The 71584-nt window shown below is 39.4% G+C and overlaps 1 protein-coding gene across 1 annotated transcript; it reads left to right on the top strand.

The window, feature by feature from the left end:
- Positions 1–18328: 18328 nt before the first annotated feature.
- Positions 18329–44075, top strand: LOC104628485 (short transient receptor potential channel 4; the record flags this gene model as incomplete). The annotated part of the gene is made up of 2 exons (XM_010297093.1): positions 18329–18733; positions 43557–44075. Coding segments are annotated over exons 1-2 (897 nt in total), but the record flags the coding sequence as incomplete, so codon positions are not given.
- Positions 44076–71584: the final 27509 nt, after the last annotated feature.

Here is a 71584-nt window from a genome sequence, read left to right as displayed (position 1 = left end):
TGTCCCTACTGACATTTTGTGTCCAGCTACCATTAATTAGAGGTGACTGTAGGCAGCCATGGGGAGTCTGTGAGCTGGAGTTTGCACTGCTGATGTGAGACACAGGACTACTTACCAGCATCGCTGTTTCTCAGTCAGAGCCACACTTCTGATGTGTGTGGGACAGAACATGCTTTGCCTGTCACTCCAGAAGGGCATGGGTCTTCCACTGGGTTTGTGTCATAACTATTAGTCCCCTGTGAACACCTATGATACCCTAATGTATCACCTTATGCCCCTACACACCAGTACGCAGGCAACTGAATTCTGCACAGCATGTGCACACAGGGTCTGTATGCAGGTGTCTGTAATATGCTGGGTGAGAGAATAGCCTAGAAAGTGCTGCAGGTGACCAGCGTGTAGACACCTAAGGTGAGTTGAATCACTTTGCAAGTACTGCTAATTCTACTGACTAAAGCTGTGATAAAGTTGTCTAAAGATAGATGCCTAGTGACATCTGAGGTGGCATCCTGCTTGCCTTCTACCTATGGACAAAGAAGGGTATATTCTTTTCGGCCAGTCCCCAGGGACGTCTCAGAAATGCAGGATATCTTAAAGGTCATTAGACTCTCTGTTTAGGAAATGCAATCCCATCTACTGACATCAGAGGGAGTTTAGGGACTTACCTCAAATGTCGATGTCTACATTTAGACATTTAACGTAGGTGTGTTAGCCCTGAACCGAATCCCAACCACATTTTTATCCTCCAAAAAGAAGTAGTCTAAGGACATGAGATTGCCTGAAGCAAAATGCCAAGAACTTGCCGGTAAATGATTGTTAAATATATGCGGGACTTTGACACAGCGCTCATCCAAACAGTTGGTTTCTTTTCAGAGATAAGCATGAGTACACTTTTAGGGTCTCCTGCCGCTGAGTGTGATTCTCGCTTCTGTGTAATTTACCATATTCAGATGGACACATTCTGTTGTTTGATCCACTGCCTCTTGTTGTTTTGTTACAATTTCTTTTCTGGCCCAGTCCTCTCAGTTGCTAAGCCACTGCTAAAAATGGTGAACATTTTTTACTCTTTCTGATCTCCACAGTATGCAGGATCAAGACACCCTTGTTCAGTCAAACTAAATAATCGTTTCTGAGAAGAAGAGGGTTTTATTACCAGCTGTTTTTGATACCTTGAGGTTGACCTTATGTTTTCAGACAATTAGCTTGATTAAGTTCTTCCTGACATGCCACTATGCAATAAGTAGTGGAACTACTCTGCAAAGGTGATGTCTAAATTATGCTACCCTTGAATTAGTCCCGCTTGTCTCACTATCTAAGCAACTAAGTGTGATTAGTCTAGAAACAGTTTGACCTCTGAAAAACAAAGTTGCTTATTTTTACCATGAGTATGGTTACTGCAAATTACATTAAAACCTGTTCCAGCATTTCCCTACTCAGCCAGAGTTGAGTAGGCACTCAAGCAGAGCACACACCAATGGCTTGTTCCAAGCAGTGAGTGCAAAGGAGTGATAGCCTTAAGTTTTTGCTGTTGTAAAAAATTATTTTCATTCTTAATCTTTCCCAAAGGGAATCTTCTTTCCATTCACAAGCCTTCATTTTAAATGGGATGATTTGAAGTTATTTGTCTGCTTTTGTCCTCAGAGCACTGGTAAAACAGTATCAGCTGGTTTTATGGTGGATGATGTTACGATAACGGTTCCTGATTATTTGTTGAGGACTACTGCATGTCTGGAGCTCTTGAAGGAAAAAGTGTCACTATGTAATTTTAGATTTCCTCGAATAGAAACCACTGGTGTTGGCCAGAACATCAGGGCACTAACCCACTTCAGGGGTGTGCGGTGTTCAGCGTAGCTGGCTGTGGCTGGCCCGGTGGTGATGTGAGTGATGTGGAGCAGCACAGCTCAGCAGGGACTGATGGACATCCCTGCCGAGGACACTGGTTCAGTTGTAGGGAAGCAATGGCTGGAAGGCATGTTACTATGATGAAATGCGCTAACTGTGCTTTCAGAGAAGATGTTACTGTCAGGTCAGAATAATCTGCTCCTTATTTAGTTAATGCACCCCCTGCACATGGAATTTCTAACAGTCATTGTTAGTTTTTCAGCATTTTCTCTGCAGTTTCATTTGTGCTCTGCTGTTCTCTGTATATATCTGTACTGGGTATTTGTTTTTCTTACATCACGTCCTGAAATGTCCACTCTTATCAACTTTGTAGACAATTTTCTCTCTTGCTTTGCCTCTCTTTTATTCTAGCAAGTTTTCTTGGAAACTAAAATTCATCTTGGCCTAGGTCTTTTTCTTCCATCTTGCTCTTACTTGGAACCTGAAATCAATTTCTTTAATGTTGATCGCCTGTGTTCCAAAGTCTATGTGTAAACTCTTTGAGATGTGTTCTGATCTTATTAGATACAATTTCCTGAGAGCCTGTACCGACTTGGATGAAACCTGATGTTATTTTTATAAAAATAATTTTAAAAGGTGCTTAAATGAATGTTTAGATCCATGATGTTTTGGAACAATGTGCTGATTATGCAAAATATTGGCCTGTTCTTATATTAGCATGGCAGCCTAACAAGTGAGAAGATGAAGTATAAAATACTGCAGCTATTAGTATCTAAACATACACTGTATTTACAAACTTATTGTTTTTTATAGCTACACCAAACTGTTCTCATTCATATTAGTAATATTACTTTGTTCCTTGCTTCCAGGAGTAAGTTTATTTCAGAACTTCAGTAACAAAATAACATTATTTTAATTTCTTCCTATTCCCTGATGTCAGAAAGAAAGCGGAATTCCTTCTTAAAGTGAAAATGAAAATGCAGGTAATCTTATCTATTTCCGCTAAAGAGAACTTTAATCCTTCATTTAAGATAAATCCCAGCAGCGCTCAGAAACCCAGTCAAAGAGTCTAAGATACTATTGTTTTCTACAAATGCATCATGAAGGTAAATCTTGGGGAGTTAGAAAAGTTATTCTATAAGCAGGTGCTAGAACAAGAGAAAATGAGTATGAATTGTCTATGAGTATTTCAAGACTGAAAATTAGGATTTTAAGAAAGTATGTTTTGCAATGATATTTTAGTAGATGCATGGAGTTAAGAAACTACTTTCAAGACACAGCATGAAGATTACTTAGAAGTATATAGCAGTGTTATTAACAGCTGGTTTTCCCTTTGGTTTATGTGCGTTGTGCTCAGCTTCATATATTAAACTTTCATCTTTAGAAGAAAAAAAATATTTGTAAATGGAAACTCCATCACTAGCGACTGGATTCGAAAGAAATTCATACATTCGGTATGTAACTGCAATATTACCAGGTAGGAGACTATGGAGAATGTAGGATGCACCTGCACAATGATGATTAATTGTAATAGCTTGTGTGTATATATTTGAAAGTCATCTTATGTAGTTTAAGGTCAATTTCACCTCTTACAAAAATAATTTCAAAGAAAATTTTGACTAGATATAAGGATTAAATTTTTCACAATGAGGGTTTTGAACTACTGGAACGAGCTGCCTAGAGAGGTGGTAGATGCCCCATCCCTGGAGACATTCCAGGTCAGGTTGGATGGGGCTCTGAGCAACCTGATGTAGTTGAAGATGTCCCATCTCATTGCTGGGGGCGTGGACTAGATGACATTTAAAGGTCCCTTCCAACCCAAAGATTCTGTGATTCTATGAAAAGTAGGTATTACTTCCCTTACCAGTTATAGTGGATTTTATGTATATATCACTTCAACACGGGTCAGCTTCTTTAATCTTTCAGGACATTTAATGAGATTTCTAGTGGTCACCAATGGTTTGGTATGTTGATTTAGCACAGTATCTGAAAGGGGACATGTACTCATGGTGCAGGCTGTCACCTGCTGCTATGTATATTCATATTTAGAAGTGAAACAGAGTAAGAAACAGGTTTCCTGCAAAGAGACATCTTTCCAAAACAAGGTTGGCCCATAGCCTAGCAGTTAGATTATTGCTGTATGTGATTTGCCATATCAGGGGATATCACTACTCAAGGTAGGGGCATGTGTTCCTTAGTATATTTGTCTTCCTTTGATTTTGACCAAATGCAATTTTTTAATTTGCAATTTTTTTCTTTTCAAACAAACTTTCTGGACATCTTTGGTTCAGAAGCTTCTTCAGATGCAGGCGTTCAAGCCTAGAATCATACCCAGCTATGCCAGTTGAAAGAAAGATTTGACTGAGTTGTATGCAGTGACTTTCCTTCTTTTTCTCCACTAACCTTAGAAGGAGTCCAAGATAAACAGATTCCAACTTAGAAACCTCAGCAAGCTGTCTAAATTTAGGTAGGTTGAATCTAGGTACAGTACCACCGAATGTGGTTAAGACCTACAGTATTTACCCCTTAATACATTGACTAGTATGAGATGGATGTCATTTTATTTACTTGAAAAAAAAATCATAAACATTACAAACTTCTCTTTTTAACCACTTGATGATGTTTTCCCTCACTGACAAATCTGGTAAATGAAATAAATAAAATAAATGAAATAAAATACAAAATGATGGCTCATATTTATGGTCCACCTATCTTACCTGATAAAATAAAATGGTGGCAGGTATATTTAGAAGAAAGTTTTTAAGAATAAAGTTCATGCAGTTCACAGGGAACATCTGACATTCGTAATTACAACAGGTCACAAATTCAGAGACTTACTGAGTACTAACAGAGGTGAAGAACTGTGTGATACATGTAAGTAAAGAGAAAAATAACTGAAACTCAAGCCCTGGGGAGGAAGCTGATTGCTGCAAAGCTGAAACAAAAAATTTCTTATATATATGCATCATTGCAGAATTAAATACATGCAGCATGAATTTTCTTTTGCTTTGCCCTTGAGACCAGTTATTTCACAATTGCAGGAAGCAAAGTACAAAAGTTTAGTCTAATCTACCTAGGAGTGCAAATTGAAAGTGTAAGTATTTATAGAGTAATTAAAAAAAAATGTTATTTTTTCCATGCACTGGAAGTTTATTGACTGAAAACGGCTGAGGAGGAAAAGAACACGGGTTATCAGCAGATTGAAGGTGATGATTATGATACAGCCTTGAACAAGACAATTGTAGGTCTAGAATTTAATCAAGCAAAATATCTAAGCGTGAGATATAGAAATATTAAAGCAATTGTATGAGAATTGTGTCTTGGAGTAACAGGTCACTCAGAAAAGTGATAGGGCAAAGAAATAGTGCAAACATAGAAGAAGACTGAAGATTCGGTTCAGTTGCCCACTTGTAGACACCCATTACCAATTGAATGCCTGAGGCTTCCAGCGTTTTGTGGTGGGATGCAAGAGATGGGGGGACCCATGCCCTTTCAGGACAGAAGCTGGGTGACTAGTCAAGCACTCTGGGGCATTTCAGGTGGCATCCATGTGCAAGCAATAGGCCGGAGCTGTAACGCACCCAGGTTTGTATAGCCTGGCAAAATGAAGTCTAAAGGAAGAGAGCTTTTTCTCCATATGTTCTGGAGGAAGGATAGTCCTAATAACAGTCCTCAAGAGCTGAACCTACTTTAGGGTTGAGGAAATTATCTTGTCAGAGAAATGAGGCTCCATCCACCACCACGCGCTCACAGGAGCTGTGGAGGGGAAGGTGGATCAAGGAGGGGGATCCCAACTACTCCTAACAGGGATTCTGATCCCTGTTCAAGGAAAGATTGTCTGAGAGCGCTGCCCATGATAAAGGGGCTGAGTTTGGTGACCCAGAAAGCCACTTCCAGCCCTGGCTTCTCAGGGCCAGGAAGCAATGCTGTTTTTCTCTTGACCTGCCTTATGACAGAGTTTAGATGAGGTATTTGTACTAATCCTTGAATCTGTGACTCTCTGATAACATCTGAGCTTCTTGATAGCTAAAATAATGTTTCAAATGGTTCCTGGTAACCAGGTTTCATTTTGCTAAATTTTAATAGCACTCCCTGTTCTCTTCAGCTTTCATTTGATTGCCTTGCCAAGCAAGTATTCCCAAATTGAGAATAGGTTGCAGCTCTGAGTTAGGCTAGTTTGTGTTTAGATGAGCTTGTCCCTTCTGGTTCTAGGTGCAGGAAACATACCACAGATGCTTCAAAATTAAGTTGCTTGCTCCCTAGTTCCAGAGACGAATCCGAATGATTACTTTTTTAACTAGATGAGTGAAAACCTGGCCTAAAAGAGCGCAGAATGAATCCTCTGCCAGTTGGAAATCATTACAAAATGCATTTTGCACAGTGAAGGTTTTCTGTATCAATTATTTCCTATTTCCATCTCTTGTCAACTATAGTTTTTCTGTAAATAACATACTGGAATAATTATATGTTTGTGAGAAGACTAATTATTTAAGAGAAAAGGCTTTACATAATTATTCAGAAAGCAGCTGATAAGTGAGTGTTGAGGCGCTAGATTTGTTCTTAAGATTTTCAGGTGATCTGTTTTTAAAGTTTTTGTGTTGTAATATGGTGACGTACATTTTTCTGACCTTTTCCCACCCAAGGAAGAAAATACAAACTTCCTGAAGGGTGCTCAAGGTATTTCAGCTATTACCATGCTCACATAATTACTGCTTACAATGCCTTTGTAAGTCAGGGTATCCACACGACAGCTTTCTGGTTTCACCACTTCCTAGCAATGAGAATTCTCTTATTGTTACTTTTATATTTTCCACTCATTTAGCAAGAGACTTTTAATCCTGGATTGTGATTTGAGCATATTGATAAATCACAATTTGGTCATGCAGGCAAATTTCTGGAAAGAAATGTTCCCCTGGATTTAAGCAGCCTTATACATTATCTCATCAAGCTATTCATTAGGGCATGTCTGTGCTCTACATTTAAAGGTCCTGAGTGACATGAAGCTGTCATTTTATGACTTCTGGTAAATAGGAGTTGTCAGACTTCTGGTTTTCTATGCTCTTCTTTGAAATCTTTATTGCTACAAGGGCAGGAAGGGGTTAGTCATCGCATAAGAATAGAATTTATTGAGAAAAAAATAATTATTATTTTTGTCAGGCTTTGGCCCAGATAGTAATTAGGTTTTGATGTTAAGCTAATTAAATAACCAAATTATATCTTTGATCAATTTCAATCAAATTCTTTTGCTGGGGTTTATGGCCAATGGGCAACCATCTTTTCTAGACTTCTATAACTACATTTTGTGTTACCTAATTAGTTAGACGATGAAACATTTTCTACTATCGAGTCTAATTGGTTTGCTTTGATATCAATTTAATTTTGATTTGATCAATCATTATAATTCTTTTTATTTGAGTTGGTGTGATATTATACCTAAGCTTAGCTTAGGTAATAAGTTTTCCTAATTTTTTTTTTATGAAGTCTTTTAATAAAATGTATTAAAATGCACCGACTCACGTGTTGCGGAGTAAGCAGTGTGAAGTTAGAACCATTAAAGATCTGAGTCGAAACAGGTCAATAAATTTCAACGACTGAACAGTTCGCCCTAACTAGTCTTTATTTCTTGACAGCTTTTGTTTTATTTTATATCAACCTCTTCTGAGGCTCCTTACAAAATACATATATCACTCTGAGGGCAGTAGCCAGGACTAAAATGTTTACGTGAGTGTGTATGTACGTACACGTATCTCTTCACCACTGGCTCTCTGTCAGCCCTAAATACTAGAAAGTTATCCTCGGGGTGGCTAAGCTTGTACATCTGAAAATGGACCCACATTGGAGTGTTTTTATTAGCAAGCTTTTGCTAAAGGTATTTGGGCAGTCTGCCCACAACCTCCCTTTTCTGGCCAAACTGCACGCTGCCTGGAGCGTCATCACGTGGAGCACAGGGAGACATGTGGATCTGCACGTGAACACAACCTGAAGCGTAGAAAAGTCACTGCCACTTGTAGCATAACAACTCCCACAAGCAATGCTCCCGTCCTGTACTTCCCAAGGCACTCAGCCTGCCCTCCCCTTTCCTCCTCAAGTGAACTTGTACAGTCAGACCTTTTCTGCCCAACCATGGTTTGATTTCTCAGCAGAAACTGTGTACTTATTTCTTCTCCCATGCTTTCCTCATTTGGAAGAAGACTGCCCACCCTCTCCATGAACAGGGGATGGCCCACTTCCCATGTCTCCTGAGGAATGTTGCTGTGCTGTATGACTGCCGCAGGATCACATCCACAGAGCATAAGGTCAGTGCTACTGTTGGAAATGCTGGAAGAAGGCCTTCTGTGTAGCCAGATGACACTGAAGTACTTTCTCTTGAAGATTATTTTGGAGAGCTCCTTGAATTTACCCAGGAGAATAACACCAGCCAAGGAGACAGGGAGGTCAGCTCAGCTGGATGGTGCAGTCACTCATTAAGATCATTATCTGTGTAACTGCCTTCTCTGTCCTTCCCACCCCAGATTGGCTGCCTATTGCGTATAGGCTGGGCTGACATCATTCATGCACCGTCAATTCAAAGGACAAGTTCATGTCAGTCTGTGGAAAGCAGTCTTTCTCTCCTTCGCTCTGGTAGCAGGCTTAAACACCTTCAGTATTCCCCTCTGAGCAGGAGCAAATAGTTCAGGCCTCAGGGACATTCCCTCACTTTCCCAAGGATATTTGTATACTACTGCTACCCATCAGCAAGAGGTAACCATGCATGTTGTTTTTTCAAGGAGTGCCTCTTTCTAGTTTAAGTAAAACTGGGAAGATGATCTAATATAATATGTACTAGAGGGCTGTTATCATCTAATAATACTTCTGTGAGCTTGTGGTGCTCATTTTTTTCCATGTGGGGAGCTATCTGATTTTTCATCCATAAGGTAAGTGAAACTAGGCTCAATTTTAACTGTACTTAAAGAAATAAGTTCTTGAATACTGCTGGTTTAGCAATTATGCAGATTTGCAACACTGCCTGGCCCCAAATCATCCTATCCCTATATGATCTGTTAAGAAATTATAGTGAAACTAGAAATTATAGTATCTCTCAACAATTTTTTTCCCATAAGCTCCTAAAACTGATCTTCTGCTATTTCTCAAACCTCAGGCTGATACCAGTCCTGACCTTAAAGGTTACAAGAAGAACCTGTCATTCTCAACTATCTGCTGTGATGTCAGCCCTCGAAGATGAAAATTTCCTCCCATTCAGTGTAGCCTAAGTGAACTTACAGAACATCCTTACACTATATGTGAAGCACTATGCTTTAAAACCAAAAAATTGCTATGAAATTGCATCCTGTCTTAAAGTTGACAAAAAGCCATCTAAGCAAATAACCCATGTCACTGCGTTAAAGGTTTATCACGTTCTGTGTCAGCTTTTGCAGTCTCCTGGGACTCAATCTGTTAAGCTGCTAATGTAAGACACTGGTAGAGTTTCACTTGTCATATACCCATTGTGTCTTGGCCCCTGGAAGTTGTTCTTTCTAGCTGATGTCCTGCCTTGCTGATTGTGACACCAGAACACATATAAGCAGACAACATGACAGCCTGCCTCCCATCATCCACTGACAGCTGTATACTATGTCATGGTCTTCGCTTTACTGCAGCTTGGATTATAGGGTACTTCACACCAGAGTGCAAACAAGAGGTTTAGGTCTATTCCAAATTAATCAACAGGCTTGTAGGGAACATACACCAAATTGCACTATTCAGTTTATCTCCTGCACTATTCAGTTTATCTCCTGCATGCATGACCCTGTGTTAAAATCCAAATTATCTCCTGCATGCATGACCCTGTGTTAAAATCGCTACTTTAGCTATTGTTAGCTTTCAGGTCTGAAGCTGATCATAGATCTCGCAATGAAAAATGACTTTCAGGTGAGGACCCCATATACTGTATTGTCAGATGTAACAGTCGTAAAATACACAGTGCTAGAAGGCACGCATGGGCAGTGGAACTCCATCACCTGCAGCTGAAGTGGTTAAAATGGTCCCTGGAGTGGTGTTGGCTCAAGCCAATTAACATCTTCCTATGCAATTTCCAGGCATCATTTAGGAAGTTAGTATGGACCAGAAAATATTCCTGGTAGAGAGTTCTCATTCAGCTGTCCCATTTTGGACCTAGGGAGTTTAACAGTATCGAACAGCCTATTCAGTTGACCTCAGTGCTAGAGGCATGTTTAAGTTACTTGTCTGGATGTCTGGTTATACATCAGTATCTGGATTGATGCTGAATTCAGAAATCAAAGGTTTATCTGCATCTCTTTAGTTCTTGTTCAAATGAAACAGTCTATCCTGGTGACTGAAAGTGAAGGAACTTCATGCTTCTTTTGGACTGGGGTTTATCAGAACTAGAGTCTTGCTTTCGAAAATTCCCTTTGAACATCATTTTTACTGTGTATCAAATAGAATTCTGTGTCAGATTAAAGCTGGTATGTCACAGATCTATTTTAGAAAGAAAATTTCATACTTTCATGAATGTAACAAATGTCAGAAACTTTCCCATGAAAAGTGCGTGTAAAATAGTGCGTGTAAAATAGTTTCAGAAAATCACAGAGAAATCAGCATGTTATTCACTTGTCATAAATGTTCTTGTTTCCTGAACAGGGTCCTTCCATAGTTAGTTGTGAAGTTTTGCTTTTTTTCATGCAAATAGTCTGAAAAGCAAACTCGTGAGCAAAATCAGAAGTTTACTTTTGATGACATCATAGAAGAAGCTATATAGTATAATAATGCTATAGCAGTGATCAGTGACAGAAAGAAAGTATCTTTAGAAGGATAGCATCAATGAGGATTTCAGAAGTTACACATACAGATACCATGGAGCACATCCATGTGTATCCAGCTGCCCACCTGCTGAAGGAGGTGTGTTGTCATTGGGTGTCTTCTCCTGTGCCTGGAAGGGTTACAAGTACGTAAGCATGGTGGCCAGCAATACAAGGGGCTTGTCACAGAGGTCCTTTACCTGGTGGTGGGTCAGTCTGGTTCTCCTCTCTCTCCGTTGCACCCGGCTACAATAGTGTTTTGAGTTGGGGTACAGCATGCAAGGGAATGCAAACCAGGGTCCCCTGGAAGAGCAGTGAGGATATGGTCATATATTTAGGGGCAGCAAATGAGGCAAAAGCAGAGGTTGAATACAAGCCAAGGAATTCTGATTGCATTGTTTCTGAACTTTGATGTTGAAACTTCTTAGTACTGCTGGTTACAATATGTATGTATATACACACATGATATGGCAGCAGAAGGCAATTTCCAATTATTTATTTTAGCATCTGTAAAATTAATAATATAATATTTTCTTAAAAAAATCAAATTGCCAAATAATGATAAATAAAGTAGAAAAATGAAAGGTGTGCAGTGTTGCCATTCCGCCCTGAAAAACAACGTATGAAAAACACCGTCCGCTATCACTTGAAGTAGTGGTCTGTAGCAAGTGTAAATGAAACTACCTGTTAAGAAAGAAATCTTTTCTCATAAGAATCCATTTTTTGTCAAAGTCCTATGGTTTTCTTCTTTTAGATATTTCTCCTTCTCAGGTGCTGATGGTTTCCCTAACATCTGCAGAAGGCAGGAAGCACTATATATTGTGTGTATGCGCTTGTATGTGCTTTGGTGGGTACAGCTGCTGTAGGCCAATGATAGCTGACTATCTTAGTCAATATCTTGTCTTCGAGTATCATAGCTATTTCTTTTTTTTACTTTTAATGATGGATTTCTGAGAGAGGGAATGATGCTGGAAAATCCAGTAACTCAGTGATTACCAGACCTTCCTGAGAAAAGATTTAACTAAGATTTTCCCTCTTTTCAAGTGACTATTCTGAGCTCTAAACTACTGGCTCTTCCAGGTCTGTGAAAATTTTTCTGCTGGAAATAATGCTGAACTGCTGAAAAACTGTCTCTATTGCTGAGCCTATTCACTATTTATAATTACCAGTGTATATGAAAATACAAGCTTTCTGAACCTCAGTATGTTCTCTGACACAGGCTGGCTTTATGTTTGTCTAAAATCCAACCCAAATTTAAATTGGAATAGAGATTAATGCAAAAAGTCTAAAATGTTTTAGACTTTTTTTAGTACAAAATGTAATTGTGACTTTCGCTTCCAAAAAGATTTTTTAAAAATATATGGAAAAGGATTCTAAACCTAATTGACTGAGTCTTCAGTTTAGAAAGGAAATTAGGAGTAGCTGGGAGACTACAAACAAGGAAGAAAGGACTGATCAATACAGTAAGCTAGGTTCTAGAGGTCACGAAGTCCAATAATGTGAGAGTAGCCATAAATCAAGTTGAGGCCCTTGAAAGGGAAATTAAAACCAAATTAGTGTTTAACCATATTAATAGAAGGGTATGACTTTTCTCATCCTAATGGAGTGTCTAAAACAAGCCAGACAAATTATACTCAAGAACGGCTTTACTCTCATGTGTAAACACTGTGAGCAGGAGTCAGTTGCTAAAGCGAAATCTGGGTGTTTGGGCCATTTGAGATGCCCAGGACATTGGCACAGGACTCGCATTGGCACAGGTCTGGCAGGTGTGAAATGGGACCTGCCAAGGAAACCTGTGCCCTTCTGTACAAACAGTGGAAGGTGGGATGAGATACCTTAGGTACTGCAAAAATATGATGATAAATGTCAATATTTAAATAAATCAGCTGTGCTTCTAAAATTAAATGCAATGAATCTTCTGTAGGAGGTTGGTTACGTGCCCCATTTGGACACACCTCATACCATTTGAGAAGCCCTAAAGTATTCCTCCTGGTTTCTTGTCATTGCAAATGACTTCACTCTGGAGGTCAACAGATCCATTCTATTTCATGTGTTATAATTACTTAGCTTATAGCTAAAAATTTTACTAATGTCAAGCTGCAATGTTTTGTAGACTTAGTATTGTATTTTCGAAAACTTCCCTTAAGCTCTTGAAATGTATCTTAAAGAATGTAGTATATAATGGGGTCAAACTAATGGCAGGAAAGTCATTGAATATTTTTTATAATAAAATACCTATCTTTATTTACTATTTTTGTTAATATTTGTTCTGTCATTTCTACAGCTAGCTTGGTGAATGAATAGCATATTTTACAAATCATGATAAAGAAAATCATAAAGACAACACAGAATCATGGAATGGTTTGGGTCAGAAGGAATATTGAAAGATTATCTAGTCCAAGCCTCTGCCATGGACACCTTTCACTAGACCACGTTGCTCAAAGCCTCATCCAACCTGACCTGAACACTTCTAGGGATGGGGCATCCACAACTGCTCTGGGCAACCTTCTCCAGTGTCTCACCACCCTCATTGTAAAAAATGTCTTCCTTATGTCCAGTCTAAACCTACCCTCTTCCAGTGTAAAACTGCTGCCCCTTGTCCTGTCACTACAGGCCTTGGTAAAAAGTGTCTCTCTGTCTTTCTTATAAGCCCCCTCTGTATAATGAGAGGCCTCCATAAGGTCTCGCCAGAGCCTTCTCTTCTCCAGGCTGAACACCCTCACCTCTCTCAGCCTGTCCTCATAGGAGAGGTGTTCCATTCCTCTGACCACTTTTGTGGCCTCCTTTGGACCTGCTTCAACAGCTCCGTGTCTTTCTCGTGCTGGGGACCCCAGGGCTGGACGCAGTAGTCTGGATGAGGTCTCACCAGAGCGGAGTACGGGGGCAGAATTACCTCCCTCAACCTGCTGGCCATGCTGCCTGTTGTGTAGCCCAGGATGTGGTTGGCCTTCTGGGCTGTGAGCACACATTGCCGTCTCATGTCCAGTTTCCCCAGGTCCTTCTCCTCAGGGCTGCTCTCAATCTGTCTGTCATCCAACTATCTGACCCTATTTGATGCTGATTTGTTTTTTCTAGTTGTGGGAAAGTTAGGCTAAGTGTTTTATTGGTTTTTAACTGTACTTGGAGAAACACGCACTATCAAAACAGATATATTTTCAGCTATGACATAATTACCTAGTAAAGATTATTTTGAAATGAATACCTCTTCCTTTTGCATGCAGTGAGGCTTTTTCTCTAGCATAAATATTAATCCTAAAACATTTCACTGCTGGGTTTACAGTTAGTCACCACAATTTCAAAATACTCTGTGCATGTTGGGGCCTATTTATTCAGGTATTCCAGAGACATAGCATCTTATATAATCTTTTATACGAAGTGTCTTAAAGAGTAAATTTCATCCCTGCACATCTTGATATTATTAAGTTTTAGCTCTTCTATTGTAAGTGCGGTAACTAAGTCCTTCATATGGATTATTAGAGCATGAATTAGTAGATCAGAATCCTGTTTAGTCTTAGAATCATAGGATCACAGAATCTTTGGGTTGGAAGGGACCTTTTAAGGTCATCTAGTCCAATGCCCCTGCCATGAGCATCTTTACAACTTCATCTAAATCACGTTGCTCAGAGCCCTGTCCAACCGGACCTGGAATTTTTCCAGGGATGGGGCATCTACCACCTCTCTGGGCAACTTGTGCCAGTGGTTCACCACCCTCAGTGTGAAAAATTTCTTCCTTATATTGAGTTTAAATCTGCCCTCTTTTAGTTTAAAACCATTACCCCTTGTCCTATCACAACAGGCCCTGCTAAAAAGTCTGCCCCCATCTTTCTTATAAGCCCCCTTTAAGTACTGGAAGGCTGCAAGAAGGTCTCCTGGGAGCCTTCTCAACCCCAACTGTCTCAGCCCACACCTCAGGAGAGGTGTTCCATCCCTCGGATCATTTTTGTGGCCCTCCCCTGGACCTGCTCCAACAGCTCCATGTCTTTCTTGTTAACTTCTTAAAGCAGTAGTAATTTTCAGTGCTATCAGTTGGGTCAGAGGAATCATTAAAGGTCTTGCAAAGCCAATTGTAATAGTTTGTTTTACCTTTCAGAAATACAAACCAACCCACATATTATATAGAAAGAGGATATTGTGATATTTCTCCAAAATGATCAAAAGAATGTATTTTGCTTCACAAAGTCCATTATATGTTCTTCCTCAAGTCAGAGAGGGTTCCTTCAAATGTTGAATAAATTGCTTTAGTTATGGCACATCTGAAATATACCCGGTCAGGATTGTGGGGATGATATGCAAAAGCAGAACAATATTGAACATCAGTTCTCCTCTTTGTCTCGAACTTATTTCCCAGTCCCTAATTCCTCCCACCAATTTCATAAGGGAGAAAAAGAATTCCTCCAGGATATGAATTAAAGTCCTGTGAGTCTGAATATTTGGATGGCTCAGGTAAAATCTGTCACATGGTATTTATTCGCCTCTGGTTATAATGAGTTTCTGATGGGTGATTATATTCCTATTTTCAGGGCAAGTTATTTTGTCTTTTTCTCTGAACTATTTTTATTATGTGTCAAGTGTCAAGTGTAGGGACTCTGTGGAAAGTGTAATTCCACTTTTGCTAATTTTTGCACTATAAATTATTTATTTTCTTTAATCTCTTTCTTTTCCCCTTGCAACTGTCTAGTGTACTGTATATCTTGTTTCTTTAAGCTCTTGTTCCTGCATAGGAACTCAAAGCAAATGGAGACTTCCTCACCGCTGCTGACTACTCCTAGCTCTCACAGCTTTCATTGGCATGCCCACATAAATCCTTCGTATGCATACATTTACATGTGACAGCACAGTATCAGTTGTCACGCAACACTATCTACCTGTAGGTAAAATCAAAATGAATGTTTTATTTTTGTAAACACCCATGAACCATATCTTTGATGTATATATCATCTTCCAGGAGTGCACTGTATCAGCAATCAACCACTACTTTCTAATTACATGTAAACATATATTTTTAGTTATGACAAAACCTTGATTATGGCTGATTATTTTTAGGAAGTGGTACAGGCAAGAGTGAAAGCCTAGCAGAGGACAGCTGTTTAGAATAATGGCAATGTCTGTTTAATATATCTCTTCTGAAAGATACAAGCTAAGCTTAGATATAATTTCCCCCATTCAAGAACCATGAAGAGGTAAACACAAGAGATTCCAGCAAGTATTTTCTTTAGGGCTTACAATGAAGCAATAATAGACCTTCCCCAGGCTTATCATAAAAACAAAGAAACAAAAAAAAAAAACCAAGATCATCCTAATGAGATCATAATATATCCTGTCCGTAAATCACTGTGCTCTTCTTCTACCATAAGCATTTCTGTGATGCCCAATTTCATTGATCCAAGTTAATTGCTGGTTTAACTTCCAATAAATGGGGAGGCAATGATCTTTTTATTTGTTCCTGTGGTTTCAAGAGAGAGGAGCTTTTAGCAATAACCTCCCAGTTGCAGTCACTCAATTTTTTCCGGGGGTCTTGAGGAACTCTTTGTAGATACTAAGAAACTGAATAACGTTTGTGCCTTGTTGTGTTTAACCCAACATCTGCCTGACAGATATGAAATAGACCCCTTGTGAGTCATAAGTCATTCTGAAGTGTCAGCTGGAGTCATGTGGGATTCCCTTCAGCATCCAGCACCAGATGACAATTTGTGAGCAGTGGAATGGAGCCCTAAATCTCCATGGCTGTAATGGGAATATAGCAACCTACCTTTTTTGTAGATACCTACTTGCGAACATCTACATTTAAGTCTTGTTAATTTGGAGCTGAACATATACAACACTTACAATTTTGAAAAGCAAGAATGAAAGACAAACTGGTAAAATACAGTGCATTAACAATAAGGATGTGATACCTCTGTTCCAGGGGTACAAAACTGTGCAATAGATATGTACTTTTATTTTACTTAGAGTGAGATTAACAGAATATAATCCTTAGACTGTGCAACCTCTAGTAGCCCAGACTGCACACTGCTACCATCTTGGAGGAAGGATTGGGAAACATCTTGCAAAGGACTACAATTGCTCAGCTGCTGTGTATAGATCTGGAAGGGAATTCTTTCTAATGTGTCTCCTTTGCTGTCTCCTGCCTGCCTCAAGCCCTGTTGATCTGCTCTGGAAAACAAAGAAAACAATTTAGTAACAACTTTTGTACTTGCCTTTCATTGCATTGCATAAGGAGACTGGAGCAGATGAATTACTATTTTCCTCACAGTGTTTATTGAAATTTTTGATGAATCAAAACCTCCTAATAATAAAAATACATATTATCTTTTCCAAACTAGGATCTCAATAGAGATTTTTTTAAAATGCCTGAAGGAAGTGGAGGAAAAGGCAGTGGGTTACAGCAACTTGCATTGTTAATTGAGAAAAGCTGACAAAAAACTACAGTTCTTTGACTAATAAGCTGTTCAACCTCTAACTTAACTGCAGAAGGAAATATTTTTTGTGTACCTTGTTCTTTGAAGTAAAATTTTTCTCTTCCCTCTTCCCTCCTTTCCTTTTTTTTTTTTCCCCCAGGTAGAAGATATAGCCAGGAGAAAATCATCCTGTTAAAAGGACTTATTTTTGCAAAGTCCTTGCACAAAGTATACAGAGTAAAAACAGAGGCGTTAAATGCTTTATTGTATGTTAGACTACAGAGTTCTTTTACAGGTGCAGTGTTTCAGTATTAATTCTAGTTTAGAACTGACTAGTTCAGAATCAAAACCATGATTATTATCTACTAGCTGTTGAGAATTTCTCTCATATGGATTTTGTTTTTCCTTTTAGGCTCTGAATTCTAATTTATACATTAGTAAGTGTTGGAAAAGCATTTTATATTAATGTTTTTCTAATAGCATATGAGATTGAATCAAAGTCTTAGTAGGAAAGCTCACCACTGAACTGTGCAATCTGTGCCTGCCACAGATAAGTCAGGGTATTTGAGCAGTGCTAGGAAGATATAAATGCTAATAACTGTTCCAACTTTTAACATGTTCTTCCTGCCCAAGCTAAAGAAACAGCTAAGATGGGCTGTATTTCGTTGTCCACACACAAGCATTGACTGACGCCTGGGTTGTGTAGGATATCAGAGACATTTGCATGGACATAACAGATGTGTACATGCCTTGTGGAAGACCTAAGTCATGCTGGAGTGTAGGTGAGACAACTAGTGCATCTCAAAGAGGCCTAGGTACCTTAAATGGGCAACTGAACCAATCTCTAAGTGACATAATTCCTACCACTATCAAACTTAAAAGGAGTAAGGGTCTTGTAGTCTACTGAGCAGCAGCAACTGGGTGTGAGCGTACTCTTAAACTGTGGGAAACATGAGGTACTGGAACTTAAGAAATTAAGGATGAAGTGGCATTATGCATTTGGTGCAAACTACCTTGTAGTATATCACCTCATGCTTGCCACAGTTTTAAGGAACACATACACATGAATGTTATGCTTTGACTTGGTAAATTGCAACAACTTGATTATACCTTTTGGTTTACACATTGTTTTGGTGATTTTACAAGTTCTGTATCAACAGAGACTGTTTGTACTTGTTTCAACATCAGTTTTTAAGTATGAGTTTTAAATATTTACATATATTGCAAGTATGTATTTGGTGCACTGTAGCCCCAAAATACATTATTGATTTAATCTTTCTTTTCATATTGCAGAGACAAAGTATTAGAATGGCATAAAATATGGCCCAGTTCTACTACAAAAGAAGTGTCAATGCTCCCTACAGAGATCGTATCCCTCTTCGTATTGTACGGGCAGAATCTGAACTGTCTCATTCAGAGAAAGCCTATCTGAACGCCGTGGAGAAAGGAGATTATGCGAGTGTAAAGAAAGCTTTGGAGGAAGCAGAAATTTATTTCAAGATCAATATTAATTGCATTGATCCCCTGGGAAGAACTGCACTCCTTATTGCAATTGAAAATGAGAACCTTGAGCTCATTGAGCTGCTCTTAAGTTTTAATGTATATGTGGGAGACGCTCTGTTGCATGCCATACGAAAGGAGGTAGTTGGTGCCGTGGAGCTGCTGTTAAACCACAAGAAGCCCAGTGGGGAGAAACAGGTATGTGCAGGATTTTCTCTAGGTTTGTAGTCTGCTCTAATGAAAATAGAAGAATTGTGCAAAGGGACTAAGCTAAAAGAAAAAAACAAAACACAACCATCATCGTTGCACAGAAGTAAAAAAAATCAATGACGTTGATGCTGTATGCATTGTATTCATTTGTGTTTACACATCATAGAATCATAGAATAGTTTGGGTTGGAAGGGACCTTTAAAGATCATCTAGTCCAACCCCCCTGGAATGAGCAGGGGCATCTTCAACTAGATCAGGTTGTTCAAAGCCCCGTCCAACCTGACCTTGAACACTTCTAGGGATAGGGCATCCGCTACTTCTTTGGGCAAGCCGCTCCAGTGTCTCACCACCCTCATTGTAAAAGATGTCGTCCTTATGTCCAGTCTAAACCTACCCTCTTCCAGTGTAAAACTGCTGCCCCTTGTCCTGTCACTACAGGCCTTGGTAAAAAGTGTCTCTCTGCCTTTCTTATAAGCCCCCTCTGTATAATGAGAGGCCTCCATAAGGTCTCGCCAGAGCCTTCTCTTCTCCAGGCTGAACACCCTCACCTCTCTCAGCCTGTCCTCATAGGAGAGGTGTTCCATTCCTCTGACCACTTTTGTGGCCCTCCTCTGGATCTGCTCCAGTAGGTCTATGTCTTTCCTGTGCTGACAGCTCCAGAGCTGGATGCAGGACTCCAGGTGGGGTCTCACCAGAGCGGATTAGAGGGGCAGAATCACCTCCCTCGACCTGCTGGCCATGCTTCTTGTTGTGTAGCCCAGGATGTGGTTGGCCTTCTGGGCTGTGAGCACACATTGCCAGCTTATGTCCAACTTTTCATCCATTAATATCCTCAAGGCCTTCTTGCCAGGGGTGCTCTTGATCACTTCATCCCCCAGTCTCTATTGATACTGGGGATTTCCCCAGGTGCAGGGCCTTTCACTTGGCCTTGTTGAACTTCATGAGGTTCAGAAGGTGCCCACTTCTCAAGCCTGTCAAGGTCATCTCTGTCATTCAAGCAAATCTGCAAAGGTCCACAAGGCTTACCAGTTTAATGTAGTTAAGTCACATGAGAATACCCAATAAGAAAGGGTAAAAACATCCTGCATCCTTCTTACCCCCAGCCTGAATCACAAGGTTTTCCACTTACAGCTGAGTGAATTGTTAACTGCCTTCTATATAAAGCCAGAATTGGACTCACATTTAACCGTTCATCCATAAAAACCCTTTCTTGGAAGACTGTGCAGTAAGAAAAGACAAACTTCTTCAAGTCAGAGCTTTGCATCCATTATAAACTTACTCAGGAAAGTATGGAAGTTGATCAAACAGTTGGGCTTTGCTTGTGAGACCTCTGACATGGTAACATTATTCTTGCAGTTATTAGTGGGAAATCCTTAATCATTCAAAGATGCTACTATTCCAAAGGGAATAGTAGTCATAAGATGTGGTCCATTTGAATTAGTTATGAAACTCCCTTTAAAGTCAGTGAAGGTTTCAGCTCCTCCATGTGAAGGTCACCGACTCCTCTGGAGGTCACCTTCTCCTCCACCATTACCATCTCCCAACTCAGCAAGGCAACACTGGGAGACATAACCCAATTGATCAGAACTTAAGCACTGTCTCCAGTAGTTGTTGATCTTACCAAGTACAGCTAAAAAGGTACAAACTCCTCTCCCTTTCTCCCTGTCTTCTCTCAAAGAAAGAAATCATTACATACAGTCTCATTCATGATGAATGTGATACCTACTCTGCTTCCCCTTGCACTGCCTTGAGACATCTCTAGCTAGCCTCTTGCATATCCTTCTCATTTTAAGAAACTAGTGGAGACAGGGTAACGTAGCCCATAAATTCTGATATTCCTAGGACTCTTTCAGGAAGAAAAACCTTAAAAATAGTTATAATATTGTATTATATTTTTATCTATTTCAATTTTCATGTATTATAGGTACTGTATTAAAGTATTTCAATGAATAATATGTTGAAATGATTACAGCCCTTTCACAGATGATGCATACAATATACTTTAATTATGGTATAATGTACTTGCTATGGATAGAATTGCAGATAATAGGTAAAGAGTATAATTTTTGCTGATACAATAACATGAATTCTATGCTTTTTTTGTTATGGAAAGAAAGAAATATAGTAGGTCTTTGTACAAATGTGTGTGTCTGCCTTCTCTTCTAGACAGTAAAAGCAGAGCTCCTTTATAATGACAACAGATTTATGTCAAAAAAAAGGGAAGAAAACTAGATTTACTTTGTTTGGCTCATTTCATTATTTCTCAACTGATACTGCAGATCAGAATACAATGTATGGGAATTTCTCAATGCAGTGTACTAGGACGCAGAAGGCTCAGTGCACAGCCCTGTGCCAAGCCAGTTGAACCACCTGTGTCTCCATTCTCCAGCCTCTATAGTGGAAGTTGCCATTTGCAGAGCAGAGTTCATCTGACTTCATGGCAGCCGTCCAAAACTGTGTCTCATCTGGCTGCCTGGGCTCCCTCTACCAATGGAGAAAAATGGAGATCCCTGGAGAGCAACTCATGCTGTCTTTCTCAATTACTTGTCTTAAGACAGCATAAACCACTTTTTGGACCAGCTGGAGAGAGGGTGTACAAATTTGCCTTACACTAGGTGCCTAAATTTCAGGCTGTTCTTTAGATGTTCAGGACTACTTTTTGCTATATGCCATAGCATCTGTAATGGAAATGCATGAATATAAATAGCAAAACTTCCTGTAGGTGAGCTTCAATGCTATAACAAATGAAAGATAGGCTTACTTTTTGGGTGCATGCTACCATGTTAAATTAACCACAAACTGCTTTGCTCCAAACTAGAGGTTAGCTCTCTGGGCTGGAGCTTAAGGACTTTGTTTCAGTGCCAGACTCCATCGCTGGCTGGTATGAAGAGTACTGCTTCTCCATCTCTCCCTTGGTTTCGCTGGTTGCACTTGCTGAAGGTCTTCCCATTACTGCAAAGCATGAAGAATAATCATGAATCATTTGAACAGAGTCATCTCCCTTTGTGTCTGTACAAGGCTAGGCTCGCCCGTTGCAAATGCAAGTATTGCTTGCAAGCCAGTGCTTACAAAAAATGATCTTTAAACAAATAGATTATTTACACGCACATGCCGTTGTTTACATTGGGGACCCCAACAACTATTTCACCTCTGTGGGTGTCGTACGTGTAGATAATCACGTTTGTTCATTTTTAGGAACAGGTCATGCTGAAGAGAATGTAAATGTGAGTTACATTTTTCCAGTAATGTTGCAGCGAAGCAGATACAACTGTGCATATTTAATATAATCAAAAGTACCTGCTGGCTGAAAAATCATTACAATAGGCTAAATATATGAAAACTAAATTCTTAGAATTATATACTACAATTTGTATTTTCAGTGTTTAGACAGAAAAACACTCTTTTTCCCTGGAGAATCAAGTTCCTTTGAAACTCTATTGCAAACTACAACTTGACTTGTTTTGATTACTTTTATTTGTAAACATTTGCCATGTTGTTTAGATTATGATCCATTTTCAGACTCTGCTTTTAACAACATATCTTTGCCAGTTTGGTTTTCCATCTTTATGTAAAGCTGGTCATGTGTAGTAAAATCCTGGCCCCTTGAAGTTAGTGGGAGTTTTGCCATTGATTCAGTGAGGTCAAGATTTTGCTCTTTTTTTTTGCCCCTGATGAAAAGTTATTCACAGAGGAGACAGATTATAAGGAATAAGAAAAATGCATGTGCTAAATACTGCCAAGCTCAAGAAACAGTTTAGATTCCCAAGTATTTCATTAGTGATGAAAGTCATGAGCATTCAAATGCAGAAAAAAACTGATATGACACATAACTTACAAGTAAATGAATTACCTCTCGCTATTTTTTTATATTCACAAAATAATATACTATGTATGTTGCGTAGCTAATTTCAGCTTCACTTTCATGCAACAATGTAACTATATTTGTAAAACAAAAGATTTTTTAAGCATAGTATTTCCTATATATTCAAGAACTCACTGGCAGTTCAGAAAGACAGAAAAAAATGTCCTCTTGTATCAACAGAAAGCTACAATTCTTCAGGAAAGCTGAAATGTATCTTTTGAAAGAACTGATTTTTCTCCAAAATTTAATTCTTTAAACATTTAAATGTTTAAAAAAAGTCAAAAAATGTAAAAGATGTTAGTTCTGACCAAGAATCAATGCATTTAGTTAAAGTAACACATTTTTTCATTTTTTGAATTTTTTTCCAACGAATATCTTAAAAATTAGGAAATGCCACTGAATCTTACTCATTAATACTTCCTCTTCAAAAGAAAAACAAAACAAAGAAGAACAATCAGAACTTGTTAAAGGTGTAAAGGTATATCTAAACTCTCTAGTCTACTGACCACTCAGCTATTGAGCTCCACGTAATATCCATAGGTGATGTGCTTTGCATTTCTAAGACCACATGGGTTACAGTGAGTTTAAGCTGATCAATGTATGGATACATCTGGTGCCACCTGGTGACTACAGATGAGGCATGTGTGTTTAACAGCTTTGAATTGTATTTGACTCCTGTTACTCAGTTTGTGAGTGAGGTTTTTATGGTATACATTCATACAACTAAGGAAAAGTTTAGTTTGTCAACTTGTATTATATTTTCTACACTTTTTTAGGTGTACCACCTGCTAAAGCACGTGTAAAAGAGTGTAACACAAATTAAGGTGAAGGAGTTGAGGAAATTTGTCCAAGTACTTTTAAATTATCAGTTCTTCAAAGCCATATGTCCTGAATTATCTGCCAAGTCACTTGTTGCTTACCCTGATGGATAATTGAATGCCAAATTAAGAGGGGGGGAAAAAGCTGTTCTTTAAAATCTAGTATCTGCAGAAAACATTTTTATCTTGTTAAATTGCATGCAGATGGGATTGGGGTTGGGTAGCATAAAAAATGAGTAGAATACTACTTATCTGAACCACAGTGTGCTCCACTACTTGAGGAATCCAGGCGCTGATCTCTAGCTGGGTGGCTGAATGTCTCAATATGCATGTATATTCAGGGAAGACTGCAGCAGAGGTGTAGCTGTCTTCTAAGGATATTACAAAGCATGTAAGTGAAGCTGAAGTCTCGGTTATTAAACTTGCATCTGTGTAGCATTGTATTAGCTGACAGACTAGATTGAGGGCATGGGAACCTGACTCCAATGTTTACAGGCATTGCCTGGCTAGCAAAAGCACATGGTAGTTCTTTTATGCCTCCCACTCCACTATTAGATGTTGAACTTGTGATACTGCGGGTATTTTTATAGGTGGACACTTTAGGGACAGGTTTATCCAGATGTCTGAAAAAAATACCATGCTAATTCTAGACTGGCATTTGCAAACACTTGCTAGAGGAAGGAGCATTTTAGGACAGGGTGGGAAGTGATCACAGTGATATCCCTGGCTCACTCCTGTGGTGTGGAAGTCAATTAGTCAATTAGTGTGAAAACACTGCTGGGCATGGAGGGAGGGTCATGGTAAGAAGGTGGAACCTGGCGATCTTCAGCCCCTGCAGCTTTCCTCCAGTCAGTTTGGAACTGAAAACTTAGTATCCATCAAGGCAGTTTGGGATGTAAATCTCCTGTATAGCCGATTACTCAGGCTGTGGGTGCCTTGGATGCACAGATCAAATGTCACCCTTGCACTGTCCTCCCCAGAGGTGCTGGTGTCCTCAGTGAGACTTCTATCCCTGTCTCTTGTCCACTGTCCAGACAGGTTTCTCTATTAACAGGAAGATTAATTCTATTTAACAGGAAGAGCCAATGAGGTGAGGTGCGATGCTGGACCTGGTTCTCACTAACAGGGAGGGGCTGGTGGGGAATGTGAAGCTCAAAGGCAGCCTTGGCTGCAGTGACCATGAAATGGTGGAGTTCAAGATCCTTAGGGCAGTGAGGAGGGCGCACAGCAAACTCACTACCCTGGACTTCATGAGAGCAGACTTTGGCCTCTTCAGGGATCTGCTTGGCAGAGTAGGATGAGATAAAGCCCTGGAGGGAAGAGGGGCCCAAGAAGGGTGGTTAATGTTCAGGGATCACCTCTACCAAGCTCAGGAGCAATGTGTCCCAACAAAGAAGAAGTCAAGCAAAAACACCAGGAGGCCTGCATGAATGAACAACGAGCTTCTGGACAAACTCAGACACAAAAAGGATGTCTACAAGAGGGTGGAAGCAAGGACAGGTAGCCTAGGAGGAATACAGAGAAATTGTCGAAGCAGCCAGGGATCAGGTTAGGAAACCTAAAGCCCTGATAAAATTAAATCTGGCCAGGGATGTCAAGAGCAACAAGAAAAGCTTCTATAGGTATGTCAGTGATAAAAGGAAGACTGGGGAAAATGTGGGCCCTCTCTAGAAGGAACAGGAGACCTGGTTACCCAGGATATGGAGAAGGCTGAGGTACTCAAAGACTTTTTTGCCTCAGTCTTCATTGGCAAATGCTTAAACCACACTGCCCAAGTCACAGAAGGCAAAGGTGGGGACTAGGAGAATGAAGAACCACCCACTGTAGGAGAAGATCAGGTTTGAGACTATCTAAGGAACCTGAAGGTGCATAAGTCCACAGGACCTGACGAGATGCATCCCAGAGTTGTGAGGGAACTGGCAGATGAAGTTGCTAAGCCACTATCCATCATATTTGAGAAGTTGTGGCAGTCCAGTGAAGTTTCCACTGACAGAAAAAAGGGAAACAGAAAAAGCCAAACTGTGTGGTGCGGTTGACTTTCTGGAGGGAAGGGATGCTATCCGGAGGGGCCTTGACAGGCCTGAGAGGTGGGCCCCCGCGAACTTCATGAAGATCATCAAGGCGAAGTGCAAAGTCATGCACATGGGTTGCGGTAATCCCAAGTACAAATATAGGCTAGGTGGAGAATGGTATGAGAGCAGCCCTGAGGAGAGGGACTTGGGGTTGTTGCTTGATGAGAAGCTCAACATAACCTGGAAATGTGCGTTTGCAGCCCAGGAAGCCAACCGTATCCTGGGCTGCACAACAAGAATCGTGGCCAGCAGGTCGAGGGAGGGGATTCTGTCCCTCTACGCTGCTCTGGTGAGACCCCACCTGAAGTATTGCATTCAGCTCTGGGGCCCCCAACAGAAGAAGGACATGGACCTGTTGGAGAGAGTCCAGAGGGGAGCCATGAAGATGATCAGAGGAATGGAACACCTTTCCTACGAGGACAGGCTGAGAAAGGTAGGGCGGTTTAGCCTGGAGAAGAGAAGGCTCCAGGGAAATCTTACAGCAGTCTTCCAGTACCTGAAGGAAACCTACAAGAAAGCTGGAGAGGGACCTTTTACAAGGGCATGTAGTGATAGGACAAGGGGTGACTGTTTTAGACCGAAAGAGTTTAAATTTAGATTAGATATAAGGAAGAAATTCTTCACTATGAGTGTGGTGAGGCACTGGAACAGGCTGCCCAGAGAAGTTATGGAAGTGTTGAATGTCAGGTTAGATGGGGCTTTGAGGAGTGGTCTAGTGGAAGGTGTTCCTGCCCATGGCAGGCAGGTTGAAACTAGACGATCTTTATGGTCCCTTCCAACCCAAACCATTCTATGATTCTATCATCTTTCTGCCTCTAGTACCTCAGTTCCTCGTACATCATCTCTACATTTCTAGGGTGCCCCAGCAAGGTACATGATGTCTAAATATTTTTCATCTCTTGTTTAGCCAACATTAGCTGAACAGTCAATGCATAACAGTCAGTGCATACTTTCTGCTGCCCTGGCTTAGGACACCTTTGTAAAAAATGCTTCAATTATCTCCACCTCTGCAAGACTGCTGTGAAATTTGCATTTAGTTTCCTGAAGGGGAGACAGAAGGTCTCTGGGATCAGCTTGCCTCCTCTCTCTTTTTGTGTGCTGTGCTGTCACACCACATGCAGAGAAAAGAAGAAATTGCTGGCACAAGGCTGAAAAGGAAGCTGAAAAAAGATCATACCCGCCTTCTGCAAATTTCCTACTTTGTTTGCTCTGCTGGAACAACCAGTAAGGTCACATCATGAACTACTTTCGGAAAAATCCCTGTCTTCTACTTGTTGTGCTAAGAAATGTTAGATATGTTGAATTTCTCCATCTCATACTTGCAACCTCTTTTTCTCCTGCTTGCTCACCCCCACAGACTCAGTCACAGTCCCTGCCAGTCAAAGTCAAACCAGCAAGCCAGGCCTCATCTTCTTCAATGGAGACTTCAGACATTGTTGGCCTCTAAAAATGCAAATCTGTGGCATAGACAGTTTTATTTCATTGCTTTTTGTGCATTTTCCTGGCAGTGTCTCAAAGGCCCAAGAAAGGGTAAGTTCGATGTGTTGGCTAAATATTGGGAGAAAAAAAGTATTTATTAGAACACACAAAACCCAAACCTCTGAAATTTACAAGGTACAGATAGACATTTCTGAAGGACTGAAAGACATACAACATATTACTTGATGAAGAGCCTGTTGCATATGGGTACCAGAGACAGGGTAAAAGAAGGAAATAAGGAAAATGGCATCTGGAAGAGATGGGTGAAGTGAGAAGTGGTATGTAAGAAGATGGCTGCTCTGATACTTTGCACACCAGATGTGAATCCAGGAATCTAACCCAGCCAAACATATCCTATAGCTGCTATATGCCACATGCACAGTGCTTGCCAGGAACATTTTAGCCATGTGCGAACAAGAGGATCCAGGACAATTTGGAGTTCCTGGGTCACAGATTGTGTGGTGGCAGCATGTTCTCCAGGGAGGTACCAATCCATCATTCCACATCTGGCTCTTGAAAGAGCTAGCAGAAAGCTACAAGGAGGTCTGGCCAGCCCCCTGATCTGGATGATGGGGAGACGAGCACCTCAGAACTTGCTCTGGCATTCATGTGCTACTCAGTCTATTAGCAGCCAGTGTGAACTCCTGCGCAGGAAGAGTTCTCCAGGTGAATCAGTAGGAAAGCTTGCTATCTTGGGACTTTTTGGGAGGTGGGGAGAGAAGGGGCATTATTTTGCTGTGAGAAGCTGAAGTCATATTTTGTAAATCTTGATGCATTTAGCTGACTGATAATTATTTGGGGTGGGAGAAGGCATAAGAGAAGTGGAGGTGTTGACAATACAAGTTGTGTTTCACTTGAATCTACTGCATGCAGTTCTGATCAGAATAAACAATGATTTGGTCTTATGCCAAAATGTGATCCCATTTTTTTAGCAGTGTTGCCCTGTAGTTTTGGAGTGAATGAAAGGATATAGGAGAATAGCCAGGAGAAGGGAATGGTCCTGCATGAGGATGTGTCAAGGATGTTGTACAGTATAGTTTCTAGGCCACTGGGGCAGGCTGCTATGTGGATGTTCAGGCACTTACCTACACTATCTAGGAAGGGACACAGACAGCAAACCTAGACAGCTTTGCAGGGAAAGTGCCTTCAGTCTGGCAGCATTCCCAGAAGTAGATAAAAAGTCTAAAGGTGAAAAGTCAAGAAACATCATGAAATCAGCACAGATCTTAAAAAGTCATTTTCCATTCCTGAGATGCTGTCAGCATAGATTCTGCTGCTTCTGACAGAGCTCCTATCTCCTAGGAAATTCCCCACATGTGACCTCATCACCCTTTCATGTCTCTTAGTATCTTTGTACTTCTTGAAATTGCCGTTTGAGGAGTCCCAGGGTCCTGAGATGAAGCCAGTGCTCTTCTCTGGAGCTGCGCTCATAGCCCAACTTCAGTCTCAGTCAGGCTCCTCTTAGTACATGCAGAGTATTCAGTCAGCTTCAGTCCATCATTTTCCTTCCAAGCCTTGTGGGATGATATAATTTTCCCAGCCCTGCATTGCCCCACAACCCAAGAATGTTCATGGGGAAGCTGCTATGTTGGGGTTGTACCTCATCCTGGTAACAGTGTGGGTCATCATGGAGAGGACTAGGGGAATATATATAGGTTGTAGGCCCAGCTTACCTGCAATGGACTACAAAGATGTGGGACCTGTTAAGACGTTATTTTGAATTTTCCCCTAGTTACAGAACTGGGACTTATATTGGTGAAGCAGAGGCAGAAAGAAAGAGAAAGATTTTATGATCACTGCATGATGCCTTGTAGTTTCTCTGATCTAAAACCCTTTCTCTAGTAATTTTGGAGAATATCAGTCACAATCGCTTGTGTAATGCTCTTCATCTGTTGAGATTAAAGCATCATTTTTGTTTTGAAAATGTCTCCCACAGAAGTTCATGAACTAAGTGCCTTTCTGAATGTTCTGATTAATGACAGTCTAGCTAGTAATGAGTATGGAGGAGGCACTGCAAAGCTATTTTGTCGGGCTTGAAGTACACAGTCTTGAATTAGAACGTGAGGGCACGAAGTTGATTCTTCCCAATTCTAGCTGCCTGAGTGGGTAGCTATGTATTTTTTTTCCCAGTAGCATCTGGTTAATTAGAATTTTCTGACAGGTTTTAAAATATTGATAGACACAGATGAATGGCAGAGGCTGGATAGGGGTGTTTCAGTTTATTGATGAAATGGATATAGTAACCTATCTACTTGTTAAGTCTTTCATATAATCATTTGGGCACATGAAAACAACATGTAGGTCTTAAGAAGAGGTGTACCATAAAGGTGGAGATGACTAATTGCATACAAGATGGAGTTTTGGATTTATAAAGTATTGTTCGTTGATTTTGTAGAGGGATTCTGACTGTTTTTAAGTTCAGAAAAAAGCTGCATGTAAGTGTCATTATTTCTTGGCAATAAACCCAAATTGTCTGTGTTTATATGCATCAGAGGTAGGGTGGGTGGCTGTGTAGAAAAACCTGTGACAATTACTAAAGAAAGACTCCAGAAGCTCATGTACTGGTGCCATCAAATAGAGCTGCAAGCAATTTCAATATTGAGGTAGGCAATGTGTTCTACAATATGCGCCCATCACCTCATAACAAATGCTAAATCATAATATTCCAAAGTTGAAGCAGTAGCAAAAGAAGCATGCCAAAATATGGGGGAACATGATGGTTTCTTGACCTGTACGAAATGATGAGCCATTTTCTATTGGCAACAAAAAAAATCTGACTAGGAGGATCCTTATGGATAGATTCCTGGCAGTAGTGTTATTGATGACAACTTACAGCAGTGTGAATCTAGTCCTCTGTTTTAGCAGTTTGCAGAAGTTCAGAAAACACTGATGATGAAAAACAGAGATTTAGTTCAAAGACAATTGGTGAAACAAACTTCTACCCAAACTTCAAGTGTTACAGATTTGGAATGATTAAATGCTTTTCTGTCATTATTTGCTGGCTTTTTCACACTTGTTTTCAGCTCGTGCTGCAAATGAAAGCATTTTTCTACAATGAGGAGATGAAAGCAGATTAGCAATAAACATTTGAAAATCTACAGTAAATCAAAATCTTTGGAAAATCTAAAATAAATCAAAATCTTGAGAAGGTTAATACAAAAATGAGGTCTGCGGAAAAGTCGCATTTCTCTTTACAAGGTCACTTTTCAGTGCTGCTTTCCATTCTTTCTGTATTTATTGAGCCCCACTTTACAGCACTCACCCGAGTTTACAGTCAGAATAGGGACAACTTACAAATGCAAAAAGAAGATGTCCAAAATCTCTGTCTTATATAATTAGTGGTCCTGTACTGTCATCTTCATAAGCCTCCGTGCCTGGAATCCTTTTTGACATACCTACCTGCTTTCACTTCCTGACAATTCAACAGCTGCAAAGATGGTTTCAACTAAAAATTTTAACAGCCTTTTAGTGCTTAAAAACAGGTTAAGAATCAGCTCTGAGGCCAGCAGTATAAATCTATTAAGAAGACTCAGAGATTCAACAAATAGAACCTTTTTTTGATTGAGGTAGTCTTGTTTTCTAAGGTCTAGAAATCCCTATAAGCCAATTAACTCTACATTTGGCTATGCAATTTAACTTATGAAGTTAAGAAATTTATAAACATTAAAGGAGCAATATAAACAAACCAGTATCTTCTCTGCCTAGAGCAGCCTCTCAGGGGACAATTAATGGGTTTGCCCTTGGTAAAACAGATTGAGAAGCTCTGTGCTATATATAAATATATGTATACAGATATATGTGTGTAAGGGATGGGAGTCAGCTCCCGATTCAGATGCCTGAAGCTGAATGCCAACATAGTTGTAGAGCCAGAAGTCTATGCGGTGATGTCTCCTCTGTCGGGGCAGCCTGCGTGTCCTCCACCTGCACTGCAAAGAGGTGAGACCCTCCAGTAGATCTTGCGTCATATCTGTGTAAGTCTCTCTGATTCTCTAGGGTATCTTAAATGGTACTAGATGCCTATGTCTAGGTACCTGAATAACTCCTTTAGTGCTCACATGTAAGCCAGATATCTGAGCTCTCAATAAGGTCAGTGAAGAGCTAGGTGGTCTGCTGACCAAATGCAAGTGTCTACCTTAAGCTAAGGAAAATCATTCTTTGGACTCTACTGACTGTATTGATGAGGGGCACAGCTGAGAGGCTGACGTGTGCTAGCTAAGTGAAATGTGAGTCATCCTAGGATATCTATAAGATACATGTGGGCCTGGCAGTTGTGACACAGAGATATCAATGAGACCTGTGCCTGTCTGGAGTGATAACTGGAGGTCACACAGGACACCTGGAGGTATCTAAAATAGCACTGGACACCTACATGGGATCAGCTGAGATGAGCCCTAGATTTGCACTGGGTATAATGGGAACCTAAAAACCTAACTAGCTCACATATAGACCCTATAATTAGGTATATAAATCTGGAGATAAATCCTATCCTGTAGGTCCATCTGCAATACATTGTCTCTCTGACAGTGTCCAATGCAGAAACCCAGGAATCATCCCTAATAATGTTTAAAATGAATGGCTTTCCAAACCTTCAGCTATGGGAAAAATCTGTGAAAATTAAAAAAAACAGAAACAGGCCACTGACAAGAATCTTGCTCATGTATGGCCCTCAACAGTCCACCATCAACTTTGTCTTGCCATAGGGCATCCCTTGTCCAAGTCTTTGGTGACCAGTGAAATTCGTTAAATCTGATTTCACACATCTTTGTGCATGATTATTGAATTTCCTTTGTTTTTAATGTTACAAATGTTCATCAAAGCTTTTTAAGAGGCTGATGCACTTGTAATATCCTCTTTCTGTATGAGTTCTCTGGTATCTAGTAATATAGTTGAGCTCACACTCCAGAATTTTCTTCAGATCTCAATCGTTCATCTCTTTTAGGAAACTTACAGGAATTTAGTATCTCTAAGGTTCCTTCCTGCCAACATCCAGCTGGAACAGCCCAACAAATTCAAAAGTCACAATGGGGTGACTGACAGAGTCCATTCACGTGATTACAGAGGCTTACTTTTCTTAGAATACTACCAATTTAGCCTGTCAATTTACCAACCGTTTTCTGGATGGGGGATACATATGTCACATATTGTACTGACAGAAGTGTTTTAATTGTCCTTTTTGCCAGTGCCAGGATCCATATCTTCCACATATTCACCCCAGACTGGCAGGAGGCAAAATTATTTCCCCTTTCAATTCAGTTACTAAAACATTACTGAGGGTTGGTAATAAAATATTGTCTAAATGTGCAGGCTTGTCACAATGTGTGAGGCTTTCTGGCAGGAAAAAAAAGGAAAGCTGAAATATCTTCCCTCAAAGCCTTACATTTCATATTATGTACTGCCAAGATGCAGCTGAATATTTGCAGAAAATGCAAAAAAATCTGCTACCATTTTATTTGCTACCAACTAACTTTGGGACATGAAACGTAGGTACAAACAAGCTGTCTGACAAGATTAAATTTCTCTTTCCTGCTCATTTAAACCTCTGCTTACTAAGCCTTTGTTATTGCCATGCACGGAATTGAGCAAAAATATACTTACATAAGCTCAAATAAAAAATTTTTCATCCTGAAGCACCTTAGGAATACCTCTTTACCCTTTCCTTGCTAGGATGCACCATGTGTATAAGATGTGTACAGATCAAGATCTGCAATCAATCAGTAAGCTCAAGAGAAATGCAACGCTAACATAAGACTAACCTGAAATAAAAAGAACTCATGGTATTAAAGGATTTGAACGAATCCATTCCCCTTGGCATGAGTTTCAAAGGCTTCTTTCTAGCAATCTACCCTTAACTACCTCTAACTAACTATCCTGCTCCTGGTCTTTCACTGCATAGGGCAAGTTATGCATGCACGCCTCTCCCATTTCTCCTTTGATCTCTTTGCAGTGGAAATTCAAAAGGAAATTTTTTATTTCTAGCAATCTTCTATTGTTTACCACTACATCTTTCCAAAACCTCATACACAGTAGGATTGTTCTGTTGATTCTTGCGTGCAGGGAGGATCTTAAAGTGTCTGTTCTTAAGGAATTGAACACAGCTGAGAATATCATTAACCTGTAATAAAATTCAGTTGTCAATCCTTTGCCTCTCAAGGGAACTTCCATTTTTCACTCCCAGCATATTTGAGTGTAGCTGCGTGAGCCTTGGTCTCCTCTGTCCGCTTCAGAAACAAGTCCTATTTCGCATCTGTGAAATATGGAAAACTTACAGTATGGTTAAAAAACTAGAGCTGCTGCTAAATAACAAACCACTGCATAACATACCGAGAACGTACTTATGAAACAGCTTACTATGACATTTCTCTGCATCCTCTGCAGATTTATGGGGTTTCTATGTCCCTGCCATACTCTTTTGTATTCCTTTCTCATAATATTTTGAAAATATAAAAAATGTTTTTCTTTAAGTGTTTTGCAAATTTGCCTGATTACCACTTTGTTCTTTGAGAATATAACTCTTAATTTTCTCAGACACTTCCCAGCCGTGAAGATATCTCAAATTACTTTGCAATGCTAAATAATTGCAATCAGCTGTAAAGAAGTTTAGCTAATTCCCACCCTTCCCTCTGAGATGCTTGTATCTCCTAAATGGTTTGTTGATACCTAGAGAGGCCACCAATCTGTTATTGTTTTCTCTGCAAAAGCTCCTCTTCAAAAGCCATCTTTCTCATTTCTTAGCCAGTGGGATGCTTTTTCTTCTTTCTAGATCCATGAAGCTCAGAGAAAAACAAAGGATCCAGCTCAGATTCTAAGAACTCTTTTTTTCTAACATTTCTCTCAAGACCTCACTGAAGAAGCAAGCCAATTTCCTCCTGCCTCCCAGCTAACTATTGGAGCCATTTTGGGACAAGGCAAAAAACAGTGAACAGCAAGAGCTTTTCCATGTTTTTCTAATCAGACCAGAGACAGGGGTCCTCAGGAAATGAAATGTCAGACATAAACTTCACTAAAATAGCTATGCCTTTATGAACCATTCTGTGTTTGAGAAAAGTATCTAGGCATCTGTTTATAAGCATTCAGTTGGGAAGGACCCAACTACATCTTTCCAATATCAGAAAGTTTCAATACTGGCTTTGCTTATCATGCAAACTTTGAGAGATGCGTATGTGAGCTTTATTATGATGCAAAAGAAATAATTTGAGTTCTCTTTTAATGATTTCCATAATAAGATCTTTTTTCTTTCCTATGTTTCATATTTTTCCAAACCATTTTAATTTTCTTCTTTCACTGTTCCTGAGTGAAAACAGCACTGCTTGCTTGTAATTTTTCATTATGAGCACTCAAGCAATGCCCAGAATTCTTACCTGAAAAACTCTTCTCTACATAGTTTCAACAAGATATGTGGTGAGAGAGGAGGTATGAGTTGCAGTGCTGGAAACAAATTCGAAATATCCTGACAATCTTTTATTCAGTGTCTACTTTTAAGTAATTTCTACCCTTGCTCAAGCTATTGATATTGACTGAAGGAAGGGTATATCCATCCAGTAATAATGCTCACAGGAAAACATTAACTGAAAATGACCACTTTTGTGTACAGGCTGTAATTTGGATCAGCTCCCAGAGGTACAGGGAAGGGGGCGGGGCGAAAGAGAAATAAAGTGCTGAAGGCTTTTGTCATCAGTTACACCCAACAGATGCATGTCCCAAATCTATCAAAGCAAGTATCTTTCCCTCTGATTCTATCTGGAAACTCTTATCAATTCATTTTACAGCATTTCCTTTCCATTCTGTATTCTCCTTTTACAAATAAGAGACATCTATATTTCTTCACACCAGGGAGGATGCTGAAGAAAATAATCAAACATTCTGCTTGTAAGCACCTGGAAGAAAACATAGAATAGTAGCCTACCAGGATTTGCAAGAACAAATCTTGTCATAACAATATAATTTTTATTCATCACCAGATAGCAAGCTCTTTATGTTGGGGAAAAGCAGTACATATCATATAGCTTGAGTTTTGTAAGAATTCAGAAACTGTCACTCAAAATACAGTCTAAGAAAACCACACTCAGGGTAGTTGCCAACTGTACTTGGTGAAACAGGATGAATGAATCAGAGGGATGAAATGAACAATTCTGGTGGTGTCTATGCCAATGAGTATATTAATTTGTGACATTTAGGATGAAATAGAGAGAGGGTATGTTAAGTCTGTAGACAACACAAAGCTGGGGGCATCACAAGGCTGTTGCAGGACACAATTAGAATTCAGGATGGTTTTGGCAAGCAAGAGAAATTATTTCTGTAAAAAAGTAAAACTAAGAAAAAGTGTAAGGTTCTAAGTAAGCAGGAATAATCAAACAAGTATGTATTGGAATTGAAAGTGATTAAGATAACAGTTCTGCAGGGGGGACTAAAACAAGAGTAACAGAACAAACTGGACAATATCATATTACTGTGCAGAAGTCAATATCTGATTTGGTCACATCAGAATGAGCACAGATTTTAAGATGTACATGAATTTGTCCCCTTTTATATACTCAGAAGTGGTAAGGAATGTGCAGAAAGAAATAAGAAGGTTCAGAAGATTAGAAAATATTCCCCATAAGGAAAGTCTGAAGAAATAAGAGTGTTTGAAAGAGAAAACTGAAGCTATAGTAAAGAAATAATGTATTCTCTGTGTCCACATTTTATAGAACAAGGTGTTGCAGGCTTGAACTGCACAAAGGTAAAAGAAATTAAATATCATAAACATTGTCTGGAAATGGTGCAACATATCCACCCGCCACTGCAGGGCTTTAAGAACAGATTGTTCAAATATCTGTGGGGATTGATCTAGGTGGAGTTACCATACTTTGTGTTCAAGGGGGCAAACAAGACCTTCTGACAAGTTCCTTCCTGCCATCCAGCGCTTCTATTGCTGAACTCTTTTACACTGTTTGGCTCAAATGTTCTGCAGATGTGTTAAGTATATACTGTTACTTGTGTCATGCAGTTATGCAAGTCATCCTCATTGTTTAGAAAAGTGGTGTTGGTTTCAGTGAATTACTAACTGCTATTGTAATTCTTTTTCCTTCATATATAACATTAATGCCTTTTGTGCAATGTGGCTGGCACAGAGACTGGAAGTCATCAGTCCATGCTGTGACTATTGTGACACACAAATTGATTCAGCTGTAATTGATGATCATGAAAAAGCATTAGAAAACCGTTGGCTCACATCTTGGGGTAGGTTAAGTGTAATTGATAAAAAAACCCAGAAAAACTTCAAGGTTTTGAAAACCTAGCTTGTACTTCAAAAAAAAGAATGGAAATAAAAACTCAAACTTGTAAATTTAACATTACGAAATTCTCATATACACAAAAAGGCAAGCACTGAAGCCTCCTTAAATGTGACAGGGATTTTGATTTAGCTATGGTAACATCCTTGTTTCCAGTCTTGTCCCAGCAAAGGAAAGTAAATGGACATCATACTACCTAAAACACTGTTCTAACTAACTGGGGGGAAGTTTTCCTTTGCTAACAATAATGCATATTAACAGCAAATAAGGACATTTAGGACTGATCCTTGGAAATATTTATGGCTGATGTGATATATGCTGAGAAGGGCTTGCAAGGAGGCAAAAATGGCAGCTCCTTGCCCAATAGGAGACAGACAAATAGAAAACTTGTAAAAAAAAAAAACATGCAGCTATTAACTGTTCATACCTTCTTCTCGCAAATCCTGGAAACCGGTCCAGAATGGTTAATCCAGTTCTTTTGAAAATTATCCATCTTGCATCCCAGCAGTGCACGTTCGGAGGCATGAGCTACGGTTAGCTCTGGGTTAGCTTTAGCATGAGTTAGCACAGCCATCGGCTTTTGAGGTAGTTCAGCGTATGGCTTGTGTCTGCTGAATGAATTCTGTTGGGCTCTGTGCTAAAGGGAGTATTTACCTTATCCAACTTTAGCTATCTAAAATTAGATATCTGTTTCGGGTTGCTTATGAAAGCTCATCTCTGTTAAACAACGTTCTTGGCTGACTTGAAATATAGCATTTTGGTAAGATAATATTAGGGACTTAAAAAAAAATAATCATTAGAATTGTCATAATAAAATAGTATAATCACAATAATTTGAACAGCAACAAAATGTTGGGGGAATAGATCCTTTTTATTGTTACATTATATGCAAATTTTGGAATAAAGTAAGGTTTCAAAATAAATACATAAATAAATAAATAATCCAGAATATTTTGTTCAAAATGTCCACACAAAAATACCTGTTTTTTTTAATTATTATTCCTTGCTATATCTTCCTGACTTTAATTTGTAACTGGAATTACATTTTGGCTTGATAAAACATTTGCTCAAAAAAGTGTACCGAATTGGGAAAAGAAGCAGAAAGAGATCATCTGCTTAGGCAACCTAAAGTTACTGGCAGAACTGGTAACAAAACCCACGTCATGAGGTTCAGATAAGTTGTCAAGCTGTTGCCTTAAGTCAGATTTATGTGTTTTCTTCCCCTCAAGGAATCCTCCACTTCTTCCATTCATGAAATCATTTGGAATCAAACAGAAGATACTTCCATCGCAAAGCTGCAGCCCAAAGAAACCTTCCCACTACAAAGCATGAACTTGTTAGGATTTCATTTTGCCTAGTCAGTCCTTTAATTTTTCTGTGAACCACATCCTATAATTTAGGGCTATAGGGAGGCTTTATGGCCTTTATGTGTCTAGCATTTAGAATTTCTATTTGAGGTCTTAATATATTTTGTATAAGAACCAATATTTTAATTTTTTAAACACACTTTATTTAAGCTTCAATATTTTATTTAAGCTCCAAAAAGATAAGTATCACTTAACCTCAAATATGTACTGAACCATTTTTATCATCTCTGTTGCTTGTGGTTGGACTGTAGAGAAGAGACATCTGGAAGATGAGCATTGAACACCTTGACAGCATTGAGCTGAACTGTGGGTGTGAAAATGTTAAAGGACACAATTTGTAATGAAATCTTATCTGCTGGACTTAGGCAGCATTTTGGATGTTTAATTAGTATTCAAAGTGTGCATTCTTAAGAAGTTACAATATCTCTAAAAAATTTCATTGTACATTCATACATTTACGCTTAGTTCGCAGTGTTGTCAGTTAACATACAGTGCCTTAAAGCAAGGGTGAGGTTTTGCGGGTACATGTTTCCTACAAAAAAGAATAGACATGAAGGCCGAATTTTATAAAAGGAAGGAAAATACTTCAGTAGCACATTAAGAGTGTGGTACTTACCTTTAGGAAATGTAATGAATCCAAGGACAATAAAGAAGTTGACTTTCCAGGAAAGCCAGGGAAGCTGCCTATGGAAAGCAGAAAATGACAATATACCAGATGGGTGATGCAAGGCTGGTATCACACACGCTGCACTGAAATGATGCTGTCCCTGAGCGCAGCCTGGCAACTTCCATCCGCTTGCCTGCCTTACACGCTCGATAGCCCGACAGCATGCCAGCTGTGCAACGCACAGCAAGTGCCCTGGGACAGGGAAAAGGACTTTCAGCCAAGTCTGGGGCCATCATTACAGACCTGCAGTTTGTGGAGTCTTGTGAGGATAGTTTCAGCACATTTTTCAGGATAGACTGTGCACAAGCCCTTTCAGTGCTGTGGCAACTGAATTCGAGTTATCTTGAAGTTTTATTTTCAAGTTATTCAAGTTACCTGGTAGTTTATCCATGACAGTGCATGGAAAGGAGTTGGGGGGTAGGACAATTTTTTGAATCCTTCCTAGTGGAATTACTTCCATCATTATAATCAGGTTGTATTTCAGCTGATATAATAATAAAAAAACAAAGAGAAGAACTCCACAAACTAGAATGTAAATCAGAAAACTGCATATGCATAGGGATAATTTGTATGCTGTGGACTGTATTGAAATATAGAGTTCAGCATTTTCAAGGTGTTTTGCTGATGACAGCTATAGAGTAATAGTGCTGAAGCAACTGATGAGCTTGATGACACACCTTTATTAATATTAATTTCCTAATATAATGTGGTACTACATGAGATGATATATGTGCTCATCTTATCTGTCATATATCCTTTTTGTTTCTTTGCTTTAGGTTTTTTCCACCAATCATGCTGTCATGATTGACATGCCTGAGTTTATTCTCTTAACTACGTGCAGCCATTGCAGAATTTTCTTTTCTTTACAAGCAAAAGGCAAAATAATAATAAATAAATAAATAAAGGCAAGAACCAGGCAAGCTATCCATTTCCCAAGGAAATAGGTTGCTTTATGTAGATTCTGAGCTCTTGCACATAAAAAGCAGGTAAATGGGCACTGCAGTTTCCAGTCTCTGTTAAGATATTGCAGTAATGAGAGCCATTATGAGAAATCTAGATGGAGAAATGGATGCACCTGGGGTTTCAGTTCCTCTTTTTCCAAACTGACTGCTACCTTTTTCTATTTCCTGGATATCTAAGAGATCATCAGCAATTGGTCTCTCTACTGTCTTAGGGACAGAAAATATCTCAAACCTAACTGGCATTAATTTAATTCAGATTTCTCTTTCTGTCATAGTAAAGGGGCTTCTTTTCACACAGACCATACAGGGAACTTACTTAAATACATACTGAAGAGGGCTGTTCCACTTGGTATCTAAAAAATTTGTTTTATATCTAAGTCAGACTGACTCATTCTTACTTACAGCAAGTGCGGGGAAAAGGAATGCAACAAAAAATCTCATGTCCATGAGCACTGAAGTGTACAGACTTTGAGCAATGTTTTCTTCTTTTCTGTTTTGTTTCTATTTTTCCTACTCATCCCCATACAAATATGCATACAAGTACACACAATCACCAAACTGCTTTGCTCAACCCTACAAATAGTGTTGAAGTAGAAAAATTTCATCAAAATGTACGACAAAAATCATTTGACCTTTCTAAGTTTAAACAGCCTCACATTTAACATATTAACTCCAAAGTGTATGATATATTTACACCACCGTTAAGCCTTGGGAAGTCACAGTCATAGTCAGTGACTGTAAGACCTAGTGGCTTCCCATCCTCCCAGGTTTTAAGGAATATTCATGTGTTTTCTGTGAGTATTCTGTCAAAGATGTAGATTGTGTGGCTAATATCAGTATGTGCTGGTTATTTGTTTTCACTTCTCTAAAGAGAATTATTTTTCAGTAGTTTGAAAATAAAATTAATCATAAGTCCAGTGACTTCAGAGCAAGTACTCTGGGTCAATAGTTAAATACTGAAATATTTTGAGTGCCATGAGAGCACTCAGGTCTTCAGAAAATAAGTACTTCATTATGCTGCAGGTGAGGGAATAATTTGACCTTATTGCTTTGGCATTCTGTATATCTGCTTTTTAAATAAATAGGAGATCTTAAAATAGGAGGTAAAGGGTCAGAGGTTAAACTCATGATGTAATTAAAGTTGCAGCCTTAGGGTTTGCCCTTTAAGTTTAAATGTCTCTGTAAGTTAAGGATGAAATGACTTAATACAGACTTCTATATTTGGGTAAATTCTGGTGGTATGAATTCCAAAATGTGTGCATTAGCTTTATAGCTGAGTTACCTTAAGATGAAAGGTTTTGGTAAGCTGTGAGAAAAACAAGCAGCTTTTGAGTTGATGGACCCCGTGTACAAGTCAATCATTGTAATGCCATGTTGTTTGAAGCTGTGTCTCCTAATTTTTCAGAGAAGATTGTGGTTAATGACATGTTAAGATAGCCTTCAGTTCTGGCAGGGCTTGAAGCAAATATTAGTTTATTATTGTCAGAAAGTACGAAGATAATGACATGCTAAGTGACAGAGGAATACTCTGAGCAGCCAGTGAGTTTGGAGTTAGAGTTTTGCATCCTTGAATTTTCTGCCCTTCCAGCTCTCTCCTCTACTCCCCAGTACCCTGATCCCGGGGCCAAGAAGGAGTCTCACTAGTTGTGGCAGACACTATCAGAGCACAACACTTCCCTCCATGTAAACTTTTTTCAGACCTATGATAGCCCAAAAGCTCACTTCTACTAATGCAAAGTTTGAGTTTCTACTGCCATTTTCATCTCTTTCTAGCCTCAAAAGCATTGACTACAATTGCAATTTAGAGAGCAGGAAAAGCATTGCATGTGCATGCGTGTGCTCTCTTTTTTTCTATATAATATGTAAGTAAAAGAGAAGATAAATCTAAGACTACAATAACCAGTGAGTTTTGGGATTGGAAATTTGTCTCATTTTCCCCACTGGCATCACAGATGGGTGAGAAAACAGATATGGCTTTCAAACCCCAGTCCACACTGGGCAAGAGTAATGAAGCAACCTGGGCACATGGGCATCCCCAGGAGGGCTCTGTGCAGTGTTCAACCTGGAGGTGACAGATGACCAGACATGCCCTAGATGCTTTCAGCATTGGGAAAGACCTGACAGAGCATGTGGACATAGAGAGTTCTCTGAGAAAACATTCCCAGGTTGTGTTTCTGGTTGTGTTTCTTGTCCTGACCACAACTGAGATGGGTACAGCGCACTGACCTTCTGCCTGTTCCTGTAACCCGACTGTCCGCCCCAACCATGCGTACCTTCAGTATATTCTCAGCTGGGTTCCTTACCTCCTGAGTAATTTTAAACCCATATGTTTCTGTATGCCTGCATACACTACACAAAGGCATTACTTTTTGTTTTTACCTCAGAATAATGAAGAGCAAAGCAGAAGAGAACTTGTTCAGGAGCTGCTCAGCTCACAACCCCTGGTTGTTAGCATCTCCCATAAGGCTGTAGGGAGGACTATGGGGATGGTTGCTCCCTCTGCATGGGGTCATGAGGGTGGGTGGGCTAGCTCAGGCATCCCACAGCCCCGCTCTAAAATGGACTCCGTGCCAGCCTTACCCAGTGCCAAGCCAAGCACGCATGTTTGAATGCGTGGGAAGGGAGAAAAGGGATTTCCGCCTGTTGACCCCACATACCTTCTCAGAATCTGGCACAGCTTCTCGAGGTCAGAAATACGCTATGGCCAGGCAGGGATTGCTTCCCTAGGGACGTGTGAATACAATTCCAAACGCTGGGTCTCCAGTCTTGACTTTCCACCCCATTTTACATGAATAAGTGGCCACCTCCCAAAGTAATTCTCTCATTCAGCTAGTTAGTGCTTCAGGCCCATTTTACAGCCCACACACATAGCAACTCTTATACATGGACACAGTCCCATTGAACAAACATGAGTTGTTTGACACGCAGAACAGCTAAAAAATGCAGAAAACACAGTGTCTTCATTAGAAAGGGGGAGAAAAAAATCCGCGATCTATGGATTTTATTTATAGATTAGATCCACAGACTACCACTTTTTTTCAGCTTAATTTCATTATAGTTTTCTTTTCCACTGATTCTGTGCATTTCATTTTTTGCTCCAATTCTTTCCTTCCCAAGGCTCTAAACATAGCTCATTTCAACTTATTCTTACACTGTTCTCACGTGCTTTACCTGTTTCCTATTAACTTCTCTTCTTAGTTATTTGTGTTTCTTGCAGTTGGCAACGAGGTCATTCTGCTGTCGTAAGACTTCTGTCAAACATCTTTTCCTCCCTCCAGTGGCCATCTATTTCTCTAGCCTTCAGATAACTTTTAGTCAAATGTTTTCCCTTTTTCTTCTTCCTAAAGGAGCATCACTCAAAACACCTTGCTGATGTGGATTGAGTTTGTACTTGGTTATTGAGCTATGGATCAAAGGCAGTCCATAAGTGATACTGCCAATACCAATTTTTTTTAATTGACATTGGTTAATTACACTTATATGGCTTCATCATACTAGTCTAATGAGCTCTCTTGATCTGGGAAAGAGTCTGGTATTGTGAAATAAAGAAACAAGTTTAAAATGAAGGACCTTACAGTCTTCTGATAAAATATAGAAACACATCAGAAGACTGAAAATACAGAAATGCACACCAGAAGACTTGTAGTGTTTCCTCTCTTGAGGCTCTGTGCTACCAACTCTCCCATTTTCCTATAAGGAGACTATGCTTGTTTGCACATGCAGATGTAGAACTGAGCCTTAAGACAGTAAGCTCGTTGCAGCCAGTATCTTTATTACTTTACACAGTCATATTTCCAACCCTCTCTTTAAGAAAACATATCTTTTCTTTCTCATTTACTTGCCCGTTTATTTTATAACTCTAACTTGCCTGTGTTCTGTTCACTGCTTCCTTCGGAGAATCTCAATTATGCCCCCACGATTTTGTCTTGCCTATAAAACTTAGATTAACCAGTGAGAGACGAGAAAGCATTTCCATCTTGCTCACAGCTGGCACTTCAAGGGACCCGACAGGAATGTTTGTATCTGACTCTTCCTTGTTTATCTAATCATTTGCTCAAATGAATCGTTGCCCATGGGCTGTTTACGTACAAAAAGGTTTTATGAAAAATCACACCCTGTTTATAGCAATTTATTAACTGGAAAGAGGTGATCTTAGCTGATTGAATTGTTATGTTAAAGTGTTTCCTTCAACTCTGGCCAGAAGCAAAGATCCATCAGTAAGTGTCCTACCTGGTAAACTATTCGTAGCTTAATTTTGTATGGCTCTTGTTCAGTGAAGAGGCTTGTAAGGTTTTTTGCCTTTTTTTCACAGGTGCCACCAGTGCTTCTGGACAAGCAGTTTTCAGAATTCACGCCAGATATCACACCCATTATTCTGGCTGCCCACACCAACAATTATGAAATCATAAAGCTCCTTGTACAGAAGGGGGTCTCCGTGCCCAGGCCACATGAGGTCCGCTGTAACTGCGTCGAATGTGTGTCGAGTTCAGATGTGGACAGCCTTCGCCACTCTCGATCCAGACTCAATATCTACAAGGCTCTGGCGAGCCCATCGTTGATTGCTTTGTCCAGTGAAGATCCCTTCCTTACCGCTTTTCAACTGAGCTGGGAGCTGCAGGAGCTCAGTAAAGTCGAAAATGAATTTAAGTCGGAGTATGAGGAACTGTCACGGCAATGCAAGCAATTTGCAAAAGATCTGCTGGATCAGACACGGAGTTCCAGGGAATTGGAAATTATTCTTAATTACAGAGATGATAATAGCTTGATAGAAGAACAAAGTGGTAATGATCTTGCAAGATTGAAACTGGCAATTAAGTACCGTCAAAAAGAGGTGAGTGTGCTGGAGAATATTTAAGCATATTTAGTAGTAGTAATGTGATAGATAATAGCCTGATATACATCCTTTTAACTGAGACAAATTGCTGCTTATCTTTTTTTTTTTTCTACAGGGTCTCTTTTTATATTTTTAATTAGACGAATTTGAGGAGCTGTTACAGTTTGATAGTATCAGAATTTAAAATGTTCTGTTATAGTGCAGATCCAAAGAAACTTTTTTCTTTTGCACCTGAATAGACGCAGTCTCCAGTAGTTGTGCTCTAAAGAGCTCCTCAGTAATAGGATGAGAAATATATACAGCATACTTCAAATTAGCTTTAATTGTGCCTGACAGAAAAATGAGGATATGTGTTTGAACACCTATAAAATACCACAGGTACCTCTATGGAGGGGTTTCTTCAAAAAATAGTTACTGTAAATAGATACTGACACGTAAATTTAATAGCATTGCATGACTCCCAAAAATTATGACATTCAGATTCTTTTCCATAAAGAATCCAAAATGGAGATACCTGGGTATAGGTTTCCATGACAGTTAAAAATTCATGAGTTTGCTTCACCGATACAGATATTCAGTTGGAATCAGAGGATGTCTGCATTTCTTTTAAAAATAATCAAGTTCTTACATGCATGCAAAAGCAAAAGAATCAAGACAGAAAAATTAGTTAGGAAGACAGTTCCCCTGATATTTCCAAAACTTCACTTGATCCCTGCTCAACATCGTGTCAGAATGTGTTTTATCATCTCATTTGGAACCTGTACATCCAAAATGAGATGAACTGTGGAAGTGTATAGGCAAGACAAATGCTGTTAAAAGTTACTTGTTCATATATAATATGGCCAATGCTTAAGAAACTTCTGTGTTATATTGAACTAGTCCATCTATCACTGCTAAATCTCTGTTCTGCAAAATATAATAGTAAATGCATTAATATATTAAGTATGTGAGAAGGGTTTGCAGGAACAATAACCAAACATGTAATGATTCTGTTGTCCATTTGAAATACAATTTAGCAATGCTAAGAGGTTATCACGAAGGTAAGGACCTAGTGAAGTACGGCTGGAAAAATGTCTCAATTGGTCTCTGACTTCATTATTAGTCTTCTAATAAGCATTTTTGTTTCCTTCAGAAAATGTATTGCATAATTTTATATTTGATAGTATAATGTTTTAGGCAACATATTCACTGCCTTCGTAAATTATTTTCAGATGGTACTATTCCAGATTTTTCTTAACAATTACTGTTTCTATTTCTTGAAATGCCAACCTTGTCCTACAATCATTTGTCCTACAATTCTAGCTTGGACTTCTGTTTTCCAAAGGATTCATGCATTGAAATAAAATTCTGACCTCTCATAGTTTGGGTTTTTTTAAAACTAAATACAAAGCTAAAATTTTCTTAATTTGATATAGAGGCACTGAGAGACATCTGTAAGGTGAAATTTTTTTATAGTTCCACCTGATTCCCATACCTAATTAAATTGCAGTAATACAGCTGATTACACTTCATTGATTCTTAGGCATAGCAAACATTAAAGCAATACTGATTTAGTGCAACAATTCCAAATCAGTGGATCTTTTATATTTTACATACATTTTTCATTTCTATAAATATTTCCCACTATCCCTACCATTTGAGTCTCCCTGAAGTAAAATCAGGTTTTATTAGATTCTTTTGCTGTGTTACTAAATGTATTCCCTACTAGATGCTGGAGCAAATGGTAGCCACTGTAACTGATCAATTGTTTTATTTCCGATTATTACAACAGTATTCTGGTAGGTACAGCCTCAAGGTCAAGAAATGTACCTCAGACATAACAAATGCTTGGATTCCAGTTGTCCTGATGCATATGGATCATACTGAAAATGGATCAGATGGGTCTTTCTATTTCTTGTGTTAAGGATGTTACAGGAGCCACCAAATCCTCCATGGTCTGGGGATTCATTAAGCCTGGTCACTGGAGCCCAGCCAGGAGCACCTGGAGACCCTGGGGTCTTTGTCCCGGGCGCAAGCATACTGACTGGCCCTGCTTACACAAGACCAGCCCCTTGATTGCCTTCTGCTCTCCATTTTGCCATGCTTGTCTCTTCCTGATCCTTCCCCACACTTTACCTTTCCCCTAAACAACCCATAATAAATTTTACATAATCCCACAAGACCCTTCTGATATCCCATAATAACTTTGAATTTCCCATGAGTCCCATGAACCTTCTCAAACATTGCATAATAGTCATGATAATGATTTCCCTTCCTCATGATCAGTTACAAAGTTGAGGTGGACCCTCCTCAAGGCAGTTGCATCTGGCCCTTTAATGGCCCGTTTGTGAGAGGCTAAAGAAACTTGGTCTTTGTCATTGCATCTATTATACCCTGGTTTCTGTGTTGAATTTATCACTTTCCTTGTTATTTTCTATTTCAGTTACACTGATTAACCCTTGTCCAGATAGTTAAATTAACAAACAATTCAATGAACCAGATGCTCTCACATTTCATATACCCTTGCAAAACTGTCCAACGTAAACTTGACAGGAAGCAACAAAGTCAACTTAGAAATTTTTATTTTAAAAATAGCAGCAAAAAGAGTGCTCTGGATTTTAATTAGCCTATGAATATATTATTCTGGATTTATCTTGTTTAAAAATACTGGTTTGGGGTGATACATATGCTTCTTCTGCCCTATGTGTCTCAACCACCAAGAGTCAGTTCTCCACCACAGACTTTTCTATTATGACGGGATCAAACACGGTGTTTTTTTGATACTATCAGTTCTATTTATTGTCTTTCTTTGTCTTAACTTGTCAGCTATTGCTCAAAATAATAATGTTAAAAAAAAAAAGTCCCCAACAAAACTGCAAAACAAATAAGAATGTACTGTCTTCCCTTCTTATCTTACCCTAACATTTTAACCTTTATTCACGTTACTACCAAAGGACATTGCAATGCTATATTAGGGCTGAGGTCAGAGCTCCGTGAGTAAGCAAACAGATCTGGTTGTTCAGAACATCGAGGGTAAGTCTAGAAGTGGAAACTAAAAGTAATAAAATAATGAAGAATGAGGACAAGTAAAATAGGGGCATGTGGCCTCTTGCATTGCTTTTACGATGAATTGCTGAGGAGTTAAAGGTGAATTTTTTTCTTTCAAGTTAAATATAACACCAAAAATATTAGCAGTAATTCCTCTTGGCATTTATAAGCGAGTATGGAACACTTTAGAACTAAGTCTTGTAAAGGACTGGAGTAGGCTTTGGATAATGTAACTTGGTTTAATCTCAAAGACACAAGATTTGTTAGGAACAGCAGATTGAGGGTACTTGTAGGAGAAGCAGACAAGTGGGTGGTGAACAATTTTCCTTGTGTAAAGAAAGGAAGATTGACAAACATGAGAAAAGATAATTCTCAAGCTGGGAGTTGTTGAGGAGCTTACAAAATGACATAGTGTTTGATCAAATGGAGATCTAGAAATACCTTGTAATGAACAAAGAAAGACTTCTAAAAAGTGAAGTGATGAAGCAGTTCCTCATTGTGGTAGTCTGCAAGTCCCTGGTACCACCTCTGTATTATTATCTATGGAAATGAAGCAAGCAATCCATTCACAGAGGTGTCTGCATTGTTCATGGTCACCAGATTGCCCCTAAAGTCGACATTCTCCACAAAACCAGAAAGATTATGCCAGTTGGATTTGAGGTTGTCCACAGTGGAAGGTGCTCATCTTCTGCATTACCATTCCTTTTGTTCTTGCCATAATACTGTGATCTTCATTCAGGTACTGTCAAAAGGCATCTCAGTGGTATCAACTTTCAGTCCACGCAGTCATGTCTGAGAGAACCTACTACGTATTGCCAAGGAAGAAACTTCCTTGATAAAACCATTTATCTTCTTTCCTTAATAAATGGTAAGATGGAAAGAGATTTATAATTTCAAGTTTACACCGCAGAATGGTGTGTGGCAAGACTGTGGAGAAATCTGTTCAGAGTTAGGTGGCAGAACCACAGAGTATCTGCCAGCATGTATGTTTTGTGTGCTTACTCACAGCTTTATTTTACCAGAGCACATGGGACAGAATACCCAAGTCGCTATTTTTTTCTGTTCATTTTGCATCACTGATGCTGCTTGATTATAAACAAAGACACATTGCTGATGCTTATGGTGCCTGTTTCTGGCACCTACTGTTGCCTGGGCTACAACTAGCAGCTAACAAGAGATTCCCTCAATTGATGCAGCCACTCTGCACTGGGCACAAACACATCTACTGTATAATATTATCTCAACTAAGGGAGAGTTTGGTTTTATGAAGGCTGTCGCAGTTTCATTGTGCTAGATTCTAAGCACACAATGAACAATGAGAAATAGTTTCCCGTTTTCCTGAACCAAATAAAAATGTTATCTGATTCAACTGCAGCTTGATTCAAGGATGTAGAAGGTAAATCCACGATTCTGTATATGATTGACAAGCAAAAGTTATTCTACCTGTAATAATAATATGCCATTCTGAGTTCAAGTAAATTGCAAAACCATGGTGCAACAATACAATTAAGTAGCAGAGAATAGTAGCAGTATATAATAATTAATAGATAGTTATCTAATTTTTCAGTTAGCTTTGTTTTAGCTTTGATTCTGCTTAGGTATTATACATATATCTGTACATATGTGAAAAAGTGCTTACTAAAATGCTTACTAATTTTCCCATATATATGAAATAAAGAAGTGTAGGGGGATTAATAGCCTGAATCAATATCCTCTGTTTTCACAGTAAATTTAATTAGTGCAATTTAAATACTTACACTGATAATTCATATCTCTGTCTCATCTTGCCCTATGGCAAATACCTGGCCGCTGTCATTTAAGCTGTAGCTGTATAAGCTCAAACATAGTAGCAGGGTGAGGTTATAATTATTGGCAGTATTGCCTCATTTTGCTTTGTTATTAGACATTCTGATATTAACAGAGGAAATAGGAATTTTTAAATATATACCTGTTAACCTTTTATCTTTCACTTTTCAAGTGAATAAAGACTAGCCGGGGGTTTGGGCTTTTTTTTTTTTTTTCCTATTCTTTAGTTTACTCTGATCATCTTTCACTTCCTCTGTAAGTACAAGACCATTAGCAAATTTGGAATACTTGATATTAGCAGGATGCAAAGTGGGTTAAATTCTGCACATTTCAGTATGACACTCTTGAAACATTTTAATAAGCTTTTGTCTGCCTTTATCTTTAAAAATGAAAGTAAATACATACTTATAGCATCCATGCATGGTTATGTGTCACGCTGAGGTGTAGATAAAGAAGCAAGAACTAAATTTGCTAAAAGATACATTCAGGAGGGAGATTTTTCCTGATCCTGAATTAACTTTTTTAAAGGTTTGATTTAAAACATGGAACCATTTCTAAATTTTCATTTCTCTTTTCAGTACATTTCTACAGAGCTGAATAATCAAGGTTTACCAAAAATTCAGCTGCTTAACTACTAGAACTTTCCTGAATGCCTCTGGTTGGTCTTCTAACAGTCCCCCCTTCCCAGGGCCAGGCTCCCGTTTCCCGAGTTGTTAGCACCGGCAGAGCCTCAGTGGGCAGAGCAGCGGGCAAAGAGTGAGAGAGGGACTGGATATCAAGGATTTAACACATTTAAAGACATTTAGATTTAACAAAAGTATAGGCTTTGTTAATAAGAATTTCAGGGAAAATATTTCAGGGAAATCAGCACCAGACAAGCTTGCTCACTTATTGGCAGACAAGTGAGGTGGGACTTCCCCACGTAGGAAACACACATCATGGATCAACTGCTTTTAACGTGAACCTGTATGTTCCCATAAACACACAGCAATAATTACTGATATAACCAATATCACTAGATTATTAATTGGTTAATTAAATCTTAAATACCATAACACGATATTCACATTTCATAGATTAAGGCTTGTTTTCTAGGGAAATGGTGCTGCAGACAAAAAAAAGGTTGTTTATTACTGATAATAAAAGCCATCTGTTTGCTCCTGCTCCAAAGAGGACTTTTAAAAATGCTTCACTACTTTTCTATGCAAAATACAGCCTCAGTGAAATGGAAATGTTTCACAGTAATGTCACAAATTCAGTGAAATTTTCGATGAAAACGTGTCAAATAATTTCAAATCTGTTATTTCATGTCAATGTCTAAACACTTCATTTCAATAAAGCAAAGCATTTTGTTTGATTGCAGTTTCCTCTTCACTTCACTTGGACTTAACATTTTTAACAATGCAATGCTTATACCTAATATCTTCCGTATCATATTCTTATACAAAGCAGTATAAATATGAGAGAAAGCAAAAAGTATTCCTTATCAAAATTGAATATCTCAACAATGCCTAGAGAAAGTAATTTTGAAGTACTGAAATGAAAAGTTTCCATGTTCTTAGTAATGGTTTTATATGTTTAATCTGCCATTCTATTGGGGACGTTGGCTTTTTATTCAGATATGGAATATAAAATATGTCTGGAAATGCTGGAAATTTCCATAGAGCTCCTCTGGCAGCAGTACAGTTTAAGTCAAGCTTTGTGACTGTCTCTGATAGTAGAATTTTCCTTTGGAACCACAGATTGATCTGGAGTAATTTTAGTAACCATTATAATTAATTTTTCATTAAATTTCTTTCAGATGCAAAAACCTGAATTATTGACTCTGCAATCAGGAATTACTTTGGAAATACAAAATCTAAGAATTACCCTGTGTTTAAAAAAAATACACCTGAAAGATAAACAGAAACACAGCAGCCATGTGTTAGCAAGTCACTATGTATGTGAATATTTGTCAAAAGACTGGAAAGGTGCAGTCAGAAGTCTCCACATAAAAAATAACACAACCCCACAAAAAACAGGCTCTGAAAATATTTGGACATTTTTAACACCAAAGGAAGATGTGTTTAGTCTATGAATCCCACAACTGAGAGGAGTGATGTATGCACGTTTGGGTCGATGTCTCCAATAGACCCATTTCTGCAGACTCTCAGCCGTAGTGTTCAAAAAGTTTCATAAACAGTTTTTCAGGCAAGAGCCAGGTACTGTAAAACAGGTCATATGTTTGCTTTGTAAATCATGTAAAGTCTCTGTGTTTATAGATAAAGACTCCACAGATTGTTAAGTAACATAAATTATGTGTCTTATCTACTACACATACTTAAAGTGTTACTGTAATTGGTTATCTATTACCTCAGAACTGAATGAAGTTTAGGTGACCCTGTGGAAGCTGTAATTATTGCTGCTAGAAAAAAATGTTCTTTAATCACAGGGTGGGAGCACATCTGCTTAATACAGCATTTAATTGTGCCTACATTTTAAATGCGTGGTGAAGTAATCCTCCTAAAGTATGGGAGCAAATTCCTTATACAGTCAAGAGACAGAGGTATGCACAGAGTGAGAGCCTGTCCGCTCAAGATAAGACATCTAAGTTAATTCCAGAGACATCTCTCTCTGCTCCCTTGGCTGGGTAAGGAAATGGCACTTCAAGTAGAAGAATTACTTCACTAGGCATTGAAAATGTAGATGCAAGTTAGACAACTTACTGTGTCAACTGCAATTTCTACCCTGTGGTAACAGAGATTTCAGATTCTGAAGGCTGAGAGCCCACATAAAGGGAAATGAATCTCAGCACTAACTTTTTAATGATGTCTCAGTTGGCATCGATAACCTTTGAGTGCTATATGCCGCACACAAGTTGCAACCCTCTCATCACAGTTTTAGTTAAACTATTCATGAACTGACAGCAACGTCTTTTTATTTTGAACATGTGCTAGAAGTAATTAACTCAAAGTGCAAGAGACTTGCTGTTAATGAAGTACAGTGAAAATTTCTAATTTCAGTTCCTTTTCTGCATCTTCCTTAAGTTAAATGTTGCTGGGATGTCTGCCTCAAGCAGGAACAACCAGTAATGCATATCCCTAACCAGCAGTGCACAACCCTTTTGTTAGGATGTGACTGGCAGCCACAGAAGTTGGCTTTTGGTTTGAAGGCGTCACTGCTAATGCATTTACAAGCCTCCCTACAAACCTGGGGTAGATTTAGCACCATGAGCTATTTTTCTCTGCTTACAATAACAAAACATTTCCTCAACAAACATAATTTTAGAGAGAAAATGAACAAGGTGAATAAATAAGGTAATGCATAGGATTTCATTTTGAATGTAAACCTATAACTATAGGAAATTTACAGCCCTCTTTCCTCCCTTCTTGTACTTGCTAGGGATCTGGCTGTTCTTCCTCCTACCCCTAATCCACAGCTGAGGTTAGTTAGTTTTGTGGGGTGATGAGTCCCAGACTGATCTGTGGTGGGATTTGCATCTGCTGGCTGCCTCCATTCCTCCCATGGTCTCCATCAGCCATTCCTGACTGCTGCCACCCCCTCCCCGTGCAGCTCTTCCTTTGTGTTCCCCACACCTTCCACCATAGCTGCACCAGTAGCTATGCTTCACTCCATTCCTCACTGCAAGCCATTTTGGAAAAGCCCAAGAGCTTCAAGTATTTTGTATTATTTCAGCTCTAGTAGCTGCCCTTGTAGCATGAAGAGCTCATACAGGCATCTAGCTCGTAAAGGACTATTTAACTCGTTTCTATTTTTTCTATTTCTTAGCTCCCAGGACACTCTTAAGCAACCACTTCTCTCTCACATATCTTGTAGGAGGCCCTGATACAAAGTCTTCTGTCCTTCTGTCCAAGAACTAATGTTCTATGTGCAATTGGCCTAAGATAGACAGACTGCTTAACCAAGGCACATTTGAACACGCTGGCTGAAACTTCTGCATGCTATTGAAGTGTGATTTTTTTCCACTGTTTGGCAGGACTTCTTCCATTAAGATAAATGTTTATTGAACAACAAAACAAGACAGCCAAAGCAAACTTGTTTTAGCCCTGTCTGCTCGTTCATCTACCTCCTCCTTGCTTCACCACATGACCACAGAGCACTCTTCTCTTCCCTCCTTACCCCTTGTTTTTGCTGTAGGTCTTAGCTATCAAGGTTAAAATAATAAAGGGTTTCTTCACCCATTTCCTCCATCAATATGTACATCCATTATCAAACAAAAAATTTATGAGAAAAACAAAATCATGTTACATGAACTCACTCTTGTGCCTTCAAAGAGATCAGATCTTTATTTAAATTTTTGGGTAGAGAATAAAACTTTCTAAACTTTACAACTCTAGGAGTTAAAAGTAGAAAAATGGAGGTCTTGAGTATGGCACTGGTATGACAAACAGGAGCTTATGTTCATGAAAGTCATACAGCTCTCAAGTCTGACTGTTGGCATTTGAGCTTCTAGGGTACTTTTCATACTGAAAACAGAATGTTCACACAAAACTATTGACAAGTCCTCCTTACAGAGACACATGTCTGTCTTCTGCAAGTAATAGGATGATATTCTTCCCCACTCCATTTCCACTTCATCAGATCATCCTCAGACAGTCTCCTTTGACATGGTCTTGCAGTGTCTCCCAGTCTCCTTTGACCCACTTTCTTCTAGCCCAAGACTTGATAAATTCTGACATACTGTGGAGGTATCACAAGTAAGAGGAATTTTCCAGCACTCCAGTAATGCTCATTTGAACTTTGAGCTCTCACAATGCATTATTTCATAGTTAGTCCAAATACTAGAATAGCTTTCAGTTAATAATTTGGATTGAATGAGACAGCTGAGAAAATTAGGAACTCCTGTCATGGTTATTTGGACACATAAAATATACCAGGAGTCTCTATATTTTAAATAACATTCCCTTGTGACACATTTAAACATCCTTTCTCCTTTTATCGGCACACTCCAGCAATCTCAGGATCCATATTTATTTTTTCTGTCCTCTCTGTCCCCTCTATTTTTATAACACTCCTTCACTTTCCTTACTGAATTGCAGAGACCATTACTGAATTGCAGAGACCATTGCCCATTGACCTGCAAGTTTTCCAGGGTCCCAATCCACTGCCGCCGCTGCTTTTGCCTCCCAAAGAGGGAAGCTACAGACCCATGGCAGCAGGATGTAGAAGGAGCTTGAGGCTTATGAGGCAATCATTCTGTAGGCTGAACACCAGGAGAACAGTGTCTCAGACCCATGCAGTCTCACACATTTCTGTTGAATCTTGTTTTCCCTAATTAAGTGACTCTATCTTGGGAGAGAGAGCAGATCAAACAGGACTCCTAGGACCAAAAACCCTTGTAAAGACACACAGGTCATGAAAGGAAACTTCTCTTGTTTCTCAGACTCAGTTACACAAGACACAGTATGATTAAGTAGACAGAACAGTGGATTTTAGTCCTTCCTCTGCCACCATCTTGCTCAGTGATTTTGGAAAGATGATTGCAAGTTAGATTCAAAAATAAAGTATAGGTATCTTCAGCTTCTGTCTAATTTTTTTAGTATATAAACTCCCTAATAATTTAAAGATCTAGTGGAATAATCACTGGGGTTGCTATCTGTGCCTCCTGGCTATTCATCCAGTCACTGTAATTCATGTATGTTGAATTTCCTGGTGCCTTATTCATGCCTGAGCCCCAAAAAGATTCCCAAAGGGGGATATAAGTCCTTCCTCTGTCTGAAGGGGTGCTCCTTGAGAGTGCCATAACTATGGAGAGTGCCCCAATTTACCCTGCCTTGGGATTGTTTCAGTCCTTTCTGATGAAGCTGACAAGTGTGCTTCAGATCAGATGATTGCAAGGTGGACTTTGGGGCACATCTAGCCCATGGTCTATACATAGCTTCAACATCAGCTTCCATACCAGTCCCAGTGGGCAGATCTTTGACTTCTTGTCTTTCCGGAAGAACCTAGTGCTTTGATCTGCATATGGTAATGCTCCTTCAACCACTTATCACCCTCAATTATGAATTGGGATTACAGGATTTTCAGGATACTTTTGCCTGTTGTTTATGGGTTCTGTGCTGTGCCCCGCACAATCATGCCTTAGTTACAAATAGGACCTGCTTGTGGCTATCGTAACACCTTGAGAGCAATAGTTACATTGTAAGGCTAATTACAGCTCCTAATGATGAAGGGTGAAGTAAATACAGCAGAAATCACTTGTTTGGTTGGGTTTTTAAAATTTCTTAAGGCTTTTATTCTGTAGATAATTGTTGTGGTTTCAGCTGGGATAGAGTTAATTTTCTTCATAGAAGCTAGTGTGAGGCTATGTTTTGGATTTGGGGTGAAAATACTGTTGATTACGTGCTGATGTTTTCAGTTGTTGCTAAGCAGTCAAGGACTGTCCGGCTTCTCATGCTGGTCGGCCAGTGAGAAGGCTCTGGGAGCATGGGAAGCTGGGAGGGGACACAGCTGGGACAGCTGACCCAAACTGGCCAAAGGGATATCCTACACCATACGAAGTGATGCTCAGTATATAAAGCTGGGGGGAAGAAAAAGGAAGGGGTGGGGGGGACATTCAGAGTTATGGTATGTGTCTTCCCAAGAAACCATTAAGCGTTTCTTCCCAAGAAACCATTACTGCTTCCCTGGAGATGGCCAAACACCTGCCTGCCCATGGGAAGTGGTGAATTAATTCCTTGTTTTGCTTTGCTTGCATGGGCAGCTTTTGCTTTCCCTATTAAACTGTCCTTATCTCAACCCACAAGTTTTTTCACTTTTACTCTTCTGATTCTCTCTGCCATCCCACCGAGTGAGCAAGCGACTTTGTGGTGCTTAGTTGCTGGCTGGGGTTAAACCATGACAATAATGCACACATGACACTGGCAAAACTAATAATCTAATGGTTCATTTTTGCCTAATGAATGAAACCAATCAACTACCTCAGCAGAAAGAGGGTATGACTAGAGCAACCTATGGTACTCATTGACTCAGCTTCTGCTTTTGTTTTACTTGATAAAGCTCCTGCTTAGACCTGCCATAGAACTGCTCTATTTCTTATACTTGACTAAATTTTTGAGGACTTTACTTAAAGTTTGTATCTGCCTAAGAGAATGTCTTCTTGGGCCAAGAAAGGGGATTTTTTCTTTGTTTGCTTCTGTGAATACAGTATCATCCATTTCTTCACCTTAATACAGTATCATCTATTTCCTCACCATCTTAGCTTTCTTTTAAAACATGGCAAAAAAGTAAAGATAGTGCCTTTTGAGGGCAAAAGTCCAGAAAAATTGCTGTTGTTACAGCTTCAGTTGTCTGGAAAAGAACACATCAATATCTGCTAAGTACATTGTGGGACTGAAGGAAGTATTGGGAAAAAAGCAGCATGCTGAGTTTTTACTGAAAGATTGTGAAAAACTTGCTAATTTTGTTGCTTAAAGAAATCAGTTTTATTTATTAACATTACTAATGAATATAGACTATAACCAGTCTTTCTCCTATGTTGCTTAGCTTTCCTGATAATTTCACTTACATTTATATGGTGTGAGATTTACAGGACCTGACACAACTTAAAACCAGTGCAAAGGCATGCTGAACTAGAATAAACAGAGGAGATAACTGAAAGCACACTTTTTTTCCTTGATGATGTTTCCCTTCTTACATTAAATTTGTTCTCACAGTAATGGAAGTAGACCATTTAGCAAGTTATGTGTGCTGCAAGTCATACTTTGCAGGCACACTCAGGAACTGATCTGCTTATCTGATATGTAACTGCTTTCAGTTTTATTTTTTTCCTGCTTAGGCAAATTCTTAGCAAGCCCAGGACAAAGAATTGAGATTGCAGACTCATTCTGGCTTGTACACTCCACATTAGAAGGTGTGTCAGGGCTTTAATAGATCAGTAGTTTTCCTTTATACAGTAACCTGTATTTCCTGTGTCATGTAACTCAGTCTTGTGCAGATGTCTTGAATATACTTGGGCATCTCAAATGGTACAAGACATGTAGGAATTGAAACCTCTTTAAGGTCTACTGGTTGTTTACAGGTGAGCTAGGTGTGTAAGCTCTTGTTACAGCCAGTGGATCCTAGAGCATTGAATAGGCACTAGGGATTAACTAGTGCACTAGGGATTAACTTAGTTTCCTAGCATAGGTGCCTAGTATTATTTGAGATAACCTAAACCATCTGAGACCAATAAACAGAGCTGGTAGATATAGCACAATACCTACAGGGGTTATATGCCCTTCCAGACCAGGAACCAGAGGCCAGAATACTTCACAACATTTGAAACAGCAGTAGATATCTGTATGTAGGTAACTGAATTGTATCTCCAGATCTAAAGTAAGTTTCTTCCTAGGATGCATTGACTGTTATTAACTAAGGCAAGTTAAGTAAGTAACTTACTGTTACTTACTGTAACTTACTTAGCTTATGCTTACTTAACTTACTGTTAAGTAAGGCAGACTATTTACATGTGCCAAAATTTAGGTGTTTCAACCTTATACTGGACCTGTAGTCTGTCGTAGTCATTCATGGGAAGGAATAGGCACTTGTAGAATATTATTCTGTTCATCTAATCTAAATGAGATAATTTGCCCTTTGGAGCTGCCTTTTCTCCCCATTGCCTTATGAAGAGAGGTCCTGATGACTGTCTTAGACCACATTTTCTATAGCTAAATTTATAATGGAATTTATCTCAACTTGGGTGTCCAGTTTTGCGATATTCAGAGTTTTTCTGCAATACTGTTGTATACTAGTGATAGCATAGGAAGGAAAATGCCTTCTGTCATCACCATTTTATGCTGTCACTTGCCCCTCAATATCATATACAACAGCAACTGGCAATGTTTCTTAGAGAACATAAGGCACACAGCTGTGTGATTTAAGGACTGCCTCATTTCTTTACAATCAGTGACTTATCACTATTCTTAACCAGTTCAATACAAATATGTGTCCATTCTGGAGGGGCAGATTTCCCTGTCCTCTGCAAATGTGGTGGAATAGTATCTTGACAGTGCCAACTACTGAAGTTGCTTATCTGTCTTTGCCTCCTCTCTGTTCTCCCCTGACACAATGAATCCATCAGTATTTCCACACAGATTTTTGTTTCATTCTTGGCTTGAATTCTGGAATCTCCATGGAATCTCCAAATAGGGTGTTCTTTTCTTTTCTTTTTTTTAATCCTTCTGCTTTAATTCAGGTCCTGCCGTTCTAATTTGAGATTTACTGTTTCCATTATTATATTCATATGAGATACTTACGTAGTGAGAGATGCAAAGTTTTAGTGAGGCAAAAGGCTAAAGAAATTATTGTTAAGAAACTTTGCAAAGATGAGAGATTTTGAGGAAAGATTTTTAAAAAGTGAAAAGTCTTGCTAGGAGGATAATAAGCTCAGTAGTTGATGAGCACTTGCAAAAAGCAAGGACTTGGTAAAGAAGGATTTTACAGAATGTTTTGAAGAACAGGGGAAAGCCAAAGGTGATTGCATATGGATAAGAGAAGAAACAAATCCAGAGCTGAACATCCTCTGGCATGTTCTTTATTATGCCAAATCATGGCTTTTATGCTTCATTCCTGAATAATGTTGTAAAAATGTGAGTGTCCTTAACATTTGTTGGAAAGAAAGACCAATGCAGATCAGCAAGTAGAAATTGCTGAAGATGTACAAAGTGCAACATACCTATGCTCTGTTTTCCAAGTACAGGATCTGGCTCATTATTTTTTTAGGTGGAGGAAAAGGAAAAGTTTTATTCTGTCTGTTGTGCAGAAAAGATAATAATATTTAATTAACAGGGTAGTGTAGTCATTTAAATTAGAGGTTGTTCTAAACAGCTAACCTTAAGGGCTTCATTTGCAGCCCTGTTATGGTTCACAAAAAGGCATGACTCAGTTATGCAGCATTTGACATTAAGACAAACTGAAAGTGTAACAGAAGGTAAAAAGGGTTTGACACGTTATTAATAAAATTAGTTCAAGGTTTGGATTCTTTTTTCTGTCCTCTTAATACCTTGTAAGAAGAGCCATTCCTGTAGTGTATTTGTGCTATGAGTCCCTGACTCACTCCACATAACCTCAGGTATTTAACTAAGGTACCTATGTCAGCAGCCTAACCTTGGGTCCCTTCATACCCAATGGGAAGAGACAGACATCTCCAGACAGCAACTCAGGCCACCTAAGAACAAAATCAGTTTTGTCACCACCTATGCTACTTATACTTATTGCAGAGGATAACTAGATGTGTTGTACAGGCTAAAAAGAAGATAAGGTCCTTTAAGAAGAATAGCATGTAATTTCTGGAAAGTAGGTGACAGTGGGCATAAGCTAATTTTTTAAGCCTTGGTATTCTGTCATTCTGAGAACTGGAGAAGCCCCTTAAACTGAGAGAGATGAATCTTGAAGGCCTGTTTACTGGAATCCCTTTGGCAGTCTAAGATGCAGCTTCACAGTGTGATCTAAGAGTCTGCCTTAGTAGGTAAATTCAGAGAGAAATGAAGTTTACCACAAAGACTTACCTGTGTTGTTTATACACAGTTACATATTTAGACTTAGTGGGCTTACATTTGCTCTAGAGTTCATTGGACGGGAAAAGCCTAAACAGATTGTCTTTAAGGTCCCCTCCAACCCAAACCATTCTATGATTCTATACTAAAAGTCTGTTGCTTTATAGAGAAGATCTCACTCATGCAGTCTGGACAGATCATGTTTGGGTTGTAGAAATGGTCAAACAGTCTCAGATCAGCTCTTCCTTAGCTGTTTAATGTTTCTGGAACCTGAGCTACACAGAGATTAAGAGGCAGCAATTTGAACAGAAATATGTGGGCCTCAGAGTTTACTAGACTAACGTCAAGAACTAATGTTCTTGAACATGCTCTTCACTTTTCAATGAAACATAACTTCTCTTTGACCAACACAATCCATGTATTCACCTTGCAGAGGAGCTGGCAATGTGTCCTTGGAAGATAGTTTTACAGGACTTGTACTGTTTGTACAGGTGGCACCTTACTTCAGGCAAAATCAGGTGTTTGGGAGCCCCCGTCATGCCATGCAGGGACTTGTTTTTAATCAGCATACAGAGATTGAGTGATGATTTCAGATTTTACCTGGAGAAATAAACACCATGCAAAGCTGCATTTCAGAGGTTTGGTCTGAGGGAAAAAGCCTCAATTTACACGAAGATTCTCAAGATTAGATGGGAAGTTTTTGTAAGAGATAATTGTTGATAGAGCTATGACAGCCTGCGAGACTCTACTTGTGTTGAGCCATTTCTTCATCATTATTTCCAAAGCTGGAAACCTGCAGTGAACTTATTCAAAATTAGTCAAAATCCTGAAATAATAGACAAAGCTTTTAAATGCACTCAAAAAATACTTTCTTTCACTGCATGTGGCCCTATTCTCAATACAAATAAATATATTAGTCAAATCACATTACAGGTGAGTAACATAATCACACTTGCATGAAGAGAGATCATAATTTTCATTACAATAAATTAAGGTTAGGTCTTCCTAACCTGGCAGTGAAAAATTGCTCTTTGCTGTGTATTAAACCTTGGCAAAAGTAGTCTGGGAGTATGAGCATTTTTTGTTTTCAGTGACAGATCTTTCCAGTTATAATCATTGAATTACAGTGTACAAATGATGGTTAAACAAGACCTTGTCAATACTTAGGACTATTGATTTGAAGCTGGATTGCTTTTCTGTTGCAGCATTTTCAGTTAGAGTTTACATACCTGACCACAGAAACACTGCTTGGACACTTAACTAGATTTATGGCCAAAGAGATGTCATTTAGCTTGAATTTAGCACAGCTTTCAACACCATTTCTCACTATATTGTTGTATCCAAGTTAGAATGTTACAGTCTGGATGGAAGAACAAGTTAGGTAAAAAACTGATTGGATGGTCAAGCTCAGAGGGTTGCGGTTAATGCATCATACTCTACCTGAAGACAGGTAAAAACTGCAGTGCTGCAAGGATCTGTACTGGCCCAGATTTATCAGTAACCTGGAAAAGATGGAGTCCACTCTTAAAAAGTTTGCACATAACACTAAGTTAGAGAGACCGGCTGATATGCTCAAGGAGGGCTGCCTTTTAGAGAGATCAAGACAGGCTGGAGGAACAGGCTGACAGGAACCTAGTGAAATTCAAGAAGGACGAATGCAAAGTCCTGAACCTGGGAAGGACGAAGTCCCTGCAGTGACAAAGGCTGGGGGCCGACTGCCTTGCAGCAATGCAGAAGAGGAGCTGGAGGTGTGAGCACCTCCGGCTGAACAAGGGCCAGCAGCAAAGGTGGCTAACAAAAACCCGGGCTGTATTAACAGGAACATAGCTGAGGTAAGTGATTGTCAACCTCTAGTCAGCACTCATTCGACCACGTCTGGATACAGCATCCAGCTTTGGGTGTCTCAGTACAAAAGATGTGTGGATAAACTGGAGCAAGTTCAGTGGAGGGCCACTGAGTCGGGGAACTGAAGCACTCGTCCTCTGAGCAGGAACCAAGGGAGCAGGGCCAGTTCAGCCTGGAGCAGAGATGACTTCAGGGGGAACCAACATCACCCCCAGTGACTAGAAGGAAGTCATCGAGGATATGGAGCCAGGCTCTTCACAGTGGTGCATGGTGGAAGGACAATAAACAATGGGCATCAGTTGCAAGAAGAAAAGTTTGGACTGAATATTAAGAAAAAAAGCTTTCCCCATGAGGACAGTTAAGTCGATCGGACAGGTTTCCTAGACAGGTGTACTATCTCCATCCTTGGAGATTTTCAACACTTAACTGGACAAAGCCCTGAGCATCCCAGTCTGATCTCACAGGTGACCCTGGTTTTAGCAGGAGGCTGGGCAAGAGACCTCCTGAGGTCCCTTGCAGTTTGAATTATCCTATGATCTGAAGAGAGGCATTGAGGAGCCATATTCAATGCAGTCAGTGTGCTTGGAAGTTTCTGTGAAGCTGTCATCAAGTGTACAGAGGATGGCAGATACTTGCCTGTCTCTCCTGTGGCATTAAGAAATCTGACCACATTAGTCTTTCTTATACATGTTTGCTGGTGTATGCCCTGGCTGAAAGTATAACAAGAGGAACGTTTTTGTATCTTCTTAACCCTTAACACCTTTTAAGGGTACGGAAAGAATATTGCCGTTGTTATTAATATTGTGGCAATACTCCAGGGTTATTTAATTTTACATATGGTTCAACAAGTTTGAAATAACAAAGCAATAAGAATTTTCAAATGATTAAGGAAGGAAAGGCGTAGATCAATATAAAATTATTTATTACATCAGAAGACAGAATATGAAAGTGTTCAGTTTACAGATTTTTTTTTTTCCCCAGGAGTGAAAAACAAATGCTTAGTACTAGAAGTAAAATAGTAACAACAACAAAAAATTAAAACGATGGACTATAACACTGGAACAGGTTGCCCAGAGGGGTGGTAGATGCCCCATCCCTAGAAACATTCAAGGTCAGGTTGGACGGGGCTCTGAGCAACTTGATGTAGTTGAAGATGTCCCTGCTCATTGCAGGGGGTTGGACTAGATGACCTTTAAAGGTTCCTTCCAACCCAAACTTTTCTATGATTCTGTGATTCTGTGACTTAGAAATTGGATATTATTCTTCCTCTACCAACTTTTCAACAAATATGATGATACTACCTCAAAACATTTAAGTGAAAATTATTAACTTGTAATTTTCAAAAGGAAAATTAAGGCAAAGAAGTTTCTTTTCTGCTTTCCTTCCTTCACAAATGCAATAAATGTAAATTGACCATAGTCGTAACACTGCCAATATAAATATTCTGCCAATACAAACATAAATATTATTCTCTCAGCCTTGGGTCCTTTGGCTTCTATCCTCCCTCAATTTCCATGGAAAAGCTGGGTTGTGTAACAGGTCCAGCAAGTTCAGTACTTCAGAAAAAGAAAAACATTTCCCCAAAACAGTACTGAGATATATCTGCCATCGTCTTCTCTTCAAAACAGCAGGTGAGTTTTTGCCTTTGTACACTGTCAAGGTTAGAGAATTAAGGGTTTGCTGTGTCATATCCCTTTTGGGGGTTTCTAAAACTCCCCACAAGAAAAAAATTATGTTATCTTTGAAGTTCTGAAATGAAGCACGCAAGGAGCTCACAGTTAAAGCTTACGAGTGCTGCTGCTGTTTCCCGACACAATTACAATGTAATTTAGTTGACATTACAGTTCAGTTACCAAGTACGGATTGTTTTGGCTGCCATCCTCTCTGCCTCTCACTGAAGTGTTTGGATGCTGAAGAAATCACAATATTTTTGTGTTGATGGAGGCTGGAGTCAGGAGCACTACAGCTTCTGTCAGGGTTGGAGCTGACTGGCACAGAGTAGTCAGTGGTCAGTGTTAGAGCGGAATGGAGGTCTCACCACGATCACCTCAGCGAGGGTTATTTTGGGAGTAAATTTGAAAGCAGTGTTTGCTAAAGAAGAGGTCTTGCTTCCCTGATTACAGTATTTGATGGTATTAGCATGAGACCTTTACAGCTGCATGCTGGATATTGTGGAGATAGTGAACATGACTAGCCCAGGAGGCATCACTCATCCTGCCTGTGGGTCAAGCAGAAGTCCTCCAGATGGTTGATTTCATTAAAGCTTGAATGTTATGTATAAGTTCAGGGGATGGGAAAGGTACACATGCAATCTAAATTTAAATTGTACATCACATAGGAACGATGATATGTTTTTGTATGTTTGCTTGGAGTTTTTTCCCCGTATTCACTTATCTCTTACTCTACAATAATTTTTTTAATTCTTATTTATAATGTATGTCTGATTCTCAAATACATTTCAGTTTAGGGAATCATGATTTCATGCATATGATCAGGATACATCTGCTTAACACCACAAAAGAGAGCAAAGGAAGCAGAAGAAAATATTCCTTCAGAGTACCAGTGAACTATTTTACGCAAGGATTAAAGAGCAGCTGTTTCTTAGAAATGTACTCTTTCTGACTTGCTGGAGCAGAAGCTAGGGCACAAATGTCATGCAGGCAGTGGCATCAGCCTGCAGAGTGTATTTCTTTGTCAGTGAACAAATTGTCTGTGATTTGTTGAGGAAGAACGTAGTCTCAAACCTTCAGGGGCTGAAACACAGCCTTTCCATATATCACTCCAGATATGCCTCTTCCACCTCTAGCTTTTTGCAAATGGTCATTTTCCTCCTCATTTTAAAATAAAATATATTCCTTTATCTGGAACTATAAGCCAATGTGTTCTACTCCATCTCCATAAGAAATAGCTATGGAATGGAAATTGGGCAGTTATCCAGTTTCTAGGAGCATGCAATGAATTTTAGAAACACCAGTCTATCATCACAGAAACATATGACGTAAATCAGGAAAATATTGTGCAAGGAACTGGTCTTTGAGACATTGTACTACTAAATGAAAGCAGACCATAGCCTGACCCTAACACTGAGTGATACTAATGGATTTGTATGCAAACAGGCTACAGCAAGTTGCATATTTGCCTTGCATAGAGCTGGATGGAGAAGTCAAAACTGGAACGAGGCAAGAGGAAATAGGTAGTGGGGATGACTGGGGTCCACTGCTCAAATTCAGTCACTGTTTGACTTCTTCAGTGTAAGTGTAGCCTGAACATCCCAAAAAGTGATAGATATGTAAAACTCAAGTAAAACGGGCTCTTTATTGTTTCTTTCATCGTTCTGGTTCTTCAGCATGGAAGAAACGGGCAGTGCTCAGGCATCTCTCTGTACAAAACCAGTGAGAATAGCTCCAGGTTTTCATTTGAGATGCCAAACTCTAATGTTTTGCCACAAATAGCAGAGCTTCCTGAGGAGAAAGAGCTACTCAAGGACTGTCACTATTTCTCCAGGCTGGCAGATGCTGGGTACACAGAATTTTATTAACCGCTATTGTAGGTATCTTCCAATTATGAGAAAGCACAGTTTTTCTTAGGTCTGTTCACAAGAGAAGGTAATTTTCTTCAACCACAACCTACTCTTAAGTGCAAAGGAGCTTTTGGAGAGCAAGGCTTTTGAGCAAGCAATTATGCTCCCTGCAATTCTTACCAAGATTCATATTCTGTGTTTAAACTGCAGAAGCTGCACATGGTGGCTATCAACCAGCCATTCAAGAGCAGTGCGTCTAAACTCATTTAATGCAAAACTGGGAAGAAAGGTTAATTGTACACATAATGAAAACATTGAAAAACATAATCTCTGAAGGCCAGAAGGAAGGTTCATGAAGACCACACTTGACTGACATAATTGATGCATCTGCTACACTCACATGCATTTCTCCTGCAAATGGGCTCAGACTAATGCTCACTGAGCATCACTGCCAAAGACATATCATTTCAGTTTAGTCTTTATGCAGGAATGGGGTTATTAATCTGATTTCTCAACATTTAACTTTCTCAGATAAACACGCAGCCAAGTTAAACACGAGGAACTTAAAGATGAAAAACATTGAAGTATTTGAAGAGAAAGAAAAGCAGATTGACTGACTGTATACACTGTGTTCCTAAGTAGTAATGAAACTACAAAGACAGACCTCCCTACAACATGTTAATAGAGAACTTTCAAGAGAAAATACGCAGTTTATTCCTTTATTTACTTTGAATGCCTGTGTAATCAGTCTGTGTTTTTATTTTTCCTTCACTCTCCTAACTCTGTATACAGTCAGCCTTCAAACGAGTATTATGCGCTCCAAAAGATGGTTTCATACTGATTTTGGGGAACTTTGGCATCTTCGATTCCACACCAGCTTCACCTAATAAGCAGCAAGTTCTATATTTAACTGTCTTTTGAATACCTCTAGGGATGGTGACTCAACCACTTCCCTGGATGGCCTGTTCCAATGCTTGACAACCCTTTCAGTGAAGAAGTTTTTCTTAATATCCAAACTAAACCTCCCCTGGTGCAAATTGAGGCTGTTTCCTCTCATCCCATCACCTGTTACTTGGGAGAAGAGACCAACACCCACCTTGCTACAACCCCCTTTCAGGTAGTTGTGGAGAGCGATAAGGTCTTCCCTCAGCCTCCTCTTCTCCAGACTGAACAACCCCAGTTCCCTCAGCTGCTCCTCATAAGACTTGTACTCTAGACTGTTCACCATGACTTGGCAGTGCTAGGTTAACGGTTATACTTGATGATCTTAAAGGTCTTTTCCAACCTAAATGATTCTGTGTTTCTACGATTCTAAAGAAAGTGGAAAACCTTGGAGTTCAATATGAGTCCGTTGTTGGCTTCTTATCACTTGGCTAGAACAGCATAAGCTTGGAGTTAAGAACAGTTGTGCTCATATCCATTTTTCATATCAGGATGCAGGATGGCACCTCGTAAAGCTAAGCTAACAGAGTGAAACCTAAATTTGCCTGTTGCTCATGTAAGGTGATCAGCATTGTTTTTATAGAAAAATTAAATAACATGACAAAAGGTGACTGGTCCAAGAAGGCTTCTCTTCACAGAAACAGGCAAAGAACGTGAAAATGGAGAAAAGAAGGAAGAAAAAAGTTTGTAGTCATGTTTCTTCCAAATAGCTCAATACTCTGCTAAAATCTGAAAGGATGTTCAAAAAGGGAAAATGAAGCTAAGAATGTCTCTTTACCTTGTTTTGACCTCTGCAACAAACTGCACAAATGAGGAGCAGGGCAATGTCCAGATGCCAATAGAAATTCTCAGATGAGCAAGCAATGCCCAGAGGAAGAACCTAGCTTTTCTAACCCCTTTCCTGCCCTCACAGCGAGTGAGTCCCAAACATCATTCTTCTCTTTTTGAGACTGAGCACACCCAACTGCCGCAGCCTGTTCCTGTACATCATAGGATCCAGCCGCATAACCTCTTGGAGGTGCTCTGTTGGACTCACTTCCGTTTGCCCATGTCTCTCTTGTAGTGGGGGACCCAAAACAGGACACTGCACTCCAGATGTAGTCTCACAGGTGCCAAAGAGAGGGGAATTGTCACCTTCCCTGACATGCTGGCTGTACTCTTGCTACTGTGGCCCAGGCTAGACTTTTGCACTGCATGGGGCCAGTCATATTCAGCTTCTTGCTTACCAGTGTCCTTGGGTCTTTTCTGCAAAGCTGCTCCATAGACAGTGAATTCCAGCCTGTACTGTTGCAGAGGGTTATTCTGTCCCAAGTGTAGGACTTCACATATAAATATCAGTCTTATTTTTTATTTGTTATGCATGGAAATACACCAGCTATATAGGTGAGGTGTGTAATAATACCAGGTGTGTAAAAACAGGGATCCAATATAACAGGAGTAAATTCATATTTCTTTATCTTTGCAAATACTTACAGAGGTTTGTTTTTTTCCCTAGGAAAGGTTTTTAAACTATGGTGAGTCTAACACTTGCTCAGAATGGGAACCAGAAGTATTTTACCATCGTCTCAGTTATGAAATTTGGAGCTATTTTGCACACTCATCCCAAAGCCCAACAACTGATTCACTTTTCTTTACCGTTGTGAAGTCTGACAGGGCTATTCATGTGTAACAGGTCCCTAAGAACTACAATCTAGTTTCAGTTGCCATTGCCTTTTTTAAGCAATTCACCCGAATCACTGCAATTATAGAGAAGTCTTGGGTTATTTAATAGATATTTATGTGTGCTGATTCATTTTACTGAGAAGGAGCAATGAATCAAATAAAGAGCTTTTGCTTGTGTTGATGTGGCAAAAAAAAAAAAAAGTTAAAAATAAAACCTGCATTGTCATTGTTTGTATAATAATAGTCATTAATGCTTTTAATGAAGCATTTCAGTCTTCACTTTTATGTTTTCCTTTTGTTTTCTTCCTCCTCATAAATGAAGTTAAACAACAAGATAATTACAATTAAAAAAAACCCTGGCATTGTATTCTATTCTTGGTGAGAGCAGTGTAAACTCTTGATTTTATGATGAAGGCATCTATGCTGTGCATTTGTTTCACTATAGGCACCTGATCTGAAACTCGTTTCCCAGATGATATAGAATCATAGAATCATTTAGATTGGAAAAGACCTTTAAGATCATCAAGTCCAACCTTAAACCTAACACTGCCAAGTCCACTACTAAACCATGTCCCTAAGTGCCATGTCTGCACATCTTTTAAACACCTCCAGGAATGGTGACTCAATGACTTCCCTGGGCAGCCTATGCCAATGCTTGACAATCCTTTCAGTGAAGAAATTTTTCCTAATATCCAAACTAAACCTTCCCTGGTGCAACTTGAGGCCATTTCCTCTTGTCCTATCACTTCTTACTTAGGAGAAGAGACTGACACCCACCTCGCTGCAACCTCTTTTCAGGTAGTTGTGGAGAGTGATAAGGTGTCCCCTGAGCTTCCTTTATTCCAGACTAAATGATCCAGTTCCCTCAGCTGCTCCTCATAACACTTGTGCTCCAGACCCCTCACCAGCTTCGTTGCCCTTCTTTGGACACGCTCCAGCAACAAAATGTCCTTCTTGTAGTGAGGGGTCCAAAACTGAGCACAGTATTCAAGGTGTGGCCTCTCCAGTGCCGAGTACAGGGTGATGAACATTTCCCTAGTCCTACTGCCACACTGTTCCTGATACAAGCCAGGATGCTATTGGCCTTCTTGGCCACCTGGCCATGCTGCTGGTTCATATTCAGCTGGCTGTCGACCAACAGCCCCAGGTTCTTTTCTGCCAGGCAGCTCTCCAGCCACTCTTCCCCAAGCCCGCAGTGTTTTATGGGGTTGTTGTGACTGAAGTGCAGGACCCGGCACTTGTCCTTCTTGAATCTCACAACAAGCTGGCACAAGGTGGTGTGCTCTGGTGCTCCGATCCCCAGTGAGCTGGCTAGTTCTCTTAATGACAAAACTGCAGACGGAGCTAGGGAATAGCTGACCCAGTGGTTTGGGTCCAGCAAGAATCATGGTTATAATGATAGTCTGCTCCAGTCGGCACTAGACTTAGACAGGATGGACATAAGAGGATTCGCAGTAATTGGCAGAGGAATCGGAGCTTCTGGCCCAAGGCATAAAACACAGTATAACTATACCCAAAGGAGCCCAGAACATGGTCTCTAGCTTTTAGAAAAGAAAATGTAGTGCTGATTTAGTCAATAATGTTAAAGCATTTAAATTGCAATTACATGTTATTTGTCTTAATGAACTAGACCTCACAGAGTAAGTGATGAAATCCACAAATACAATCTTTGGGGAAAGATATAGAAAAGAATATGCTGTGATATCTCTAGAGGGAGAAATAATCTACCAAATTTAGGAACCTATTTAATGAGGCTGGGACTTGTATCTGTCATTAGTGCCGTGCACATATTCTTTTCACAGTCAGTAGTTAGGGAATTTTGACATCTAAATTTGAAGTTAAAATAACTCAAAGAGCTTGGGTTTTTATTAAATACCTGGTAAAATATGTGAAATATGAAATGTAAATCTTTCTAGAGAAAGAAAAAATAATTTGGCTTAATTCATGTTGAACTGGAGTACAATCATTGAAAACGTGTGTAACAAAGTAGCAGACCACAGAGCTAACACTTCCTACCAGGTTTGCTGTAATGGCAGTACAAAACAGTAAAACAGAGAATTTGTCCATGACTTTATAAAAAATATTACTCAGAAAATTTATGATGAACATTTTCTCTTACTTCCTCCCTTCAAAAAGATCTTTAACGTTCATCTGTTAGAGAATGGTATCAGGGATAGTTCTTTGTGTTACAGCGTAACTCACTTGTATATAAGTCAAAAAGGGAATCACTTGCCTTTCATAGCTTTCCTTTCCAGATGACAAATCACATTCTTTTTCTATGTTACATATACTAAACCACCTACTGATCTCAGAAAGAGAATTTAATTTGGACCTCAGATTTTGTTAGATTGCCTTGTGTGTCTAAAAATGAATGCTCTTTTACAAGTGTGTTTTGTTGGTTTTTTTTAATATCTTTGTGTATTTCCTAATACAATGAAATAAATACTTAGAGGTAATATTGTGCTATAGGAAAGAACAGACTTGACTTATTAAGATGATATATTATTTATGAAAATAATTATTTTTATAACTTATTTCTATAAAGACAATATATAGTTATTAGTATCACTTGTGTTATTTCTTCATCGTTTCTATTGACTGAAGGGTATTTATTACAGCAAAACTAAAGATCCGATTTAATCAGCAGTAAAAATGAAACTCTGGGCTATGTATATGCTTATCACTAGAATCAGTCTCTGCTATTATTTACATAAGATTATTTTTGCTGTCACTGTGAATAATTTCTGATTTTCAGCAGTCTCAGGGAAGAGCCAATTCCCAGCATGACAACTAAGAGAATTAATACCAAAACATTTTCAGATGGGCAGACTCTTATGAAGGAGCTAAAGATGTGCAACCAGGAATAATCATTACAGCAAAATCCCTCGCATAATTACAAACTGCGGGAAGCTATTGGAAGCCATTGTAATGTGAAAATATAAACTTGCTGATTGCTAATTATATGGAGACAATGTCAAAGTCAACTAACATACAAAATAATGCTGACAGTACAAAAGATACTTCGAATACCTCAGAATGTAATATCTCTAATTAAGGAAAAAATACAACAGTGAAAATATTTTGGCATAGGAAATGCAGAACTGGTAAATTAATGTCACAAGCTATTTCTATTTCTGCTAGTTGTAAAATGTTTGTGTAAAATATTTTAAAAAAAAATATTTTTTGGCTCCCATTTCAGCAGAGGACTGACATATCAACTTAGTTTACTATGTGGTCATCCTAGATGTGATCCCATCCACTTATACAGGAAGTGTGTTATGCCCTGTTACAAATTTCCATCCACTTCATAGAGTAATAGAATCATAGAATCTTTGGGTTGGAAGGGACCTTTAAGTTCATCTAGTCCCACCCCCCTCCAATGAGCATCTTTACATCTTCAAATAGATCAGGTGGCTCAGAGCCCTGTTCAACCTGACCTGGAATCTTTCCAGGGATGGGGCATCTACCACCTCTCTGGGAAACATGTGCCAGTGGTTCACTACCCTCACTGGGAAAAATGTCTTCCTTCTATCTAGTCTACATCTACCCTCTTTTAGTTTAAAACCATTAGTCCTTATTCTATCGCAATAGGCCCTGCTAAAATGTCTGTCCCCATGTTTCCTATAAGCCCCCTTGAAGTACTGGAAGGCTGCAAGAAGGTCTCCCCAGAGCCTTCTCTTCTCCAGACTGAACAGCCCCAACTCTCTCAGCCTGTCCTCACAGAAGAGGTGCTTCATCCTACTCATCATTTTTGTGGCTCTACTCTGGACCCACTCCAACAGCTCCTTGTCCTTCCTGTGCTGAGAGCTCCAGAGCTGGACGCAGCAGTACAGGTGGACTCTCACCAGAGCAGAGTAGTAGGGTAGAATCACCTCCCTCGACCTGCTGGCCGTCACTTCTTTGGATGCAGCCCAGGAAACAACACTCACAAATCCATGGGCCCTGATGGGGTGTATCCATGAGTACTGAGGGAGCTGGCTGATGTTGTTGTAACACCTCTCTCCATCATTTTTGAAAAATCATGGAGAACAGGAGAGGTGCCTGAGGACTGGAGGAAAGCCAATGTCACCCCAGTCTTCAAAAAGGGCAAGAAGGAAGACCCAGGAAATTATAGGCCGTTCAGCCTTACCTCCATCCCAGGGAAGGTGATGGAACATCTCCTTCTGCAGGCCATCTCTAGGCACATGGATGAAAAGGAGGTTATCAGGAGTAGTCAGCATGGATTCACC

The sequence above is a fragment of the Phaethon lepturus genome, unplaced genomic scaffold, assembly GCF_000687285.1.
Source record: "Phaethon lepturus isolate BGI_N335 unplaced genomic scaffold, ASM68728v1 scaffold1961, whole genome shotgun sequence".
Classification (NCBI taxonomy): Eukaryota; Metazoa; Chordata; class Aves; order Phaethontiformes; family Phaethontidae; genus Phaethon; species Phaethon lepturus.
The sequence above is the reverse complement of the archived record's forward strand: the minus strand, read 5'-3'. Positions and strand labels throughout refer to the sequence as shown.